The sequence below is a fragment of the Patella vulgata genome, chromosome 6 (genome assembly GCF_932274485.2).
Source record: "Patella vulgata chromosome 6, xgPatVulg1.2, whole genome shotgun sequence".
NCBI classification, from domain to species: Eukaryota; Metazoa; Mollusca; class Gastropoda; family Patellidae; genus Patella; species Patella vulgata.
The window spans coordinates 51827542-51887368 of record NC_065884.2 but is presented as its reverse complement, the minus strand read 5'-3'; the positions used below and the strand labels follow the sequence as shown (position 1 = coordinate 51887368).

At 35.5% G+C, this 59827-nt stretch overlaps 1 protein-coding gene across 2 annotated transcripts; it reads left to right on the top strand.

Moving 5' to 3' along the window:
- Nucleotides 1-15431: 15431 nt before the first annotated feature.
- LOC126825043 (sodium/hydrogen exchanger 10) lies at nt 15432-43487 on the top strand. Of its 2 annotated transcripts, none has more exons than XM_050554472.1 (28): nt 15432-15543; nt 17413-17546; nt 18284-18544; nt 19172-19309; nt 19477-19593; nt 20332-20493; nt 20673-20781; nt 21546-21689; nt 22118-22289; nt 23391-23472; nt 23632-23734; nt 26790-26868; nt 27654-27791; nt 30773-30870; nt 32059-32119; nt 32975-33229; nt 34352-34522; nt 36752-36953; nt 37580-37728; nt 38012-38137; nt 38342-38440; nt 38690-38836; nt 39793-39933; nt 40211-40316; nt 40500-40582; nt 40832-41011; nt 41661-41761; nt 42653-43487. In XM_050554472.1, exons 2-28 carry the CDS (start codon nt 17450-17452, stop codon nt 42768-42770), a joined length of 3639 nt encoding a protein of 1212 aa, XP_050410429.1. In that variant the 5' UTR covers nt 15432-15543; nt 17413-17449; the 3' UTR covers nt 42771-43487. The 2 variants fall into 2 exon arrangements, with proteins under 2 accessions (XP_050410429.1, XP_050410430.1); XM_050554473.1 differs by having other exon boundaries at nt 15475-15543; nt 17420-17546.
- The last annotated feature ends 16340 nt before the right edge of the window (nt 43488-59827 follow it).

Below are 59827 nucleotides of genomic sequence, written 5' to 3'. Positions count from 1 at the left end.
ATCTTTCAATTCCTGTATGATAAAATTGAAAAAACATTTTTCATATGGTGAAATTGCCAAAATCTGTCTTTTCTCAAATACCAACTTTGGCAAGTCCTTACACCTTTATTATACGTAGCAGAAAGACCAAACTCAAATAGTTTATCGATGACTCAGTGTTGTTACCACAATATTAACTACAGACGATTCTGGCGAACGAGATCTGTATACGGACTGGATATCAAAGCCAGTCTAAATTCCCCATTTTTCGTCACCCAAAGTTTGACGCCCTATAGCTACTTCTTTCGTGGGGTGGGTTTAAAAAAATTATGCTCACGTGAACAAGCAACCTCCCAACATTTGATACAAAAAATAAAAATGACCGGAATCGACTTGACAAAAACTAGGTAAAGGAAACATTAACCCATGAAATTAACCTGTAATTTCCCTATTTTGGAGATAATTAACCGTAGTAGATAAAAAAAACTAACAATTTATTTTCCTTTTCATTCATATGGTGTTTACTACCAGCCCTAAAATACATTAGTATCTGTTTTATAAAAATATCTTGAAAAAAAATACTTTCAAAGGCCTGTAATCGTTCATGGCTCATCTGGCGTCAACGGGAATTGACTTCTGCAGTTGTCCACGACCTTCCATTGGAGTTTCGACGTGCTCAATCTTAACAAAAATATCCATTACTCTCAAATAGACATTATTTTAAATAAAATAATCCAACGAAAATGAAAAATTCACCTAAAAGTGAGATTCGAACCATCAACCACCCTCTCACCGAGTTGCTTGTCCCAGGGCCCCAAGGTCCATGTCGTGGGCCCTGTTCAGGGGGTTTGCCTAGGGCCTCTCTTATTCTAAATCCGGCCCTGAAGGTGCAGCTGACGGTGTCCGAGAGCTGTAGCTACCATACTACACAGTTCAATGTCACCCACTTCGACGCAATTAGGCTTCGTTGCCGTTAATATTTAAGCTTCCACATTTCTGTATTGTAGAAATCAGTGGATGTGTCCCAAAATGAATAGTGGAAACATGCTCTGAAATTAAACATTTTGTACCATTTTCGGTAACTTGTTTGAAAATGAAATCTTAAAGAGACAATACAACAAATATGTTAAAGGGACAATACGACAATACCAAATATACAATAAATACAAATACACACTTATATAGAGTACAACATGGTACAAATAATGGCTATGGATATGATGAAAACGTATAAAAGTCAAAAAATTTATTTCTCTAATTAAATTTGCAAAAAAATGTATCACAAAAGCTTATTTTTAGCACTTTTCAATAAGCTGTATATTTTAAGTATGTTGCATTCCGGTCATTTTTTTACACCTATGGATACTATGTGCTTAGCACTTCAAAACCACCCAAAGAAATTCTACTTGCGACCATGAAAGAAAAAGTTACAGTGTATCTTTTTCTGCACTGTAAGGACAATGTGAATATGGTACCCTAAAACAAGTCCACACAAAATTAGTATGTACTGATTTTTTTTTTCAAATTAGTGCTGGGGTAGAAGTTGACCACCCGCTTTATCAGACAGGGTCAAAATTAGAAGGTTGCTATTCCACCATAGAATGCAGCCTGTGCTTAAAAAAGGTGATAAATACACATGTGAAAACCGCAATTTTACCCATAAAATGAATAATTCCTGTACTGTCCTTTAGAGCGACATCAGACTGTAACCACTTCAGCATGTTACCTCTTGCCCCTAGGGGGTGTCATTACCATAAGTTTGATCAAAAACTTCCGACCCCCCATCTTAGCACTTTTTGCGATTTTTGCATGGTTATCTCGCGGATACACTCTTAAAATAGAGATGTGGCATCATCCTTTGATGTTGGCGGATCATTACTTCCAATAATGGTACGGGCAATGTGCCAAGCGTACATTATTTATACTAGTTAAAATTTTGGACCGGTGTGACTTATTTCATTGCAAAGCACGTGCGAGTGTCTGTATTTTAAGTTTTTTTATGGTCTCAAGCTTAAGACATTGCGTAATATATTGAAACAACAAATCGTGATTACGTAACTCGTGTTGTTTCAATATATTACTTAATGTCTCTCGGGAGCCACGGTGGCTAGGTGGGTAAGGCGCTGGCTCGCTAGCATGGAGGTCGGTTGTTCGATCCTTGCATTGACCGAAAAAGTTCATCCCGATTTTCCGACGTGGTTTCCCCTTGTCAGTGATGCAGGGCGGAGGGCCTGGCAAGGACAGCTGTCTAGTCCTTCGGATGACACGAAAAACCGAGGTCCCGTGTAAACATTGGAATGCACGTAAAAGATCCCTTGGCAGTTGGAATTCGATATAAGAGTAGGCGATAGTGCCGCTGCCCGGGCAAAATTTCCCTCATAGCACACAGTATGGGGTATGCCCGTCTTCATTAGCCCAGTATAGGAGCAGAACAGTAGGACGTTAAACCCCATTTCATTTCATTTCAATTACTTAATGTCTCGCTCTCGACCATTAAACCACACAGGGAGCTGGTGAGGTTATGTTCAAGTACTCTGACTTTCAGTCTTATTTGCATTCAGAGGTTCTTGAAAGGAAAATATTTAGCGTATCATGATCCGAATAACGATATAGATTTCATAAAAAATACTTCTTTTAATTAGAGCCACGATAATTTGACTCATCCTGTATATGCGATTACAGAATTCAATACTCCGGATGGCTGGATTCCGATTAGTCCCTGTGAGTTCATGTTTTTTTCTTGCGTCTCATTATCCAAATGACAATATAGGTTTCATAAAAAAAACCTACTTTTAATTAGAACCACCATAATCGGACGCATCCTATATGATATTACTGTAGTATGCTATTAGTCATTGAAGGTCAATGTTTTTTTTACCTTGAATTCTGATAACTAGTGCGTGGGTCGACAGACTGCATAAATGTTCTGTCAACTCCCACAAAACAGACAGAATTGACAGGCAGGTTCCAAGATTCTGTCCCCATTCTGATCCCCTCGTTCACAAGAATTTACTCCATGCCAGGAAATTGGCTAAAATTTTCAGGCCCAGTTCTAAAAAATTAAAAGCTCAGTTATATCTGAAATGTTTACGAGCCTACGGCGCTTGCTTACATTATATCATCATTGTTCGACTCCTCTTACTGTAATACTGTGGTCTCTATTACCATAATTGTATCTTTAACTAATTATTGGATTCACATATTGTAGAGAAGTCAAATCTCACGTACTCAAATTGAATGAGTGAAAGGTTTATATATAAAAACACTGATAATTTGGTAAAAATATTGTTTATGTCTTTTGCATTGTCAAAATATCTATAAAATTCTACCTTGTTTATGAAATGTTTTATAACCGTGTGTGATAGAATACATAACTCTTATTTATTAAAAAGATATTTTAATACTGGATAACATATTTACATGTACAATTCTACATATGAACGTCATTGTGGGTTAAATATGACAACGTCAATATAAAGCTGTTCCCCCTGAGTCTCAGTAGACCTTACCTTCCTGGGGTCCGAGGGCAGGCCCTCTCCCGAGGTCCGGAAGACCTCTAGGTCACTCTAGGTCTCTCTAGGTCTCTGTCCTACTAATTCTCAACTAGGCTTTTTATAATTGTGGAGCAATATCTGTCGCGTCAGCAAGGGCACGCCATAGTTAATAGCATTAGTAATCAGAACAATGAAAATTAATAATTAAGAGTCACACATCTTAGCTCAAGACAAAAGGTGTCGATACGTGTTAAGCCTAAATTTTATATCATATAGACACTCCGAGTATCAAGTTTGTGCAACCCATTACAGGTGTGTCCTCACTGTGCCCACTTTTGATTAATCCAATTAAGGTCTAATTAGGATTAGTGGATTAAGCGGATTAGGATTAGGTGTTATAGGTAATTAGATGGAAAAAAAACCCAAATATTTTATGTAATTTTCTTTTTATTTTTCGATGTTTTATATATATTTAATAAAAATATAACATACATGGATATATCATACACCACATTAGCACTTTATAATTTAATGAAAATATAACAATTTTCGATGTTTTATATATAAAATATTTAATAAAAATATAACATACATGGATATATCATACATCACATTAGCACTTTATAATTTAATGAAAATATAACAATTTTCGATGTTTTATATATAAAATATGTAATAAAAATATAACATACATGGATATATCATACATCACATTAGCACTTTATAATTTAATGAAAATATAACAATTTTCGATGTTTTATATATAAAATATGTAATAAAAATATAACATACATGGATATATCATACATCACATTAGCACTTTATAATTTAATGAAAATATAACAATTTTCGATGTTTTATATATAAAATATGTAATAAAAGTATAACATACATGGGTATATCATACATCACACAAAAACAAGATAAACAATGAAAATTTACAATGTAGTTAAACGGGCTACGCCATCGGCATACTCGAATACAGTCTTTATACCGTTCTGAAGATCTGTTTTCAGAGTTTGGAGTCGGGTTTCTAGTTGCCTGTACTTTCTTCTCTTAGGCCGTAATTTTCCGTTGGCACCTAACTGGAGAATGGTTACTTCGGAGTAAGCTTGTTCATTCTTAAAAAAAGCCACCAACTTAAAAATATTTGGGTGAGGGGAGGCAATAATGGATGTTATCTTGGAATGCCATCCTTCAACATGGTTCGTTGTGCGTGGACCTTCAGTGTGGAAATGATTCCACATCATTCTGCCATGCTGCCCCTCCACCCAGAACTCAGTTACGTAATCTGCAAATTGCAACACTCTGGCATCTTGGAGTGGTGCATCATCAAGGGCATGCAGCCATACATCTTCAACCTGCTGTATTGGAATTAATGGCAATGCTGCTGCTTGCTTGACGATTTTATTGATTTCTGGCACCCGAGAAAAATCTGCTTGTAGTCCATATTTCTGCGCATTGCGCCAAATACACTGACCAAAGTGAAAAAACCAACCTTTTAGTTCTGACCTCGGCAACACAGTTCTCACAGCATTTTGCATACTAACTTCGAAATCTGTAAACACATGGCCTGGGTTAAGATTAACATTGACAAGTGCCAATGTTTTGTCTTTAACACATCTGAGGAACTCAACATATGTTGCCTCCTTCTTATCGGGTAATAGTGCATACACCAAAGGGAACATTTTATTGTGTACAAAAGCATGTATAGTGTAGATCTGGGTGAATAAGGTAGGACTCATGCTAAATGTTCCATCACAGTATATAGTGTCTGCATTGGCGAGATGGTAAAGATTTTCTTGTGTGGAAAACACTAGAAACCTGTTGTCGGCTGCTGCGTGGAGAAGGAAGTCGTCTCCGGATGTGGTCTTGGTGTAAGAATCTGGAAGCTGGATATCGTTGCGGGTCTGAGGAAGTGCTGGGAGGATCTTTGCTCGGGCTCTATACAGGGAAGCACAGCAACTATAGAATGTTGGAATCTCTCTGATCATCTCACCTGAGTCACGGTCAGATCGAAGGGCTGTAAACAAACAAAAAGAAAATATTTATTATACATATTATTATATCATTAATACTCGACCAGACACTCGATTGGTTTGTTACGGAAGAACATGTTCAGTATGCTTTAACGTTGAATCATTTAAATCAACGGCACACAACATTAGAGATAAATACATACCTGATACTTCTTCTTGATAGATGGCACAGACTGGTTTGGTTTCCTCTTGCACCTTGGTTTTCATGGCAACGAGAAATTTGTCGACTGCCACCTTGTGTGGGTTAGCAACATGGTTGTGGTTTCTGGAATATTTGGTAATAAAGCCTTGGTGGGTGTTCAGGGTTGCTGGACAACCTTTTAAACAACATCTCCAGTATACTCGTTCTGCCTTCCTATTCTTCACTCGGAATTTGTATTCTTCATGGACTAAGTTTTCTCCACCTTGAGCATTGGGGATGTACTGGATGTTTACTTGAACGTTTGCCATGATGAAATATGACAGTAGGCTTACTGAACATAATTCATATTATATTCAAGTGTCATTTTTTGAATAAAATTCATCACTTTAACGATTACAGTGAGTTCATCTCACCAATTATAAGACTGAATATTTAGTCACTTTCAATATTTGTTTTTTTCCATCTAATTACCTATAACACCTAATCCTAATCCGCTTAATACACTAATCCTAATTAGACCTTAATTGGATTAATCAAAAGTGGGCACAGTGAGATGTAACCTCCATTACATCTTACATAATACTATGACGAAAATCCCACACCTGCTACGGCTTAACTCTTACAACTATTCTGTCACTTAATAATATGTCCAAAATGAGTTACAAATAAAATATGAATTCAGAATACAATATTAAAATTTAGATCCCAAATGATATTGTATTACACGTGCAGTTTATAGTAGTTATATGTTATAATTTAAAACTTGAATTAAAAGATAATGCATTATTAATTTCAAAAGTGAACACCTTCAAATTGAATTTATTTAAACTCTCGGGACAATAACTATTCTATTCCTTTAAAACATGAATTGAATGTGTGCTATTAAAAGATGACTAGCCAATGATGAAATGTTATGCTAATGACATGTTAATTTATTATAATCCCTTATTGTTTTTAAAACTTTTATAGACAGAAAGTAACTGCTAATATAGCCTGTCTCGTGAACATGTCATTCGTATGATTAATCTATTAATTGTTTTATTTACAATTGTTTTATTTCTTATATTGTACATCAATGCTTATTTATGTCAACACTTGATCTAGCCAAGTGATTAGAAATAATTCCATTCCAAATAATATATTTATGATTGTACTTGATACGTGAGTCATTTAGGTCTATCCGACTTAGTGGCATAATGTACTATTCGGTTATCCGCGGTCCTGTAAGTATGTAGATAATTATTATTATAAGTTTCCAGTATTAAAGATTTAAAGAACCATTCCAGGCACTTGTAATATCTGACGGACCCCCAGGTCACAGTTTGGTAGACCAAATAAGGTAATGCTCTCCTCCCTGTCTTCGTGGCTAAGTGGGTAAGACGCTGGCTCGCTAGCCTGGAGGTCGGTGTTCGATCCTTGCATTGGCCCAGAAATATCATTCAGATTTTCCAGCGTGGTTTCCCCTTGTCAGTGATGCAGGATGGAGGGCCTGACAAGGACGAAAAACCGAGGTCCCGTGTACACATTGGCGTACACGTAAAAGATCCTTTGGCAGTTGGAATTCGATATAAAAGTAGGCCATAGCGCCGCTGCCCGGGCAAAATTTCCCTCATAGCACTCTGTACGGCGTATGCCCGTCTTCATTAGCCCAGGTTAGGAGCAGAACAGTAGGACGTTAAACCCCATTTCATTTCATTTCATTTCCTGTCTTCGGGGTATGGGGATGTTTATTTAATATTTGGGAAGGAAATTAACACCAAAGTTATAAAATAGGGTGTTGGGAGAAATTCATTAGCGCTAATCAAACGAAACACTGCGAGGAGTATAAACATTATACGACATAGACCATGTGGGTTAGTCCCCTAACTGCCAAATAAGCAAGGGCTTAGCCCTGTCTCGACCTATGCGCCTGACCAAATATAGAGTACATTTAGACCTTCTCTTTCATGGGTTCGATTCCTCGCTTATACGTGACAGGGAGTAGGGTCGTCCGTCCAACCTCGTGGGTTTTACTCCGGGTCTCAGGTTTCCTCCCACAGCTATATGTTGCCCATTGCCAGACCCTCTGTCCTACACCACTGAAGAGGGTGGGGGGAACTTTCTCGGCCAACACTGGAATCCTTACAAGGGACCACCAGGTTTGTGAGCCAACTTGGCTCCAAATCTGTTATAGATTATCTCCCTTATCCCAAACATATATTGGTTTGAGATTAATTAACTCATTTATCATACATGTATATTAGTTTGAAATATTCCACTTCATCGTGTGCATGTTATACACTGTCTGTAGTTGATCACAAAGTATAGATTAATTATCACACTTATTATATATTGGATTGAATTATTTCACCCGATTCTATAACTGTTATACATTGTTTATAGTTGATCACAAAGTATAGACTTATTACCTCACATCAAATATTTATTTGGAATTTTTCACTCTATTCTATGAATATTATTATACATGATCTACAGTTGATCACAAAGCACATAAAAATTACCCACTATCTTATATTGGTTTGAAATATTTCATTCCATTCCATCAACGTCATACCTTATCTACAGTTGATCACAAAGTATAGATTAATTACCACACTTATTATATACGTTTATGCACTCTATCCGATTGTGTCATAAGTAAAAGATAGTTTATGTATCCTGTTGCATAACTGATTTATTGATATATGATTATTTCATAAATGAAAGAAAATTCATGTATTACAGTACAAAGAGCCACCCAATGATATGATTAACTATTTCATAATGATAAGAAATTTTATTTATTACATCACACGGAGTCCCTTTCAAAATTTCAAAGCTTACACACCCTAGCATATGGAATCGCCCACTGGTTTTACTAGACTATTTCCAAATTCAAAAGAAAGTTTATATGATTGATTAATGCACGAATTAAAAAAGAAAACTCATATATTCTTATATACATAGTTATCCATAGATACTACTGATCTTCTCATTAATTATAAGACAGTGTGCACATCCTAGTATGAGGAGCCATCCAATGATATGATTCTCCTTGCATAAATGTAAGAAAGTCGATGTAATCTAGTACATGGAGTTATATGATTGATCCATTGATATCATTGTTTATTTCATAAAGTATAAGAAAGAAAATCTATATATTTTTAGAATATGGAATCACCCATAGATAAGATGAATTACTTCACAATCAAATGCATCTCTACATAATATTATTGTAATACATGTATATGCCATTGATAAGATTGACTACCTCATAATTAAAGGAAGCCCACATATTCTAGGACAGCACCTAGTCGTGCGAAATGTACGTAAACTGTGGTCGCGTGCTCACGCTCGGTCAGGGTTTTTTTTTTTTTTTTTTTTTTTTTTTCGCTCATTCGGATACTATGATTGATGATTCTAAAATCTGTAATCAATAGAAAGCTTTGAAGTATAAGTTTGGTCAGCCCCCCCCCCATTCTAGATCTGAACTAGGTCAATTAATGCCCCACCCTTGCCATGCCCATGAATATATGCTCACAGTGCATTCCCTTACTACAATTTGTATATACTTCCCATCATTATATGTATATAGGCTCATTTCTATTAATATAATCTCTATTATTATTATTATTTTCAGCAGTATTTTCATTATCGTCATCGTCATTATCATTATTTTTGTATTGCCTTTCATCACCGTCGCCCCAGTTAGTCTTATTTACCATGAAATCACTAATAACTCATATATTTTATTGTTTACTAGTTATATATCATATACATTTAATCGTATAGTTTTCGCCTATTTTTTTTTATCTAAGTATAATACGTTTACGACTGAAACCGTACGGTTTAACTATTTCTATTTGAAAATTTTTTTTATACCTTATTACATTACAAGATAACTAAAATGCGTTCACTTATCCCAAGGTGTTGTGACGTGGAAAGCAATCCGGGTCCGCCATTCTCTATCATCCATCTTAATGTGCGTAGTCTCCCAAATAAACTAGACCTTATCCTACCTGAATTTTTAGGAACAGATATTCTAACTTTTTCAGAAACTTGGATTCCTAATTCGTACAATATCGAATTGCTGAAATTAAAAGGTTACCACCCATCCGTATTATGCAATCGTAACATAGGTACTGGCGGCGGAGTTGCTATTTATATTAAAGAATCTATTTATTTTAAACACCGTAAAGACCTTGAAGTCTTGGATCTTGAAGCCACGTGGGTAGAAATAACAAAAGACCAAAATTCATTTTTAATAGGCACATTTTATAGAAAACCAACGTCGACTACGTCATACTGGAAATTATTAGAAGAAAGTTTAGTTTTAGCTATTGACTCAAATAAACCATGTATTATTCTTGGTGATTTTAACATTGATTTCTTAACCAATAATACCAGTAAAATCCATGATATCATACATCGGTTCAATCTTACACAAACAGTTAAAAATGCCACACGTATTACTCCTAATTCGGCAACACTCTTAGATCTTGCTATTGTTACGTGTCCTGCCTTTATAAAACAAACTGAAGTTCTTGAATGCAACTTAAGTGACCATTGTCCAGTAAAACTAGATTTAGCTTTCAACATAAAATCATGTAAAAGTTTTAGGCGTACTCTTAGGAATTATGAGCATACAAATTTTACATGTTTGAACAAATTCTATCTTGAAACTGATTGGGATATTTTATTTAATAATGTCAGTTCTCCAAACTCAGTAGCAGAGTGTGTCTCAAATAAAATTATTGAAGGAGTTTATAAATTTGTACCTCATAAAGACGTTGTTATAAGACCACGTGACGTTCCTTGGATGAACGGTTACCTGAGACGTATAATACGCAAACGTAATAGAATTCATAACAGTGCCAAAGTCCATAATTGTCCTGATACATGGAAATTATTTCGTGAATACAGAAATTTTGTCATATCTGAAGTGAGAAAAAGTAAAAAGGAATACTACGATAACATTGATAATAAAATTAACTCTGATAGATTTGATAAACGGGCTTGGTGGACACTTATTAAAAGTCATGCTTTTCATACCGGCAAATCCTCCACGGAAATCCCTTCCCTGAAAGTCAATGATATACTATTTTATGTTGATTGTGAAAAAACTAATATTTTAAACGATTATTTTTCGAGTCAATCTCATCTTGAGAATGCTAACGATGAGCCACCGGAACTTTATGTTAATCCGATTGAAATTGAGCAGCCAGTTTACACAACGGCTAAGGTACGCGATCAGCTGATCTCACTATCGACAAATAAAGCCAGTGGACCTGACAGAATTAACAACATTATTTTGAAAAATTGTGCTACGTCATTAAGCCAGCCCCTTTCTGCATTGTTTAATTTCCTACACAATACAACTGTATTTCCGAATATATGGAAACAGGCTATCGTTGTTCCAATCTTTAAACAAGGGGATACTCACGATCCCGCGAATTATAGACCTATATCATTATTAAGTTTACTTGGAAAAGTCTTTGAAAGACTAATTTACAAAGATATACACAATTTTCTATTAACCAATCATTTATTAAGCCCTCTGCAATCGGGATTCAGAATAAATGATTGTACTATTTATCAATTAATTGACATATATGATTATATTTCGTCGGCTCTCGATAACGGTAAAGAAGTAAAAGCCATATTTTGTGATATTAGTAAAGCGTTCGACCGTGTGTGGCATAAGGGTCTGATTCACAAACTGAGTTGCATCGGTATCCGAGGTAAACTTTTAACTCTTATATCAGATTATTTGACGAATAGAAAACAATCAGTAGTTATTAAAGGTGAAAGCTCTAATTTAAATAATATAATATACGTTTATTTGCAGACGATACGTCGTTGTATCTAACTATTGAAAACCCAGGCGAATGTGAAAATGTAATGAATTTAGATCTGAATTTGATTAACAGCTGGTCGACTAAATGGAAAGTAAGATTTAACTCCCTAAAAACAGTTTCCATGACATTCTCTAGAAAACAATTCCAAACCTCTTTTGAATTAAATCTTAACAATGTAAGAATTAAGGAATCGATATACCACAAACACCTTGGTCTTATTTTACAAAGTAATTGTCAGTGGGATAACCATATTGAATATGTAATATCTAAAGTCAAACGCTCTATTGACTGTCTCCGTGGCTTAAAATATCGTATTTCTCGTAAGTCTTTAGAGATTATTTACAATACATTTATTTTGCCCTTATTCGACTATGCTGACGTGGTTTGGGACAACTGTAACAAATTTGAGTCATTAAAATTAGAAAATCTCCATCTAGATGCATTGAGAACGATAACAGGTCTTGTTCGAGGCACTTCCCATAATGTACTTTACTATGAATCCGGATATAACCTACTATCAACAAGACGTATAAGGCACAAGCTTATCCTTATGTACAAAATGGTTAATAACTTGGTTCCCCCTTTCTTAAGTCTTCTAGTACCACCTAAAATCTCCGAAGTAAATCCTTACCCTGTTCGTAATAACAATAAATTAAAAAATATATCTTCTAACACTAATTACTATAAAAACTCATTTTTACCTTCAACAATTGACCTTTGGAACAGTCTTTCTTACGATACGCAAAACGCCTCCACTATTCAAAATTTTAAAATTAAGATAAGTGTGAACGATCATAAAATACCTAAATATTATTACTATGGAGATCGTAAATTTCAGATTATACATTCCAGACTTCGTAATTGTAAAAGTGCTCTAAACTTCCATAGATTTTTAATGCATATTTCACAAAATCCGACATGCAGATGTGGACATACTCAAGAAGACAGCGACCATTACTTTTTGCACTGCCCAAATTATTTGTCTCAGCGTATATCAACATTAAATACCCTTCCATTTAAATCCATACATACAAAAGCGTTCCTATATGGCGATCCCAACGAAAGTAACTCGTACAACGAAATGATTTTTAGTAAAGTTCACAAGTATTTAAGACTAACCAAGCGTTTTGAATAGAATGGCAGGCGATTAATGTTAAATAATGGTGATGATGGTGATGATGGTGATGATGACGATGATGATGACCTTGAAGATGATTTATTTATTTATATGTTTATTTATATTAATTTAATTATTTATATATTTATTTATTTTTATTTATAAAAATGTAAGATATAATACCTTTGAAATTTGTACATTTTAGTAATGTTATAGAATTTTACAATTTACATGGAGTTGAATTTATATAAGCTATGGCTTGTTTTCAGATCCACAATATGAGTATTGTAAATAATCATGAAATAATAGAAATAAAATATTGTTTAAACCAACTTGGCTCCTAGTTATGAAATGGGGTTTAGCAACCTACTTTTCTGCACCATCTGTGGTAATGAAGTCAGGTATACGCAAGATTATAGTATACTATGAGGTACTTTTGCTGGGCAGCAGCGCTATGGCCTAAACTTACTTCAAATTATGTTGAAAGGTTCTTTTTTCGCGAAAGCCAACGTGTACAGAAGTTTTCAGGCCCATCATCTTGCTCCAGTGGCCACAGAAACCAACGCTGGAAAATCTTGAGGTACATTATTGGCCAACATTGGGTAGGATCGAACCCAGGACCTCCTGTTTAGTGGGCAGCATCTTACTAATTGAGCCACCATAGCTCCTGGTTTCTGGACCAACCAGGCTAATGAAGACAGGTATATTATGAAAGCCGATAGGTACTCTTTAGCTCCTTCTGGACTTCCGATGCCAAATCGAGAAGCTGTGACAAGTGGTCCCCCTCGCTTTGTTGTGGGTTCACTTTTCTATGAGTTTTCAGCACAAAGGCATGAAATAATCAGTACAAAGCCAAGAAACTTCTTAATTTCCCCTTGTTCATTTCTGTCCTTTGCGCTATCAAAGCAAGTCGCAAGAATTGAACAAGGCGAAGCCGAGAAGTGTCTGATTTTTTTTTGCCTTCGCGCGGAAGCTCAGAGCGAAGCTGGAAGATATTAGGACCATTTGTCACGGCTTTTTGGCTTTACACTGGGTCAACGTGAAGATAAGGAGCGAATGGATATGAGGAAATTTTGCCTGTACAGCGTCACTACGGCCTACTCTGAATACCAACTGTTCGGGGTTATTTTATGTGCCACACCAACGGATCTTCTGGTTAGTGAGACAGCACCTTACTGTCTGAGTGGCGGGATACAGAATACAGAATATGTTGTTGGTGGGGGGGGGGGCGATAATTGGTATACAAGAAGTTCAAATTTACATGTTTCGTTGAAACTGAAACAGAATAATTTGTGAATTTTATACTGTTATTGGTGAGGGGATGGGGCTAGGTACCCCACATGGATCCACTACTTGTCACAAGTTATAACATGTAGGCCTACGACAGATCTCACGAGTTTACAAAATTGGGTCACAATCAGCCAATCCACCCGCATACATATTTTATCATAGTTCTACATTTATAAGAGATAAAATTGTGACTAGTTTCAGTGATATTTTACTCTTAAGACCGATTGAACTCACGTTGCGTGGATTTATTTATCATAAAATGTTCCCATATATAGAAAAAAAAGTGCCACTGAGTCTGCATGTAAAGTAAATAATAAACCACGTGTTATCGTTTGTTTATATATCAGCGATTGGCTAATTAAGGACACGTGACCAGTACCTATGTCCAAATATAGTTTAAAGAGTAAGCTTCCGCAGTAAAATAATCCACCAACTGTGATCGTTAAATACTGCGGGGTTAGAACCTATCGATATTCTTATTTAGAATATATATTTCTATTAGTCAAAGCAGTGTTCTTTTAACATTGCTGATGCTGGGGCAAAATGTTTCTTCTGGTAACATTATTTGAAATCAGCTACCGGCCTATAACTAAGTTAACTAGAACAAACTTCGATGTACATTTCAACAAATATAATCAAATTTTATGTATCATGCGTATGGGTGGCTCCAGTAATGGGATCAATCGTGTAAAACACCGAACGACGTCATCAGTGGAGTAATTCGAATCCTATTACGAAAATCGTGTACAGAAATGTACATCACATAAGCGAATAATCCGCGTAATCCTACTTTTCTAGTCAAAAGGTTGAAACCCTTCTTTCGTAATCAGAAACTGTCCTTAATACGCAACCGTTTGAAGGGTTGAAAAAATACCCTATGGGCTATCGCTGAAAAGTAGTGCCCGGAATTTGAAATGGAACGCTGCGCGACTATGGCTACTCGCCATGTGGGGCCAGGCGTCCAGCCGATAGGATGTCAATCTGGAGCTATTATCTACAGACCAATGCCCATATTACTTGAGAGCTAGTGAAGGATTCTCGAAAAAATCAGCTCTGAAAGTAACTCTCTTCACATCTTACTTACCAACTGACTCCACGTATACAATGACTAACCTCATTTAAGAATTAGTAATCATGGCAAACAAAGACGAGCTATATGTAGCAGTTTTATATTTTTTGAAGGCAGCATTAGATATTAAAGAGAGATTGAATTTCATAATTTTACAACATTCAGAATCATTTAATCAATTACAAAAATGGATGAACAACATACACAGCGTGTGCCGCAAACACGTGAGCCGCTCGACCGATATTATTTATATAATCATATGAATGCGGTAAACATAACTTACATTAGGCCTCCTTTGGTCATAGTTACCTATTGTAAACCTACCCCACATCATGAATGCACACTGCTATTGCGGTTATTTCGTTATAACATTATTCTGTTACATTGTAATATAATAATGGCGACCTATTCTTAAACTGTAATCATTTGGCGCTTTCTATGCTAAACATTTTTTTTTACATTGGTGTACGTTTGGCTCTATAATAGTTTTATTATTACTAAAGAACATACGCCTTGAATAAGGGACGGGCTGTTGTCAGTTATCTTATAGGGATTACAAACATATTACAAAAACAGGTAAATTAAACACTTTTACTTACAAAATCAACTTAATTATATGAAGACAATTACATATAAATTACAGGTTGTGCGTAGAACAGATTCGCAAGGTTTAGCGAGTCCATAAAGTTTGATTTCAAACAATGGTGCGGGAAATTATATAACACGCAATTATATATAACACAGCCTTTATTACAGAAGATTTTATAGGGACAGCTTTGTTTTGCCTTAATTTCATATCATGACTGCTGAAGATAACAGTCATCGTGCGGGCCCCATGACTAGATTTGAACAGCTGTATGTTGCATAAATGTCTTGAAAAACTAAGGAAACTTTATAGTGCTAAACCGCTTTGATTTAGGTTAGAACAATGTGTTGGGATGGGATCTATGTGGTAAAATATTCATTCAGAAAGAGTACGCGCAAGAGGGCTTTGTTTTATGTTTAGTTTTTACTTAAAGTGACGAAAATTATAAACTTTCGCTTTTATAGCAACTGTATTAATATCTTTGAAAAAAAAATTAATAAATAAATATAAATGAAAGAGCCGTTGTTTGCCTATTATTTATTTATGGATTTAGAATGCTGCATTTTATCGTCGTAAAAATAATTTAATGCAAATGATGTTGTTCATGTCGATTATTATCTTTGAGATTTTTTTATCGGACACGACAGCTATATGAGGTACACGATAAGGTGGTACGTAATTCTTTAACCAATGTTTATAATGGCATAAATAGAATGTGACACCAACATTGAAAGCCCGATGTCTTTTTTGATCTCGGAAACAGTCGCACGTTCCTTCCAAATTTGCAACTTATTTCTGAATGTCGTTCTTTTTTTCATTGTCATTATCCCCAAAGGATAATGGTATTTTGATGAATTATTAGATCATGAGAAAAATACATATAGTCAGTATATATACCTGTACTCATAGTAGGTCAAATAATGGATCACCTACTTGTGTAAGCGGTTAATCAATGGAAAGGGCATCCATAACGTATAGAGTGAAGGTATAGTGAGGAATAAAAATAACCAGAATTTTCTTTATTATCTGTATGTATTTACAGTAGTACAAATCATCAAATAATCATTAGCGATTTATCGCACTAATAGTTACGAATGTGTTGAATGAAATCTACGATAGTTTGTTTGACGCATACAGATAGCTGACCCGTTGACATTGTCACAATCACCAAAATAGTAAAGTGAATAATAATGGATTAATGACTTATATATATATATAAAAAATACTACCAATAACAGATTTTTTTTTTTTTTGTTTTGTAAAAAAGAGAAGAAAAAAGAATATCGAATGTATCACTGTAGACACTCCCTTTGCGAACCTATGTTGGATATGTTAGTGTTATGTTTTGATGTTCTTTTAGCACTTGTGGATAAAAAAATACGCCCATCCCATTAACACTGTCGCCCACAATGTGTAAGTGAATCTGGCAAGTCGCAATAATCTAAAACCAATAATCTAAAACCAGCAGAACAGTAGGACGTTAAACTCCATTTCATTTCTAAAACCAATCATGAAAATAAAATTTTGTGTGAGTCCACCCGTGTACTTCATTGGTGTGCACGTAAAAGAGCCCATAGCAGTACCACGGAATTAGATAAAAAAAAAGGTATGCGGAAATGCCACTGTTCCCTTATATATGCGTCCTTTCAGCAAGAATTGGTGCAGAACAGTATTTCCTATTCCATTTTACTTCGAATCATGAAAGTTAAACTGGTGCTAAGCAGAAAGAATCCTAGAATTGTTTTTTTTAAATCTATAAGGGTGCTCACCCCTGCCGCGAAAGAAACCCCAAATTATCACCCTACAACATCGAGGAATAATCTAGATTTGAATATTTCTTTTTAATAATTTATTTTAAGTTTTCAGTATAAAAAATAATTGGAAAGAAAGGCAGTCATGGCGCTCGACAATTCAACTCTCCATGAGGATGGTCATGATGACGACCACAGTGCATCTGTTATATTTTTTATATTTGCTAGTTTTGGTTTTGGAGGTAAGAATGATGTTTGATCTCAATGCTGCCCATGGCTTTATCAAATCCAGATCAACACCCTGTTTATTTATTTTTATGCATATTACTTAGAATCCTGTTTATTATTAATACACTTTTATAAGTTCATATTTTTCGATTTCGAATAGCAAATATAATTTCTATGCATAAATAGGATGTACATAAGACGTCCAGGGCTGATAAGGAAAGCGTATCAAGTCTTTCGATTGAAATGGAAAACCGTGTACACATTGGCAAGCACAGAACACGTTTCTGATGAAAATTAAAGAGCTGAAGGTGGTAACACGGCTTTTCGAACAAATTTTATACATCGCTTTGTACACACAACCATATGTTTGTCCCAAGTGTTGTGTTGACGAGACATTAATCCCAATTCCAATCCATTGACTTCAAACGAACAAACTACAAAAAATGTTGGTAATAAAAGCATCTCCCTGTATAAAATTAATATCTTTAGTCATCCAAACGACTTATGATTTTATACAAAATATGATCACTTACGATTTTATACAAAATATGATCACTTAACCATTTTATACAAAATATGATCACTTAACCATTTTATACAAAATATGATCACTTATCATTTTATACAAAATATGATCACTTACCATTTTATACAACTTACCATTTTATACAAAATATGATCACTTACCATTTTATACAAAATATGATCACTTACCATTTTATACAAAATATGATCATCAAATATTTTTCAGCTTTAATGCGACAAGTGATGAAATTTATTCCCGTCCGATTGGCTTATACTGTGGTTTTACTGCTGCTGGGTGTTATATTTGGATCTATATCTGATGCTGTTCCGGCTTTAGAACGTTATGCGACCCTTGTTGATGCCAATCCTCACCTTATACTACACACATTTTTACCCGTTTTACTATTTGAATCAGCTTTTGCTTTAGATTTTCATACATTTAAGAAAACTTCAGCTCAAGTTTTAATATTAGCAGTTCCCGGATTAGGTAATATTTTCATTCTATTCTTTAATCGTTATTAAATTCGTTAATTTGGAGAGATATAGTGAAGCTCGACATATTGTTGTTTTTAAATTTCAATTCATTTTAAAAAAATAATCAGTATATGTTGCAGTATCCTTATTCGAATTACTTAAAGATACACTATGGAATATTAGATAAAGAGCTGGCAGTTCTCACTATAATAGTTAAAAACTAGATAATGTAAAGAGAATAGGCCTAACCTCGATCATCATTACTAAAGTCGGTACGATAAAATAACATAGTCTCGATTATCCATTTTTGGATTATATCATCATTGAGCGTTGAGCAGCGAATCGGATTCAAATCCAGAGAAAATTCGACACATAAGATGACATCGAGAGTTGATTAAGGTTTTTCCATTTTAAAAAATGACTAATTCATCGTTTATATAATAATTCAGGCCCAAAGAAAGACCTACAATAGGCAGATTTAGCCCTTGCATAATGTATGTTTAACTAACTTTAACTCGATCTGGGGATTTATAGCTGCGACTTTATATATGGTAGCAAGATGGGGAGGGATTATTCTGATAGCTATCATTCATTGGATTTTAAAAGATTAAACCGAAATAACATTCTATTTATCATTCAGCTTTATCGTCTGTGTTAATAAGTATTATGGCACAGTATTTATTTGACTACAACTGGGATTGGAATATTGGAATGCTGTTTGGTTCTTTGATGAGTGCTACAGATCCTGTTGCAGTAGTTGCTATACTTAGAGAAGTCGGTATGTATGGTTTATTAAATCGGACTGTGGCCCCAGCTAATGCATATAGAATGATATGAAATACTTCCTTTCAGTTTTCGGAAAAACTTAAAAAGTTCAATGCCCTGTTAAGAATAATAAAGACTGTATATACACGTAATAGGCATGTTTCAACATTTATGTTTCAGGGGCATCCAAAAAGCTCTCAATAATGATTGAGGGTGAATCTTTGTTGAATGATGGTGCTGCTATTGTGTTCTTCAATATATTCCTTATTTTATCAACTACAACAAACGGGTTAACCGGTATGGAATGTTTATTTTTATTAGATTGTTAGATTGGTGTCATTTGTTACAAATAGTAATAGCATGTGCCTCAATAAAGATGCTTGCAAAATTCCGTTAGTGTCAGTGGTACAAACAAACCATGTAGTGGCCTTGAATGGTTAAGCCAAAATAACAGTGTATAATAATAAAACTCCACCATTGAAGTGTAGAATACAATCATGCAAACTTAAAATCTCCAAGCAGTAAAATCTATACTAAGTGCATACTAGAGCAGACCACTACTCTACGTAAACGAGCTAATGGTTGGTTCGAAAATGTCATCACCCCAGAAGAAAGAGGTTGAACTGATGCATTGTTTCAACATGAGTATGGAGGTTTCCAGTGGGGTATCTAAGCTATCAATGCGCTTGAGTAGAATCCTCAGAGCCTCTTCCCTAGGTACATTGGTAAACACATCTACAACATCATACGATACCATTTGCAGTTTCTCACAGAATTCACCCGAATCTTTAATGAAGAACGATGTTGTTGTGTCAAGTTGGTTTGATAAGCACGGGACCGTGTTGTAGAAGACTGAATCTCGGGAACACACTCATAGACGGGCTCTCATGGGGATTTTGTGAATTTTTATGGTAGCCCTTACATACGGTGATCGAGAATGGTTATAATATTATACCATATTATTTTCTATAAAAGTATAAAAAGTAACGAAGAAATCGGCAGGTTAATTAATAGTATATATATATTTATTTTCAGGTGGTGAAATTGCCGTATATTTTTTAAGAGTAGCCATTGGTGGACCAGCTTTTGGCTTATTAATGGCGATTATAACTATTCTGTGTTTGACTCATGTATTTAATGATGTCATGGTGGAAATAACTATAACATTAGCTTCTACGTATGCTACATTTTATATCGGTAATGACATCGAGTTCCTTTTATTTTATTTGAATTTGAACTCGAATTCCTTTATTCACAATTCAAAATCTGCTATTTTAGTGTAGTTTTTAGCTTTGATTTTAATTTCGCTTTACTCTAAAATGTGAAGAATCGGGAATTGGATGATACAAATCTGACACAAGACATATTTCTCGTAGGTGAAGAATTATTGGAAGTATCTGGTGTGTTAGCTGTTGTAGTTTTAGGTGTAGCCTTGAGCAGTATGAAAACCAGTATCAGTCCCGAAGTTGAGGCCTTCTTACACAGGTAATATATAAGGACAATTGCTTATACTATTCAAAGCTCAATTATTTATACTTTCCAAATGTGTTATTTTTATGTTATAAAACATGCACTAATTGTAAAAATACATAGGATTTAGATCTTCGCGAGGACCACAAAGCGTATTTTATCACCCAATAATACATTCTACAGTAGATATCGCTTGTGTGATATATTTCATAATCTACTGCGATATCTCCTTAGGAGATATCGCTTTACATGAATTTGATTGGTCAGTTGAAAAGGAACTACTTTTTTTTATTTTCAAAGAACAGTTCATTTCTTATTAAAAGTAACTTTTTTTAAATTAAAAATGAACTATTGTTATTCAATCGACCTTGATGGAAACACTGGGTCAATATAAAGGACTTTGGAATGGTTGAATTGCTGTCAAAAAATGATGATATATCACTACGCCGTAATGTTCAGTAAAAGTGAAATCAACAGCAAAGAATTATATTTATCTATTTGTGCATGTAAGAAGGGATTGGGTTATAAATAAAATCTCCTACTCGTCTTTTTTGATATAAAAAAATGTCAACACTCGTTGATAAAGTAAAAAAAAACTCGGCAGAGCCTCGTTTTTTGTTACTTTATCGACTTGTGTTGATATTTTTGGATATCAAAAAAGACTGGTAGGAGATTCTCTATTTACAATGGATTTTGCGACTGTTTAATGTTCAAGGAGAAAAATAACCAGCCTTTATTTTATTAGTTTTCTCTAACAAATATGGTTTGCTTATTTTCAGTTTTTGGGAAACTTTGGCTTATTTAGCCAACACTCTTATCTTCATAATTGTCGGTGTGGTAATTGCAAAAAGAGCCATCTCTCTTATACACGGTGTGGACTGGTTTTATATGATTGCGTTATACCTGGGGTTACAATTTATCAGGTTAGTTTCACAATATATCAATATGATAATATCCCAGCACTTGTTGGGACTGCATCAATGTTGTAATTGTTGGTTCATGAACGGTGGTCAGGTGTCATGGTTGGGCTATAGGTACTACAGTTATGAGAGTCTGTCAGAAATGCATGTATGCCAGTGTATGGTAAACCCGATGTTGGGGGTTTTACGATCAACTGTCTAATTTTATGTCGAGAATAAGTCAGGGATGCATGGATGGCAGTGTGTGGTAAATTCAAATGTTATGCCGCGAGTAAGTCAGAAATGCATGCATGACAGTGTGGGGTAAACCAGAGATTAGGTGTGTCAAGACTCACTTTCGAATTTTATCCCGACTCAGGGAAATACCCAAACATGTTTATAGTGTCAAGACTTATACCAAGTTACCATCTTCTATATGTTTGTTTTATCAGGGCCGCTGTCACGCTAGTATTTAGTCCTATACTAAAAAGAATAGGTTACGGCTTGACATGGCAAGAAGGCCTTGTTTTGACATGGGGCGGTTTACGTGGTGCTGTTGGTCTAGCATTGGGTTTGTTGGTGATGGAGAATAACCTTTTAGACTTGGAGAAAGTACGAGTTAAGGTAATGAATCAAATCTAAAATCAGTAATTATCTCAAATTTTAGAAAGGACAATTGTATAATGGTACATACGATTTCACTCAGCTCGGCTTTATTCGTCCATATTGTTCAGAAACACACCTTGCACCGACTTGCACACACCTTGCGCCAACTACCCACATTTAAAGACTAGTAATCATGTCAAACAAAGGCGAGTTATTGGTAGCATTAATACTCTATATTGTTCAGAAACATCATATATCTCAAATTTGGGATTCCGTTGTGCTTATCTTTTATTTGTTTAATCGTTTTCTAGTATGTGCCACAATATTCACAATAATCGCCGTGCGGGGTATATTTTATTAAGGGCTAATGCAAACACGACCAATCAATGTATAACTATGGCGTCACCGCAGGTGGAATTGGGCCGTCAGGTATCCCAAAAGTCTACACAAACATGACGTAACTACTGCGGTAGCGCATGCTTCATATCTTTCAACACTGTGTTGCTCATAGAAATATATAGACGTTTATATTACCATAGCTTTACTATTTGCTTCACCTTGGCGTTAACGCGGATTTTGGCAAAATTCAAAAAATGACGCGGCTTTTGCTACATCCACGTGGTACCTTTACGCCATCCAACTACCGACACGTACCTTGAGCTACTGCAGTCTCTACCAGAGCACATTAACCTACTCAAATACCAGGATAGCGGCACACTCGTGTGAGACTGGCTTTAGTGAATAATATGGCACTCTGAACAATATTTAAAATTTTAATCATCTTGAGGGTTTTCCTGAAAATATTTAGAATTAGTCTTTTGTAACCAGGGCCCTGTTTCTCGAAATTTTAACTAAAGATACAATCCAAATTTTAGTAGATACTTCAATTTTGATTGGCTAAGCACTAAAATCAATCTAACATTATCCAATCAAATTACTAAAATTTGGATTTTATCTTAATTAAAATTTCGTGAAACAGGCCCCAGGTGTTTAAGGTGAAATATCTGGGAGTGATAGCCATGTCAACACCCTTAAGTATTTCTTTGTATATCACCACGGTCTTCATATGAAGCCTTTTTCGTATTAAAGCAATGGAATATGTCTTTCTTTATATTGTAGATATTGATTCATGTTTCCGGTATCGTATTTCTGACTTTACTGATAAATGCTACAACAATTCCTTACTTGTTGAAAACATTGGGTAGGTGTATATTGTAAAGTTTCGAATTGTCAGGCAATTTAAAATCAAGCAGTGGAAAACTAAATGTCAGTCTTTTATTTTCGATAGTGCTTGTGCGGATGAGACATCAGCCTCACTGTTGGTTAGTTTCCAATTATTTGTGGTTCTCTTATTTTAAAGGAATGAATGATATATCTATTGCCAAGAGAATGGCAATGGCGAGTGCCATGAAACATCTTCAGGAGCTCAGACACAAAACTCTTAATATGTTAAAGACAGACAGGTAGATATCCGTCACTTTTATTTTACCCCTCGCTGAATTAATGAGTTAAAGGACAATATTGGTGCCAGTCATTATCACATATGTGATAGAACTGGTAAAACACGTTCCAAATATTATTTTATCTCACAGATCATTGCTACGATAGATGCGTAATCAACGCTTGAACGATCGGAAGTGACGAACGCAAAAGGAAAACACGAGTTATCCCTCTATATAACTGACTGAAGTGACGAGTGAGAAAAAGATTCATGGGCGAATTTCTGCTCACTAATAATTCTTTCGAAGACCAAAAGTTGTTATATGAGACTGTAAGAGTATATCTGACAATTCAGAAAAGTAATTGAATGTCATTAGATAAAAGAACACGAGAAAAATAGAAGCAGTCAGTACATTCACGTGTGTTGATTCATTCTATTCATGGTAATGCATGGACTTTTTCTATTTTTCTTTCATGTTCTCTTATTTTGTGACAGTCAATTTTTTATGAATTCTCCAGTGTGTGCAAGTCTGCCGAACTTTGTTACGGTTGTGGTGTGCCTTTCTGCGATGTGGCTAATTTCCACTTTCCTTAATCCAGTCATACTGACATAATGCATCCACCCTTATACCCCTGTGACCCCGACAAAATTGCCTATTTCTCGGAAATGGAAAAAATTCAAAGCGATTCATGGATTTTCGTTTGATCTTGTATATTAATCATACGTGTATATAAATGTATAAGATAAGAATATTAAAAATGAACAAAGGTATATGCCCTTCAAAATGGTTATGTTTAAACTTTTAGATAAAAATTGCGGGAAAACGGAAATCGAAAATCGGCTCTCGCCGTGCTCTGCTTATTTACGGGGACTATCCAGATATATTAGCTAAATTGAGATAAAATAATATTTTGTATCAATAATTATTTACGCAGACACAGTCGTAATGTTTATTTTCTAACAAATGAAATTGACGATGTCGAAAAATTTACAAGAGAATAATGGATTTTCCATCTATGTCACTAAGTTTTCGCCATTTATATAAAAAATTGAAGAAATGGCGAGCAATTTTAGAGTCAGAGTATTGACTGGAACAGAGAGTAATTGAGTGGAGTACACTAATTAGGACTGTTCCATTATAGCTATGGTGATTGTGTTAATTAATCCTGTCCTTCACAGTCTGAGATATGGGTTTCTAAGTTTATGTCTTCGGTGTCTTAAATACCAACATTCTATTTGATAATTAAATGAGTAAATTATGTGTGGACAACTCTAATTTAGAATCCTTTGTTCTAATTATACAAGAATCCTTTGTGCTAGTTCTACACAATTGTGTGAATCTCTGTGGGTGTTTTCCCCAAACATGTAAATGTCCAGTTATGATATGGAGTTGGCAATAAGTCTCAAATTTCTCGTTATCCCCGTGTGCTTATAGATAGCCATGTGTACACAAATTCTTTCACATGAGATTCATGTTAATACATACTTCGTAGAATTAAAACATCATGAATGAGCAGCTGCGCCACAAAATATACCATTGATTCTTGTCATTAAATGATATCATCAGCAGATGCCAAATTGATATATCAATTTCATTTACTGTGCTATATAGCGCCAAGGTATATGAAGCTAATTTGCAAAGGTTTTGTGCGTTATCCTGGTTTCGTGCAATTCCTGGGCAATTAAAAAATTACAGACCACTTTCCAACCTTTGTTTCATCTCCAAGATTTTAAAAAATCAATTAACAACATATGTTGAGGAAAACTGTCTGTTGGAAAAATTCCAAAGTGCGTATCGAAAGTGTCATAGTACGGAAACAGCACTTACACGAGTTCACAACGACATACTACTCTCATTGGACAATACTTTGTAGTCTGTATACAAAACCGCTTGGTTCTATTGTAAGGAAATATGGTCTTCAATTCTACCTGTATGCGGATGATATACAGCGGTATTGTTCTCTTAAACCTCTAAATAATAACTCTGTTCATGCGAAAGATAACCTAGGAAATTGCATAATAGAAATTAAATCATGGATGACATCGAACTTTCTAAAGCTTAATTCTGACAAAACTAAATATTTATGTATTGGATCTAAACAGCAGTTACACAAGATTTCAGATACTAAAGATATTTATGTCGGGAATTGTCAAATTATGTGCTCTAAAGTAGCTAGAAACATAGGCGTTATATTCGACCAAAATATGAACATGAAAGCACAAGTAAATAATATTTGTAAAGTGTGTTACTATTATTTGAGGAAAATGGGTCAAATAAGAAAATACATTAATAATGATGCAACAAAAACTCTAATTAATTCATATGTTACCTCTAGACTAGATAATTTCAATTCCGTGTTATCTGGACTTCCTCTTACAGTAATTTATAAACTCCAAAAAGTAAAAAAAAATAACAACACAAACAAAATAGTTCTCTCATATTACTCCAATATTGTACAGCCTTCACTGGTTACCAATTCAATACAGAATTAAGTTTAAAATTACATACAAATGTCTCAACAACCTCTGTCCTGCATATTTATCAGAACTCCTTAAATTGTATACCCCTAAACGAAGCCTCCGCTCATCCTTTTTAAAAGAAGCTTTTATATAAACGTTTTAAATGTTACTTCTATAGATGTTTTGTAACCTGTGTTTTACTTTTTATTTATGTATCTTTTAATTGTGTACAGCGGATATGGGCACCTAACAGTGGAAGCTAAGCGCTTTACAAATTTTTCAATAATAATAATGATAATAATAATAATATAATAATAATAATAATAATAATATCAAAAATGACCGACAGTGAAAATTTTGAAGTGGGAGCGCTGATATCAGATTAAGTTTATACAAAAAGGAGCCAATGCAAATTTCAGCAACCAGAAATAAAAGAGGAACTTATACGGTTCATAGCATATTCTCAAAAACCACTTGATCTATTTCAGCAACATTTAGGGGGTAAATGGCTTGGGTTGTTCAAATTTTGATTTTAGACTCTAGACTGACAGTGTGCAGTAACTGCATACAGTTCTTTCAAGAAAATTATTAACTGGCATTTTTTAACGTACATATAGGTTTCTGGCAGATTCTGATTGGGAACTGGTTGAAAGATCTTGTGAAATAACATCACCTTATAAAACATCAAAAGACGAGGTATGATAATTGTTCTATTATCTTTTGATTTTTACATAATGTTATTTGATCCTTAAATATCCTTCTAAGACGGGTAGTGGACAACGTTGGTCTGTGGTGGGTGGGATTGGGGACCAGAGTAGTGTAGAATGACTCTTACAGTCATCTGGGCCCCTTCCTGCCAGGTGATTATTATGAGGTGGAAGCAGCAAGACTTCAAGATTATGCTGAAAAAAGTAAAACCCTAGGGATTGAAATTCACTGTAAAGCCGAAGATATATTCTTTACAGCATATACGAGGTCAGCGAGGAGGAGGTCTTTATCACAAGAAGCAAAAATTGGATGCATTTTCCCGATTGATGTTGCTTTAACTTTGTGCTGGGGGACAAACAGTTCGAAGAGCAAAAATTCAAGGACGAGGGGTTTCTCAAACACGAATACTGTTTAATTACAAAATAGTAAACGCTTAGCATAACTTCTTTAACTCCAGTGATACATTATAAAGTTCAGAATAGCCTCTTAACAATGCACCAATGTGTAGAAACACCCTACGGGACATTACCACTAAATTTCAAGATCGAAGATTATTCAGCAAACAGAAACCACTCCCTTGAAGAAATTATAATGCCGCCACATACCGATAGAATTACCTCTAAAAAACTGTGGAAATGACCGAGAGCATGGTGCATTTTACATACATATCCCCATACATGTAATTACCCAGGGGGTACTAATAGGCTAACATTGGGCATACTATATGGTGTTGCTTTCTCCCGATTTTAATTTTAGATTTTTATCATTTTCAGCTTGAACTGGCGAAAAAACAAATCCGTCCCAAAGCAATTTGTCCTGACTGCAACTCTTGTCTACCTATACAACCAACACAGAAAGAACTGGGCGATATGACTGATGAGGCTATACTTAGGTTATTAAAAGCAGAGAAAGTGAGTATAAAAATTCAATTGAACATTTAAGTAGGTAGACTGTTACAAATTAAGGAAGTCCTTAAAATGAGCCGTCCCAGGTATATTAGTTAATTTTGTGCTGAACATTTATAAACACAATAACGTATTCCCAGGCTATTATCTCAAGCGCTGTGGCAATTATTTGAGGAAGCACAAACGGTCGGTTATCATATGACAACTTCTATAGTGTCTGGATAACTTTACTCCAATGAATTTTGGCTATCATATACAAACGGTTCAATAGTCTCTTAGATACATCTTCTTTATCATATCACCGCTTGACTTGTGAAATATGAGACGCTATTTCAACTTTTCTTATAGGCTAATTGTGACATCACCAGTTTATAATAGACGGCCAGCGTTGAAAACATAAACTTTATTTACATCAGTAACTAGTGCATATGTAATGCTAACACATAATCCTGCATTAACATGCAATACTGGTACGGTGCATGCAAACCTAGACCAGGGGATTCACTCCGTGGGCAACCATTCCCATATCTCTCCTGTACTCATCCACTGAACGCGACTCCAGAAACCAAACTTCCAAAACTGAGCATGCTAATCGGGTAGATACAGTTCTACATAATTAATAATTAAACAGAGTAACGCGTACGACTTACATCTATAAACAATGGTGGGGGAATGGATGGCTGAATGGTTAGCACGTGCGCGCTGTATCATAAAGTCTGTCATTGAGTCAACTGGCGAGGTTTCGATTCCCCGGTTGTACGTGGCAAGGAGTAGGGTCGCTTGTCCAACCTCGTAGGTTTTCTCCGGGTCCTCCGGTTTCCTCCCACTGCTAAAGACCCCTACGTGCAAGCGAATTATGGCAATAAAATTGAACCATATGTTAGTCCCGAAATGACCTAGTTTGTGTCGAGTGGACGTTAAACCCAATTGCTCTCGCACTATAAACAATGAAATGTAGGAGTTTGTCATGTCTTTTTTAAAGGGGGCGGTAGGTAAGATCAGAGAAAGAGCTGATAGTTCTGGCTCTAACAGTTCAAAAATAGTTAATGAAAACAGAAAATGTTGAAAATTTCAGCCAATTAACGATTCAATTTTCAGCTAGCCTCGGTCATCATTACTAACGTTGGTTCTATTATAAACAAAGTCTCGATTATCCATTTTTACGTTAAAGTATCCATCACAAAATATATTCAAATCCACTAACTGAAACAGTTAATTAAGGTCTAATTGATAATTTAGATAACATTTCCGGCCTAAAAAAAGACCTGCAATAGGCAGATTTAGCTCTTGTATATTGCATGTTTAAAAAGCTACTGTTCTGTCCTATCTTCGGTCTTAACTGATTCTTTTCTCGTTAATTGTATGGATATATCTCGGTTTTTCACATAATACAAAATGTCTAAACAAATATATAGGTGCCAATTTAATTAAGTCGGGTGTGTTGATTTGCTTTTTTATGTAAACAATGTTTTGTTCTTAGAAAAGGATTGTGAAACAGGCCAGGCCTATATTAATTTTCTCTGGTCCAAATACCGTACACCACATATGAAAAACATCTGTTAAAAATTGTAGCCTCCATACGCCCAAACTTCGAGTGGGTGTATAAAAATGAAACTAAAATTAGAAAATCAACTGACTTTCTTTTAATATTTTGAAACGGAAATTCTTTAGAAATTTAATCCCGTTAAAAGATGTTATTCTTACATTCGAGATTAGTGAATCTGAAAATCAATAGCTCTCTAAGTAACTCAGTTGTAAGTCTTATTGGGTAAAATAGAATATGTTATATGGTTAGATTAACTCTCGACATCATTATTTGTTAATAGATAGCTTCAAAGGATTTGTTCTTTGAAATATAAGTAGAAAATAACAATAACTTAACAGGTTTTATTGAACCTATGCCATTAACTTTTTCATTAAAAAAGACTGTGTGATATATAATCTATGTCTACATTACATCAACCAGCACACGGCATCTCCTTTTAACCAAAGCCATTCTTTGCAGAGTAATTTATCTACACGTAGAGAATGTTCTTCTCTGAAAATCTGATATTTCATGTGAACAGCAAAATATGAAATAAAAGATGAAAGTAGCCACTAAGCGTGGAATAATAAAAATAAATCTTGATGAAAATAGCCACTAAGCGTGAAATTAAAAAATAAATCTTGTTTTTTTAGTCTCAAGGACCTCATAAAGGACTAATTTATCTTCGATTTTACTACCTGGAAACGGTCTGTTGAAGCGAGTTCTTGGCGTGCGATGTACGGAACTGTGGGTATCCTAGAAACATCAACGCTGGTTAATCAAGTGTCCGGTGTCATAGGGTCAAAAGCCGCTCGTATGACCCCTGACACGAACCCCCACTACATCTGGTCAGATCTTCACGTAGTAGAGGCCATCGAATGTGTAAAAAAACGAAACGAAATATAGATCTGTATTTTAATCAAATTGTAAATATATATTACGCAGGGGATCACTAAATCCTCTGGTCTGAAGATTCTATTTCATATGAATAGGAAATACAAAAGCAAGGATGAAAATAGCTATAATAATGCTCTCCCGACATACAAAAGTGTTGGCCATTTTTAGAGTTTCAAAGGCCACAGATTATAGCTAGTCCGTACATGTTCCTAGTGTAGTGGAAGGCTGATCTCTAGGCAAGAACTGTGATTAATAATATCTGTAAACGATCGAACAATCCTCCCCCCTCCAAATTAGTCCCCTTAATTTAATTTGCAGAATGACATTAATAGACATTCTTGGTTCCTTTCTCTAAGCTGTTGGTGGCTTTATATTCATTGGTTGACAATTTGAACAGTCTGTATATTCATTTTATGAACGGGGTCGAGAACATTATTTCTTATTAGAATTTTGACCAGTTGAGCCTTACGAGGTATGGTTAACATATATGATACTTATGAATGCTATAAGGAGGGTAATAGAAATCATGCCGTTTTAAATTTAATTTTGATTTATTTCATTTAAGTTAAGTTATTGGAGACAGTTTGAACAAGGCATGTTATCCCGAGAATCAGTTCGTACACTGCAAGGTTTTACTGAAGTAGCATCCGATAAAAAGGGAGCGTAAGTTTTAAATATTCTTTAATTTCGGACTTAATCCATGCCCAACTGTCGACACTTAGTAATGGATGTTGTAGTAAGTATCTTTAGGTGTTTGTGGACGTCACTCAAAACGACTTCCCAGTAATGAGAGATGTACTAGGTATGTTAGAATCAATAATCGTTCAATTCCCATTATTTTTGTAGCTAACTCAGTACAAATAAACCCATACTCTTTTCCTACAATAATCTCAATGTTGGTTTGAACCTACTTACTCAGTTCAAATGAACCCCATACTCTTTTCCTACAGTACTTCCAGTGCTTGTTTAAACTAAGAGGGGAGCCACGGCGGCTAAGTGAATAAGACGCTGGTTCGCTAGCCTGGAAATCGCGGGTTCGATCTCGGTGGTTTCCCCTTGTCAGTGGTGCAGGACGGAGAGCCTAAGAAGGACAACTGTCTAGTCGTTTAGATGGGACAAACAAACGAGGTCCCGTGTATGCATTGGCGTGCACATAAAATATCCCTTGGCTGCTGGAATTCGATGTAAGAGTAGGTCGTAATTTAAACTTAGAATTTTTAAAAGCCTATAAGTTACTATACTAATCCGTTACAAAAGAACCTATACTCTTTTCCTACAATACTCGCAGTGCTGCTTTTGGCCGGTTAAATAGCCCAAGTTATATAATTGGTACAAAAGAACACTCTTACACGTCTCGCCTGATAATGGACAATACTAGATAGCCCCTGGACAATGGTCAATGACCGGATTACTAGTCAAGATGTTCAAACCCTAACCAGTAGGACGTTAAACCCCATTTCATTTCATTTGAAACGCTAACTTACGACAAATCTCTTTAGCGTTTTGAATTTCGAAAATTAAACGAGGAACACTGTAGCAGTTGAATTATATACTCTTCAAAAAAATCAAATTAACCCTAGTTCTGTTGGGGCGATAAGTTCTTCATCTGTGAACATACTCTCAAAGCATGTCAAATGTCCATGACTATTTATCATATCACAACCTGCATAGGTATTTGCATTTCAATATCCCCTACTTCTTTTGAAGAGTATATTTGGATGGACGTCATTTAATGAAGTATAGTGGAGATAAACTCGTGCACTGCACCTCGATCAATAAGTCGACTTATCACTGATTTGTATTTTAATGTCAAAATATATTGTGTTTTATTATTTACATGTCTCATTCCAGATTTATAGATCCTAATGACGTTAAATCATCGTGGAAGATACCCAAAGTATTACTTAAACTAGTAAGAAACAATTTGAAGTTAATTTAATGAATTTTTTAAAAAATAATTGTAAGATTTAATCAAAACGTTTCAAATGCACCCACATCCTTTTCTCAAACTCAATTCAGGGGACCAGGACCAGAAATAGTCGTAAATGGCATCTGCGGTGTTGCAATTTTCCAAATTTTGTCTATCGCTAATTGTCACGTCAACGCTTCAATATGGAAATCTGGAATTTCTGGACCCCACGCCTATGCTGAAAATCCTGGTTCCGCCACTGCTGTCCCTCTACTGGACATCTTAATTTGGATATGCTCTAGATCGTTAAGGGAAATTTGATGATTATCCACTCCATTGCAATTCTTCCCCACAACTGTAATGGACCTAAATCAATGGTTGGTACAAGAAACACAAGTTCTTGAGGTATCCATTTATAAAAGCGAAATAAACAAAGCATAGCTTTGCGTCTAAGCTATATGAATATTCAAGCTCATGTAATCATACATCTACAAATTTTTATGATACATTTGCTAGTCTATATCAACAAATTTTTACTCATTATTTCTTATGCTGTACTCTTAAGTTCACTATGTATATAGGCTTACTATTTCTTTTTTTCGGGAGGGACTGACAAGGACAGCTGTCTAGTCGTTCGGATGGGACGAAAAACCGAGGTCCCGCGTACACATTGGCGTGCACGCAAAAGATCCCTTGACAGTTGGAATTCGATATAAGAGCAGGCCTTAGTGCCGCTATCCGGGCAAAATTGCCCTCGTAGCACACTGTATGGCGTATGCCCGTCTTCATTAGCCCAATTCGGAGCAGAACAGTAGGACGTTAAACCCCATTTCATTTCATTTCATTTCTTTGTTTCAGAGAAAACTAGTGAAGAACCTCATTCAAAAAACTCCACAATGTTGTTCAAACAATCCTTTTATAAGTAGATTATTTGTGGTGGTAGTATCCAGGCCATTTCGTATCTGTATTTACATCATCCTTGCCTTTGATATGGTCAACTGGATATTGTCGTTAGTCAGTGAAAGAGCTGACCAGTGGCATGACTACAGGATCTACTTCCGGTCCATCAATGCGACATTTGTCATCATCTATATTTTTGAGTTCCTGGCTAAGGTAAAAAAAAATTCAGTATATGCAGTTTATAAAAAAGATTTGTTTTATAAACATTCAGCGTATTTTGGTAGTTTGGATGACCTCCGCTGTGCTATAGACATGCCATTACATTGTCGAGTGAAACGTTTTCAGACGATCTATCCATCGTAGGAGACTTCCTCTGAATGAAATAGTTACTTGGAAATCTTGATTTTGAAGGATGGTGTCACACTCACAGTCTAGTCTATGGATCATAGAATGACGAGGCACGATTGCCGATTGCCATAATTAAGTAGCGTAATAGTGCTGTTACGGAATCCGTAAATTACGGAATCCGTAATTTCGTCACTTTTTATGATATCAATTAAATTTTGGATATGATATATAGAATATGTCTACATCAAGTTACGTGTGTCTGTCGGTCACTTTTGGCAATACTTTGGGTGCTCTTGTCGGTGATTAGCAAGCCCGGAACTCAACAAGGACAGCTGGCTAGTCGTTCGGATGGGACGAAAAACCGAGGTCCCGTGTACACATTGACGTACACGTAAAAGATCCCTTGGCATTTTGAATTCGATATAAGAGTAGGCCGTAGCGCCGCTGCCCGGGCAAAATTTCCCTCATAGCACACTGTATGGCGTATGCCCGTCTTCATTAGCCCAGGTTACCAGCAGAACAGTAGGACGTTAAACCCCATTTCGTTTCGTTTCGTTTCCGGAACTCAACGCTAACTTTATCAGTACGATAAATGAGGTATGTCCTGGGCCATTCGACTTATGAGACCGTCCCAATCCCAACCCTCGCGGCTAGAAGAAGATGAAATTGTGTTTAAACACAATAGAGTAAAATCGAGGGTGATGACGGATGTTTAAGATTACAGTACATGCAAAGAAGGCTTATGAGAGTTCCTAAATTAAATGTATTATACATCTTGACCGTATAGCCCCCTAGATCTTGAGGCCCTATGCTTCAGTCTGCCAAGTCTATAGGTAAATCCGATATTGCCCAGAGCGTTACATGGTCATTTGTTTATTGTCTCAACCTGTGAACCCTTTAATAGACCGTTCAACAACTTTTACTATTGTTATCTACATAAATTGTCAATAACTGGATATTCGACTATTTTCTATTTATATTTTACAGGTCATAACGCAGAGAGGAGAATATTTTAAGCTTGTATGGCAAATAATCAGTTTTATAATCATTATTCATGGAATTATTGACGTGGCTTTGGAGTTTTCATTTCCTTCGAAGGAATACGTCATTTTGATATTTATTATCTTCAGGTGTATTCGTGTACTTCGATTTATTGAGGTAAGGCGTTCCGTTTTTATTCAGTTTTGTCTTAATAGTTGCGCATCGCTAATCTCTCGGATGGACCTCGGATGGAATTAATGCTGTATTCGTTACCGCTTGGAAATATGGTGTTTCCTACTAGGAAATAGTAAATACCATACTTATCGTGTTCGGGGGCACAAATGGGAAAATCAACGTGGTCGCCATTATCACTTCAAGGATTATTAAAACCGCTAATCACCATTTGTGAAATTTAAATCGCTGAAAGGAATATCAGTCCAAAGAAGGTTCAGTTCTGTTCAGTATTTACAAAGATATGATAAATTGAAAATTTATCAGCGTTCCGCATCCAATGCAAACGATATAAACAAGCCAGTGTAACCCTTAAGTATTGGTAAGTCTTTTGATGGCCCTCTTTTAAATCCAATTCAAGCTAGGAAAATATCTACATACACCGTTGATGGCCTATATTGGGTTTTATTCTTAATTAAATGTTAAATAATCAATCTGAGAACAGTTTATTGTACATTAAGCCTGAAAAATTAGATAGGGCCTATTGTCCTAAAAATGCAAATGTCGATGAGCGGCACTGTCAATTAGCTTAGCATAGGTCTATTGGTAATATCTAATTATTTTTTTCGGTGTGTAGACAATTTAAATTCAAAGAAACGTTCGTTAGTCCCGAAAAGACCTAGTTTGTGCCGAGTTTTCTCTCACATCTTCTCTTAGCTTTATTTAATGTCCGCTTCCATCGAAGGTGATATCGCAGACAAGTTGTCTTTTTTTTAAATTTTCATTATCATAGCGCACGAAATTGAGAAGGCGTCCCTATCTCCAAGCCACATACGCTCACACCAGGGATCGAAACCACAACCGCAAGTCAGAGGTGAACGGCCAGCTAGAGTTCGAAACGTGACACTCTAGACCACTAGGCCATCCCAAACCCCCCTTTTCTCTCACGCTAATGGAACATTTTTATACACCCACCGTCGCCCCTGTCCGTCCGTCCGTCCACAATTTGTTTGTGGAGACTCTACAGGTCACAATTTTTATCCGATTCTGACGAAACTTGAAATATAGGTCTATCCCCCAAAGATCTTGGTTCCTTGCGATATTCGCGCATATCAGACTGTAACTTCCTGGATTATGGCCCCTGGTTGTACGAAAAATCGTGTTTTTTTAGCTTGTGGGTTCTCTAGAGGTCACAATGTTTATCCGATTTTAAAAACCGTTTAAATATATCTCCATTTCATCACAATGAAGGTTGAATTCCAATTTCGGGAAAATCGAAATGAAACTGCAACGACGAAATGGTCGCTCTTTGTACGCAAATTGTGTAAAAGTATGTAATTCGAAGGTTGTGGGCCCTCTTGTCACAATTTTTTTCCGATTTTGATGAAAGTTAAAATATATCTTTATACCCCAACGATCCCAGTCCTTTTCGATATTTGCGCATTTCATCCCATAACTTTCTTAATTATGGCCCCTGATTGTACGAAAAATCGCTTTTGCTTTTAGCTTGTTCTCTATCCATCTCTTGCAAAATGTGGCCGTATCTTGTCATGTGTTTCTTGTCATTGCTCACAAAATGTATCCCAATGTAAAATCCTATAAATCACGTATTCAGATCGATCTGCACATCCACAAGAAGCATTTAACTACAAAAATGGTATAATTACCGTTCAAAACTTTAAATTCTGTAATTTGGACTGCCAACTTGTTACGTCATATGTCGTGAACTCGATATAGTTTTAGTTCTCCAGTAGAAATCACGACTTCCGAGCCATTTTTTGTGGTTACGAACGCTACTTACCATTTCGTTAGTCGTATTTCTCATAAAACCGAGGAGTAACGAGTATAGATAAAGCCCGGGGTCCATCCGAGTAGCCCTTGGCTGTTGGAATTCGACGAAGAATACAGAAAACGCCTAGCTTGTCAGGTTTTACGTTCTTGGGCTGTAATGTGCCTAGTCGTTCGGATGACACGAAAAACCGAGGTCCATCCGTGTACAGTTTGGGGTGCGCATAAAAAACAACCTCTTGGTTTTATATTATCTGTTTTTATCGATTTCTGGAGCCGTGGAGGGTTAAATATAAATGCCACCGATTTTCTTTGAATAAAAGAAACCTTAAGAGTATATTAATGAATAAGGTTATATACGTTCAGGCTGATTAAATAAAAATTTTAATTAATCCGTGTTCCGATAAATTCTTGAGAATACTCACTTTGATACAAATTTGTTTTCAGGCCATGCTGAATATGATATTGAAATTTCTGGATTATCAGATGACAACAGGAATAAGTATAGGCTATGACGTGGGAAGAGGTTATGTAGCAGGAGAAGAAGAAGTTCGTAAATTAATTGATAGAATGGTTGATAATGCAGATATAGCGTCACATTTAAAGAACACTAGTGACAATGGGAAACTTGAAGTTATTCGTTGTCTAGGTAAATAGACCGGGGATGTAATGTAGTTAATGACAAAAATTTCCATTCAGTATGTGCTCACTTTTAAAAGTAAACTTATTTTATCGTAATCGACCAACTCCATATTTTAAAGTTCATATTTTTAGGAAACTTTCCGAGGGCCACCGAGTTATCATACAGTAAAATGTTCTCACGACAGAATTTTGTTTTCTCAGAAACCCAATTGCAAACAATATAAACAATAAAACGGCTCAAAATCCTAAACCTTTCAGGAACTTATCGACTATAGAATGATGATAGATAGTTTGATCTCTATAAGCTTTGCAAGGGGTGAATAAGGGGCGAAATATGAGATGTCGATTTGAATCATAATTGAAATAATGTTTAGAGCAATAAGCGCCTAAAACTACAAACTTTTATTGGGGCATCAGCTCCCTCCCCAGCTTTGACCTTATCTGTAATATCTACTAAACCCCACTGTCACTGTTACCCCCCCCCCCCCCCCCCCACCCCACGTGCCCATCCTGCCATGCCACATGTTACTGTTGCTGACGCCCACAGATTCTATATAGAAAAGTATTAATGTTATATTAAACATATAAACATTATATTCCACACAGAATCTACAATATTTATTCTATTTATAGGTATATTACAGAAAGAATATCCCCAAATTGCACTCTCAGTTAAAACAAGGCAAGCAGCGAGAAGTGTTTTAAACAGTTTAAGAGATGGAATACAGAAATTATTAGAAGATGGTGTTTTACAAGAATCGGAAACTGAAAAATTACACCAAGTAATTAACCATTTCCAAAACTTTTAAAAAATATGTTAAGCCGGGATTGCGAAATATTTGTATAATGACAATGTGGGACTGTATTCATTGTTAGGTTCCTTCTGGTAACATTAGCTCTTCTTTTAAAAGTGCAACCGGAACCGACGACATTTTAAATTGGTGCATTTGACGTACTTCATTAAATCAAGTCTATGGATTGGATTAACATGTTATTATTTATTTTAAAAAAAAAACTAGCATAATTCAGAGCTAATTGTATTTCTTGAATTTATTTTTTTGACAGAAAGTAGAGGATAAAATGAAAAAAGTGTTGTCTCTACCACCTAAAATCCCAGTCCCACCACCAGACAAGATGTTAAATAATGTTACTTGGTTAGAACAGGATCAAGAAATCATTGACTTTATAAAGGTAACGCCAATTTGGTTCCATTTAATTTTGTAAGAATGGACATATTTAATTTACAAAAAATTAACAGCCTTTTCATATTCAAAAGAGGAAATCTGTAATTGTATTAGAAAGGAGGAGGATGGGGGGGGGGGTATGAGGGGGTTAGCATGAGACAATTCAAAACATTTTCTTGATACTGATATTACCTAATATTATTTGTTATAGGCTAGAGCTAAATTAGTTAATTATAGTTTTGATGATGTAATAGTAAAAGAAGGAGATCCATCTAATGGTATATATATTATTGTTTCTGGTTTAGTCAGGGTAAGTGTAGTATTTTTATTATTTTTAAGGGTGATTTGTAAATCAATTTAACTATTGTAATATGTTATAAACATTTTGATTTTTTTTAAAAAAAGAAGAATTTAACGAAGAATAAATTTGATAAAAAAAGATAACCCAATAAAAATGAAGGGTATAAGAGTTATTGTATGTGCACGGCAACGAGTACACTGGTGAATCGTGTTTTTTATGCCATCCGATTGACTGTGTTTTTATATTTAATTCTTACAGTTTACTAGAAGCAAGAAGGGAAAAATAGACAGCAAATCAGAAGATAAAGTAATGGACTTTATGTCTACAGGAAGTATAATTGGTGAAATGGGTTTGTTGACACATGGTAATAGAATGGCCAGTGTTATGTGTGAAACTGCAGTGCAGGTATGACCTTTGAAGCATTTAGAGCACATCTAGTTCTGTGGATCAGGGTACAATACATTTGATATGTTGATACTTTAGAATATGTCTATATTGATATGTTGATACCGAGACGTTTATAATAAATTCAACTGATCTGTTAATACTGAGATGGTTATAATATTGTTGATATGCTGATATTTTAGGCTGTGATTATACAAGAGTTAAATGTTTATGTCTATGATTCAGTTGATGTGTTGATAAAACAGTTCAAATATTTATACTATGTTTATAATAGAGTTGATGTGTTGATACTTTAGGCTGTGTTTATAAAAGAGGTGATGCTCAAGCCATGTTTATAATACAGTTGATGTATTGATACTTTAGGCTGTATTTGTAAAATAGTTGATGTGTTGATACTTTAGGCTGTGTTTATAAAAGAGTCGATGTCACGGTCATGTCTATGATAAGAGTTAATGTCAAGGTCGTGTCTATAATAGAGTTGATCTGGGTTGAAACTATAGTTTTACTTCAGTTCACACTTCTGGACATGTCTATAACACAGTTGACATTTTGATACGTTAGACTTTTTTAAGTTGATATCTTGATACGTTGGGCTCTTTTTAAGTTAATATGTTTAAGTTGATATTTGATACAAGCTTTGTTTCAGTTGATATTTGATACGGGCTTTGTTGATATTTTGAAAGGTTAGACTATGTTTAAATTGATATGTTTACGTTGATATTTTTTATACGCAAAACTGTTTAAGTTGATATTTTGATAGGTTAGGCTATGAATATAATATAGTTGATATTTTGATACGTTAGGCCTTATTTAAGTTGATGTTTTGATACGCTAGACTATATTTAAGATGATATTTTTATACGTTATAGGCCATGTTTATAATAGAGTTGATAATGTGGTATCTTAGATTGTGTGTATGCAGTTTATATATTAAAATTATTGTATTACCATCTCAGGCGCTGTTTATTAGCACTGCTGATATGGAAGAAGCATTTAACGAATTTGATGATACTGACCCAACTCTAGAATATAGACTATGGAAAGTTTGCGCTACACGATTAGCTGTTGGTATTTTAATGGAGCAACCTTCATACCAGGTCAGTTATTATTTTTTTCATAATTACGAAGCAAGCCCACCTCTTCCAAAACATGTTGGCGTGGTTTCGATCCCAAACTTGTGCATGACCGAGAGTAGAATCGCCTGCCCAAGCCAGTAGTTATTCCCCGGTCCTCTGGTTTGCTCCCACTGCTAAAGCAAATTGTTGAAATCAAATCGTACGATATGTTAGTCCCGAGTGGATGTTCGGATTTTGTTATCCAGCTCATCTAATTTGATATTTAAATTTAAAAAAATCTTTGATTTTAATTGCACAGGGCATCACACGTGAAAAGATTAAATTGCGACTAGAATCTGCTTATATTACTGCTGGAGCAGACTTTACAATGAATTCCAAAATGGCGGATGTAGTACTAATCCATGGTAAGAGTTATGACAATTTAATTTATTTCCGTTTTTATATTGATTTGTACGGAAGACTATTAGGGTCAATCAGATGAAAAGCAAATCTGATTGTCTCGTAATAAAGACAAACTTAGAAGACTATTAATAATCATAATATAAATATTTTCATTTGTTAAGTATCCAAATATATTTATTATTCAGGGGATGCCCTGAATGCCTTTACCAGAGACGAATATCATGGGCCATGCTACATTCCTTGGACATGTTTAAAACTAAACTTTCTGGTATGTTTCTGAACTTCATTTTAAATCTGGTTTAATCGCCTACCTTTGATTTCAAAAATATCCCCAATTCATAGTTTTATGACAGATTGTTAGATCGATTTTGCTAAATAAAAATGTTTCATTTTAATGTAATATCCAGTGAAGTTAATTTGAAGTGATTGATATATTTAAAGGTATATTTCTCTAGCAGTACATTATATTTTCTGTAATCTGCTTAAAATGCCATTTCGTATATTTATTAAATTTCAGTTAGAGAAAATCAGCAACCCAATTCTACTGGTGATACCGAGTGAAACTGGAGATTCTATTATTGGAGTGCCAACATACAGGCGTCAGTCCTACCATCCTGATCACCCGGCATCCATCGGCTATGAAGATAGAAAATGCATAACGCATAAGTCCCAACAAAGTCCTGAATCTGAGAAAGGGGTATTTAGCGATCTATAGTTCTGTGCTCACTAGGTTTCATCTTTGATCCAAACTGGGTGCCAATCCCGTTGTTCCTTTAAAATACATTGTATCCCTGTAATGTAAAATTACGTTGTCTACAATAAGCCCCTCTTGAGAACAGACGCGAAGCTAGTTAACCCACATTTTAATTCCTAAATCAACGATTTTAGTCGAAAAAAACCCACAAAGTTTACCTTGAGAATTTTGTGAAATATTTATTCCGGTTCCATTTTCATATTTATTAAAATGATTATTTAGTTTTCTAAAAAAGGATTAGTACACACATCTTTCAATATAGCGGCCATTCAGGACAGAGGTCTATGCTTATAGTAGATAGTTCTATGTGCGCAGAATGGAGCTGTAATTGTATACCAATAGGGCGGTGCAAGGTAAAATCCAGTGTTACATAAAACTATCTAACTGTGGCAATAGATAGAAGAGGCAAGAATGTCGTGATGTGATTTGTGTTGTGTGTGATTTGTAGGTAATTAAATATTTTTAAGTGCTGGGTCAAAAAGGTTATTGCGCAGTGTTCTTAGAAACACTAACAATGTATACAACCAGATAACCATTTATATATTTTCTTTCTCCAAGGCCAAGAAATTAATTTTGTGATATTTTATTGTAGAAGAAAACCGTATCATTTAAAGGACGACATACATCTAGAGTTGGTGTTTTAAATCCAGATGATTTTAAAATGAATGGATCAGTTGTCCACGATTACAAAGGGTAAGTGTATTTAACAAACTATCGCTCCATTTAGGTATAAGTAGTGAAGGGTATTTATTGTACACGGGCGTGCCACCTATCTCATAAAGTCAGTCTATTAGTCAGTAGTTTTTCTCCTTTGTTACGAAATCTAGTTAGCATTTGGGTATAAGTAGTGAACGTTGTCGTGCATGACGAAGGGTAGAATACCCGATGTCCTTTATCTGAATTAAATCAGTCTATTATGGTAGTTATTCCCCTTTGTTACGAAATCTTGTTAACACCTTAAAGGCTTTGTTTTGAAATTTACACTGGTTATCTATTCTAAACATATTGACTTTCTACGATTTGGAGTAAAACTCCTTGAGTTGTTTCCCTTACAGTCACCAATCATTAGAAATGGTTACGTATCCTATTAAAGGAAGAAGCCTATTGATTGTCTGTTAGTCACATTTTTTATTGGTACATTAAAGAAACATTTTCCTCGTGTCTATGTAAATTTATATGGGCTGTCTATGCCATTGAAACGAAGAAGCCTATAGATTTTCAATGTTTTCAGTAATCAACCCCAAATTTATGCCCCGTTTTAGAACTTTTGGGCTGTCATTATTAACCCTTTTTCTTCTCAAATTTATATTGGTTATCTATCTATCCGTACTGTTCAGTTCTTATCCTGGGTTCAACGTTTTTCTCCCGCCAACTTTTCCTTTTAGTTTCCTCTTCCGTCCAAATAAATAACTTTCGATATATTTTAATAATTTTTATTACGTTTTTATTTTCAATAAAATATACATACAACTATACTGCATAACTTATAACTATATTTGAATAAATAATCAATTAATTCATTTTTAAAAAAAATATATTTTCTAAATTGAATAAAGTTTAATTTTTTATGTTTGTCTGTTTAAGTGTTGCAAATGGTATTATCGAGGCTTCTGAAGAAATAGAAAATAACACCGACAGGACTACAATGAACAAAACTGGAACTAGTTCAGAAACTAAGCAAAATGAGCAGTCAACGAAATAACAAGTAATTTAAAATGTTTGAAAACACCCCCCCCACACACACACACACGCACACACACATCTTGGTCACTCGATGCACACGGAACATTCTGATTTCGAACAACGACAACAACAAGAAGATGAGTAGCTGGTCAAAAAAAAAAAAAAAAAAAAAAAAGAAAAGACAAATACATTGGCGTCTTTCTAAATAGCCCCACCCCTCCCCATTTGCTTAATGCACATGTTTATTTATACTTGTATTACTAATATGTATTATATACGCATATTTGATTATTTTGTTACCTATGTAAATGTATCAACCTGATAAAACACAGATCCTATTTCGTTTCGTTTTTTATAATTCACAATTTCGATTTACTTGTCTTTACTACACTAGGATCTGGAAGTGGTTGCTGTGGGGAATTAGCCAATAAAACGGTCTGTTGCGGCGAGTTCTTGGCGTGCGAAACACGGAACTGTGGGTGTCCAACTAGAAACATCAACCATGGTTGGTTAATCAAAAGCCGCTCGTTTGGCCCTGACGGGATCCCCCACTACAACCAGTCAGATCTGCATGTTGTGGAGACAATCGAAAATATAAAAAAACGAAACGAAATATAGATCTGTATTTTAATCAGATTGTAAATGTATGTACATGTAATTTAAAAATAATGTATGACTGTATACATATATTTTATATATATATTAGATACAGACAAATAAACTTTCATCAAAAGTATATTTTGTAAAATTTACTAAAGGGTCTATAAGTAAATAAACTAGCATCTCGACTATCGAAAAACAACCTAGAATATAATATATAATACTCCAAAATGTTCTGGAATATAACGGTCATTACGTGTATAATATTCACGCCATGACGGACACCGCTTTGCTTTTGACACACCTAATTTCTACTTGTTCACAGAAATGTTGTATGAATAGCCATTTAATCTAGAAGGTTTGGTGACGCCAGCTGAAATTAAATCCAATAATATACAGCTAAAATCTTAAAAATCAATTATCCATTTTATTTCATTCGTCAAGTTTTTACCGGGTACGATTTTAGCAAGCGAAATGTGTGAAATAAAATGGAATGAGGTTTAAACCCTACTATATAGTCTTCTCCGACTGGGCTTTATGCGCCATATAGTGTGATATGCGGGAAATATTACCCGAACAGCGGCATTACGGCCTACTCTTATTACAACTGCAAAGAGTTCTTTTACGTGCACCACAATATGTACACGCGACCTCATTTATTGCACCATCCGAACGACTATATGTTGTCCCTTGTCCGGCCCTCCGTTCTGCACTACTGGCAATACACTCGCATCTAGTTCTAACTTGTTTGTAACCAGACCACCCCGATCAGAGACAGTTCAATTCGCCCTCATCTCGTTCTTATTGCGTTTAAACGCGCCCCAATTGCGTGTGCAATCCCGTCCTGACTCTTGTCATTCCTTTGTCTTCAATATCAACCAAGGTGGAAACGGACGTAACATTTCACGAACGAACGACGAACAAATTGCCATGCCTCATTCCCGTTCAACACCTCAAGCTATGCAGATCAAGACATTCAAATATAGTACTACAGTGTTTCCTGTGTTTCATCATTCCTCCAAAGAGAAGTGCCAGAAGACTGCCCGTGGAAAAGCTGCCACTAACACTGCTCGAAGACCCCCAAGCTGCAGCTCCTCTGAAGGCCGGCCAGATCAGACTCATGTTTCTGAGTCTGTCACTGGACCTTGTATATGTCCACACTCTCTCTCAGTAGATGTTGAAGAGCAGCGCAAGTCCCTGAAGAAAACCAAGACCTACGCCTGGGGCCTGCTTCACGAAATTCTAACTAAGATAAAATCCAAATTTTAGTAATTTGATTGGATAATATTAGACTGATTGTAGAGCTTAGCCAATCAAAATTGAAGTATCTACTAAAATTTGGATTTTATCTTTAGTTAAAATTTTGTGAAACAGGACCCTGGTCATCCTGCAAATTGTTGCTCGACGTTATAACACATCCCCAGTAGTACGGCGATTCTATTCATAATACGTCCATCTCGTTTTACGTACGTTGTCACTCCATCATTTTGCAGGACGGGGAAAATTTTAAACAGACTGGAAGTTCTAGGGCATCTTTCTGTTGGACGGGGAAAATTTTGAACAGACTGCAAGTCGGAGCCCATCCATGAAGTTCTTAAACAGTTGCTACTACGTTCACTCTGTTAGCACACAGTTTGAGCACGTTTAGCAACATCTTACAGAACGTATTGATGACCAATTTCATATGATGGGGGCTTTAGGACATTTGTTAAGCTTTTAACGATTATGTCTATCAGTATGGGTAAGAATTTATTTCCAGCTATGAATTCGGGGATATTAGTATAGATTACTCAGATATCGATCTATCCTTAATTACTATAATATTCAAGATAATTATCAACTTTTAACGATATAACAAGATTTTAATGACAACAATAATTACAACTGAACAATGTATTAATGACAATAATGTTAAAGATGCATTACGTCGGAGGTAAATCTGCTTATTTGGGGTCTTTCTTTTGGCTTCAAATGTTTTTTTATTTATTATTTAGACACTTATTCACATAGCAAGCTCATAATCAATGGATTGGAACACGATCGCCATTTGATAATTTAATTTAAAAATGGATAATCGGGACTTTGTTTATTATCGTAACAATGGTACTGGACAATCGGACACTTCAAAGCCTGATAACTTCGCTCTGAAACGAGTAATAGGGGTGAAATTTTCAATATCCTCACAGTTTATTATCTATTTTGAAACTATTATAGCTCTTTATCTGAATCTTACATAATGCATCTTTAATAATAATAATAACAACAACTGGATTTTTAAAGATAGAAATATTAACGATTACACAAAATATTAAAAAGAATACAATTAATAATAATAACAACTGAACAAAATGCTAATATCAATACTATTAATAATGATAGCAACTGAACAAAATATTAATCACAATAATATTAATGATAATTTATAAAATTTATAAAATTCCAAAATAAGTGGATTTATAGCCCTAAACCGTTCAGCTACGGAAAGAAAAGGGCAAACAAAATGACCATCTTTCAATTACCAAAAGTAGTAGTATTTTAAAGAATTGTCTTTTTAATTGTATAAATAAATGAATGAATGAATGGATGAATGAACAAATCGTTGAACGAATCAAAGATAGATGCACATTTGATAGTAAAATATATCTGAATGAAACAAAATATTAAACATGGATAAAGATTATTATTTAGGTAAAAAAAAAGATATAGATAATGAGATGATCGTTTTTGCTATAATAGTTTAAAAATGAAAAATGAGTATATTGAACATTTCATTCAAATTACTTTAGTCTGAGCGAAGTTATGATTGTTTGAAAATGGGGCTTATTTTTTTTTATTATCGCAGCAATGGTAACTGACAATCGACAATCTTCATTATCCATTTATCGTTAAATTTTTAAATCCATTTAAATCTCAGCCATCGGATGGAAATGAAATGAAATGGGGTTTAACGTCCTACTGTTCTGCTCCAACTGGGCTAATGAAGACGGACATACGCCATGACGTGTGCTATGAGGGAAATTTTGCCCGCACAGCGGCACTACGGCCTAATCTTATATCGAATTCCAACTGCCAAGGGAACTTTTACGTGGACGCCAATGTGTACATGGGACCTCGGTCATTGGATGGACTAGCGAGTGTTGAGTACATGTTTAAATAAAATAAAACCAAGTACGAACAATATTTTATATAACATTTGAAGGCAAAATAAAGACCTGCAATAATCAGATTTAGCTCTTACATAATACATCTTTAATGCAGTCAATAAATAAGTAATTAGAAGACGCGTTTATAAATGGTATCTAAAATAGACGCTATTTTATCATAATCATTAAACTAATAATAGAAATCATCAGGTTCAATTATGAAAATATTTAAAAAGCCGACCCTAGTGGCGTGCACTTACGTCAGTATTTCATTTATGGATGGATAGTACTAAACCTAGTCCTAGAATTTGAAATTATCTTTCGGCTATTATTCTAGATATATTTAATTGACGCGTATACTATCTCCCTGGTTATGTCTACCGCATCGTTAACACTGTTCATAACGTGCATTTTGCATACGGATAGTCCATTAGCCAATCACGCTATTTTACCGAGATTTCGTCGTATGGTTTTGATGCAGCTATGGCGGGTGTGGCGCCAGGCAGGGTAAGCTTACACTTCCGGACACCTGTTACCACTGTTTGTCGTGTATTTTGTACACGTTGAACAGTCCATTTGCTGATTACACCATTTGGCCTATACCGTTTTTTTTTAGGACTTTTTTAGGAGTTTTGTCTAATGGTTTGGATTGTACGTACTTGGTTTTATTTTATTAGTTTAAACTGTTTACGCGTCAAAGCGGTTCCTAAACCTAATCACTTATAATCTTATAATTAACAGCACTCGTAATTGAAGTTACTATTTGGGAGTTAATGTTTCTAGCTTAGATGATCAAGTATTAATTAACGTTAAAGTCCTGATGTGCCATTTTAAACAATATGAATCACCTGCAAACTACAATATTGTAAACAGGTGAATTTCTAATAGGAATATCAGTCCTATGACAGTTCAATTCCGTTCAGTATTTACCAAGATATCTGAAATTGAAATTTCGTCGATCTATGCTGTTCGCTATGTAATAGGCCATTTTGTTTTCTACGAAAATTTAATGAGAGGCCTGTTTTAAATCCGATTGAATACAAGCCGGGACATTATCTAGCGTTGGTAATTTCGATTTTGTGTTCATAATTAAATGTTAACTAATCAATCTGAGTGCATATTAGCGTTGATTATAAGCCGTAAGAAATTTGATATTTTAGCGACAAATGCCAGTGGCGCATCGTTACTTTAATTGATATGATTTGTATATATCGTATTGCATTTTATAACGAATGTGTATCATGATTTGTCTAGAACATTATGTTCCCTTGGCGACAAACCATAACCCCATTCTTTCCGAACTGTTTGTTCCTGTGATCTGTGTGATAGAATACATAACTCTGTTTTTATCAAAAAGATATTTTGATACTGGTTAACATATTTACATGTACAACTCTACATATGAAAGTCATTGTGGTTAGATATAGTAATGTCTATCTAATCTCAGAAGTCCTAATCTCAGCTGTTCCCCCCGAGGTCTCAGAGCAGACCTGATTTTCCCTTGGTCCGAGGGCAGACCCTCTTCCCCGGTCTCAGAAGACCTAAAATTCTACTTTTTATAATCCGGAGTGAAATTTGTCACGTGATTTCGGCAAACAATCTTGATTAGTTTTCATGTTATTTAAATGATTAAGCTGATTGGATAACTCGTAGTCACATTGAGTTTGATTGACAGCTAGGGGAGGCTATAGTTAATTAGCGTTGGTAATCAGAACAATGAGAACTAAGCATTAAGAGTCACACCTGTTAGACTAATACCTGTTAAGCTTAAATCTAATATCATATAATTTGTCTAAAAGCACGCCGAGTAAACAAGTTTAATGTCTTACCGTTCTGCCCGATTGTGGTAATGAAGACATGCCTACTCTTATTTCGAATTCAAACTGTCAAGGGATCTTTTACGTGCACGCCGATGTGTACACGAGACTTGGTTTTTCGCCCGATCCTACCCATTATGCATTGTCCCTTGCCAGGCCCTCTGTCCTACACCACTGCCAAGGGATTACCACGCCGACAATCCGTATGAACTTTCTCGACCAATACATGAATCGAACACCGGACCTCCGGGTTATTGATCCAGTGTCTTACTCACTGAGCCACCGCGACTACCCTCGTTACTCAGTGAACCACAGCGGCTACCCTCGTTACATTGAATATCTTGTCAATGACTACAAATATATTTAATACGATGCTACATGTCTTTAGAAGTCCGGGGTGTGCTGTAATTTAATATCTGAATTATCATTTCCTGTTTCTCGATCCAATCTCAAATAAAATAAGATATTGTTTATAAACCAATACAAATACAAAACAAAACTTTGTTCAACTGGTGTATTTCTATATTACTTAAATATTATCAGAATAATTTACTTTTGTACGTAAAATATTTTATATATCTTTAGAGAAAAAATGTGGCCTATTACTTCTCTCAAAAATATCGAGAACGATTATTGCAAAAAAAGAGGCTAAATCAATCGATATAGCCGTATTAGGGCAAATGCACGACAAAGTAGCCTATTTATTCATCTGAAACATATCGAGAATGATTTGCTTTTGTACGTAAAATATTTTATTAGTTTTGACAGAAAAATGTCGTCACGTCTGACGGATTATGAAAAGGGCGAGATTTTACATTGTCCCCAATGAACCACCATATAGTAAACAGCGCCATCTGTTAGCATAATGAGCGTTGAAATTATGACTCACTTTTAACCCGTTGTGATAAGTCATAATTCTAACTTTCATTATGGTAACAGGTGGCGCTATTTACTATATGGTGACCCATTGAGGACATGTGAAATTGTGCCTTTTTTATATAACCCAAAAACACGACATTTTTACTTTCAAACATAGGTACAAAAGTAAATCATACTCGACAATTTTGAAAGAAAAATTGAGCTATTTTTTTCTCTAAAGAAAAATAAAGTATTTTACCTGCAAAAGTAAATTATTCTGATATTATTTAAGTAATCTGGAGATACGCCAGTAGAGCAAATATTTTTTTTTGTGTTTGTTTTGGTTTATAAACAATATTTTATTTCACTTGAAATCGGATTGTGAAAAAGGAAATGATACTTCAGATGTAAAAGTACAGCTCCATGGTCAACAAGATTTTCGGAAAAGGGGCTATAACTCCGGAACAGAAGGTCAGGGAACGCTGATGGACGGGGTAAACCGACAGGGCTCGTTCTCTCATTGCTCCAATGATTTACATCGAACAAGAATTAAATCTGTTAAAGGGAGGTTGAATACTGATGGGGTTTTCGGCTAAGGGGACATTTGATAAAAAAAAATCTGTTAAAAACTATAGCCTGTACTGCGTTCACAGTGTTTTCGGAAAAGGAGGATTACTCCTGAACTGAAGGTCCGATGCTCACTAAACCAATCCAGGATATTTCGATCCGACGATCCCTAACGCATTTTTTAAGTTTCATCTAAAATTGGGCCAGAAACTTCGTGCATACTTCTCTTTCTGTGTAAATGAGAGGGGTCATACCCAAGATGCTGCGGTCCGATATAGATGCACATACCAGATCCGTCGACCATCAACGCATATTTTAAGTGTCATCTAAAAATTGCTATATGTATTACAAGCTTTGCCACTATATGTATTTGCGTAAAGGGACGGGGCAATTTTAATGGGAAGTTACGATTCGATTTCCTCCAAAATCGAATTCATCAGTGATTGTTGTGTATTAAACATATAGCTAATCCAGGAAATAACGGTCCGATATGTGCCAAAATTGAACCTATTTGAGAACTTTATCATATACACATAGATTGTAAGTTTTAAAAGAAATTGAATAAAAATTGTGATCTCCAGAGGATCTACAAGCTATGTGTTCGACTTTCGTACGATCAGGAGCTATAATCCGAAATGTTATCGTGAGATAAGTGCAAAAATCGAACTCATCCGAGATCTTTGGGATATCAACATATAGTATAAGTTTCATCAAGTAGGGTAACAAATTGTGACCCGTAGACACACGTACGGACAGGGGTGATGGCATAAGACGTGCACACGGAAATATAGGGGAATGCAAAATCTTGAAAGCATAATATTTGTCTATATTACCCTATGTTGACTAATCAATTTTAAGGTTATGTACCTTTGCAGTCTTGTCAAGTATCATTGGTATAAATTTATTCATTCAAAATTTATAGGCATGGAAACATTAAAATATAAGAGGGGGGAGGGGCATAATATGTGACTTTGAGAGGGTGTAAACAATATAGAACTATACCAATTTCAAATCGTTTAGTTATGGCACCAAACTATAGAATGAGGTCAATAAGGGCGATGACTCGTTCGCGCAATCCCCAAAGAGTCCTCCTACTTCCTAACACATAACCGGTGATTTGGAACAGAAATAAAGTTAAACGTCCTGCTGTTATGCACCGACTGTGGCACTGTGCTTAGTGAAGACGGGCATACGCCATGAAGTGTGTAATGTTAGGGGATTTTGTACGGACATGGGCGCTATGGCCTACTCTTGGTGCACGCCATTGGGTTTTCGTCCCATTAAGACACTGTTCCTTGTGAGGAACTCCGGCCCGCACCACTGACAGGTCCAAAGACGGCGGAAGACCCGAGGAACTTTCTCTTCCATCTGCGTGAGCGAACCCGAGACCTCCGGGTTACCGAGCCAGTGACTTACTCACCGAGACACTGCGGCTTCCGATGATTTGGAAGCCTGGCCAGATATAGATTACTTCAATGATATCAAAAATACTCTACTTTTGTGCGTAAAATATTTCATAATTTTGAGGGGAAGAGATAAGCTAAATTAAGCATTACCGATTTATATACTAAACAGCAAAGATAACCGTCAGGACGATTTCAAACACGGAGAGGCACTTTAATCAAATCAATCTAGCAAACGGCTTACTAAATGGATCAATATGTTGACATATTAGTGATTAATTCATCACAACTCCAAGACATTACGAGAAAGTTTAGAGTCTATACACAGTCTATACACCAGTATCTGGTGTGTCCACCGCGAGTGTCAATAACAGCAGCGCAGCGTCTGTACATGGAGTGGACCAGACGATTGACGAACGCCATTGGCACTTGGAACCATACTTTCAGAAAAGCCTGGCGCAATCCATCGGCTGTGTTTGGTCTCTCCCCTGAATTTTATCCCAAAGATGTCCAATCGGGTTTAAGTCCGGACTAAGGGCTGACTAGTGCATAACGTTAACACCGTTCTGCTGTAGAAAATCCCGAGTAACTCTGGCGGTGTGGGTACGGGCGTTGTCATGCTGGAAAACGTTGTTTCGATGACGTCCGAAATGTGATATATCAAGCTTGATAAAGAACCCTCGGCGAAACGTCGCCGAAATAAACTCTTCAAGTAACTTGTATTCCATATAATTGTGTCATGTGTTATTCTCATCCAGTTACTAAATGCCACTTCACAATAAATTTGCCACTTAAACAATTTACCGCGAAACATTTGTAAATAGCATGAGTAAAAATGTTTGTAATTCTAAAACGGAAATTATTGGAATTTTCCTCGTTTGTTGGACCTAATTTCTGGGGATGCATTTATTATATAGAACATGAACGTTACGCTAGTAATATTCGAATGGAATTAGTTTTCGGCAGATTACAGCGCATTAATTTAAAAAATAGGTGTCTAACTCTATTTGTCAGTAGCACAAACACAAATGGGTTAAAGGCAAAAGACAATCGAACTAAGGCTAAACACAATTCATATGTATGGAATGAGACCATATTACCTGTTAGCAGGTATACCCGTAGACCTATCATAGGCATCTTTGATAGAACAAAAATCGTGGTGAAGCAAACACAGTTCAAAAGACCCCGTTTTTCTCTTTTTAAGAAATAAAGTAGACACGTTCGACCAATAGACAGACGTTTGAAATTTTGATAAAGTTTTCGGTAGTTGAGAAAATAAGAAGTGATCATTGCTTTAATCAGTAAAAACTCCAAAACAAGAGGAACATACCCATATCGTATAAGAATAACTGAGGGCATCATGAAACAGCCTTTTAGGTGATTAATTTGCGCACGGATCCAGAAAATACCAAGTATCATCAAGGATAGGTTTACAATAACTAGAACCCACCTGATCATCCCGTCCGAGACAAAATATGGAGCGCGCAATATTGACAGGCACCTTGCTACCATCAAAAATACTAAGGTAAACGCGAAAGCCAAAACTGTGACACTGTGAAGACCGTGAAACACGGAACATTCGATAACAGACGTGTATCCAAAGTTTAGAAGTTGCCGAATGTCTTGAAGTCCACAAATGAATAAAATAATATATCCATAAACCACGTGCACTAGGTGTAATACGGTTTCGTGATTTCTCAGTTTGGGTACTTTAAGATAAATGTAAATAACACAAGTATTACCCAAACCACCAATTATCATAGCTATGATATTAATAACAACGATTAATGGAACCATGTTTAAATACACCTGAAAGTCCATTTTAACCTCTTACTTTTTACAAGTTTTGATTTAATAAAGTATAGGCACGTTACTTGAGTAAAATGTCCGAGAAGATACCGGTATAGTTCAAACTATCATCATTTAACAAGTTCATATATTTACAGCTAGGGTACCGTTTTAATGCCAGGATTTCGTAAATGTTTATCCTTCCTTTGGAGAAAAGGCACACTGTTAGAGAAGATAATCCCAGATAACTACAAAGAGTCTACATTATATAAAGCGAGAAAGTTACATGATTGTCAAATTGTCAAGCCGTTATGAATTATATTCCTTCAAGAGAAAGGACATGGAACAAAATCAATACATTAGGTGAGACCATAATCCCAGATTAATACAAGATGTCCAAAGAAGAAACTCGACAAACGAGCACATATTATAGGGTTCATTGATACTAAGCGGTAAACAAAGAAACAGTCGTCTATCTAGAGAGAAAATTTATTGGATGAATGGAGGCGGTAACCATGGAAATAAATGTATTTATCTCATATATCTATTATCCAATTGGACACAGATCACGAAACAAGGGCCAAAGCTATTTTTAGTCTTCCTCTCCCTTTTCCTTTTTCCCCCTTTTGCATGGCGATTTTTGTTGACTTTTTGGTGTAGAATCGAAGAAAATGGTTTCAAAATACATTTTCTGCCAGGTTTTGGTGAATATTCATAATTTTGATGCGGAAGGATACAAGAGTTGAGAGGTTGGTTAGGTTGAAATGTAGGGCCTGAAATTGCATGTTTACTTGTCTCTACTTCCAGCTTGTGTATCTCAAGTTTTTCATGAAGAACCTCATACGTGCTTTTGGGCAAGTGGTTGCCACATGTTGCTCCACCTGTGGTAGAAAGCGTTCTACCCAACGAAAATTTGGGGAAAAGTTAGAGCCGGTCTAAGATACGAGAATTAACATTGGAGTCAATGGGGAACTCTTTAGTGATCTGTGGTCAATTGAATTTGTTTGCAGCCACAAATTCCGGAAAATTATCTCTTCAAAACTGAACAACACAACAAGCACAGATGTTAAATGGGGGCGTTGACCGCAGATAAGACGTGGGCATTTGGGTGAATATTTAAAAGTTGGCGCAATGCCATTAAATTAACATTTTGATGGTGTTGTTCCGAGTTTCTGGTTTGGAAATAATGCTGCATTACCTTTTAAAGGGCCATACTGCTACATGTTCACACATGTGGGGCTTGGATGGTCGATTAGTCTAATGCGCACATTAGATCACAAGGTCTGTCATTTAGTCAAATAGTGTAGTTTCACGCTAAAGTATATGACAAACCGCCGCCTAACCAGGTTTTTTTTTTTGATACCCCCCCCCCCCACCGCTACACTGCTGGAATAAACTGTACCATATATCTGTACCGAAACGACCCGGTTTGTTTTGAGTTTAAACCCCATTTCTGTCTTTACATTGTTGTGTATATGAGCGTCCTTTGGTAGACAAATTACTTGGTGCTCATTCAGATTTGTTCAAATCAGTTTCATTGACGAGGAAGCAATACATCTAAACTCTATACAAAGTCATTTTTCAAATCGTTAAAAGATAGCATGCAATGTAAAAATAAATAATTTGACCTATAATGCCTTATTTTAGATTAATCAATTAAATCCAAACAAACATCCATCTTTGAAAAACCTAAATACAACAGATCTAAACCACCATTATTAATATACCATTGTTACAAACCCACTCAGAATAATGGCACAGTTTTGCGTGTATTACTGATAATGTTGTTTCTCTTTAATAACGATAATGTAGTCATTCTCACGTTATTAGATATATCTAACAGTAGGCTAGAGTTGATGCATAAAGCAAAAAAAATTCCATTGAGTAATTGCGACATAAAGGTGTCATAAATTCAGATATCAGGGGCGTAAATGTGAGTGTGTAAGGGGGGGGGGGCTAGGTGGGGGTGGAAAAGAATTGTCGGACTCAAATAAGTGCAGTCGGTCTCAAAATTATGCATCGGGGACTAAATGAATTAATGAGATAAACAAACAATGCCAAAATAGAAGGGAAAATCCCAAATACTTAATATATGTATGAATATATCTGTGTATACGTTTGATTGCTTTGATTCAATATCAAAATACGTGCCAGTTTTTAAAAGCTCATATTACAAATTAGTAAAAACTTATTGCGTTAAGCAATTAAACAGGAACTTCTCAATGGACTATTAAAGATGGTTTCCCAGAAAAGTATTGGTATATATGGAAAGTAGAGATATCCAATCTTACTAGAAAAATTCTGGATTCCCCGAAAAACATTCATGGAGCGTATACAGGACAAAAATGTAAGGGTTCCCCTAATCAACAGCCCGACGATTAAGAACTTCTGCACGCGTGATGTCAAAGGTCACAAGCGAACATTGAGCGCTTGATGTACAAGTTGAGTTAGACGTACAATACTTTCTGAGATAAAAATGACGGAAAAAGACGCGGGTAGTGGATAATCCGAGAATTTAATTAGGATTCGATATTTGTAATAAATAGTAAGCGATTAAAGACAACGTCGTCTTATGTATGCAATGAATTCTCCTCTGACTCCTAAGACGTGACGTAAACATGGCCTGGTTTGATCGAATTTTAATAGCAGTGCATTCCTTCGCAATTACAATGTTTGAGAAGGATTTGAAGCATAATTATGACAAATTAATTAGTTTGAATATGTTTTTGGTCCATATATACCATTACATCACCCAGTTTGTACGCGGGAACCCATCTTTAACTCTTGTGTGTGAACTTGACCTCACAGACACGATCGATCTTGACCAAATCGCAGATCGGTTGTCAAACAGGACTAAGCGCGGACGCTTGATGAAAATATGAGGAAATAGTCATATCTTTGCTAATTTGTGTATACTCAACATAACAATATATCGAAGATATAGGTCCACGTAAATGATCTAATTATCACTTTCATAAGTTGTCACAGATTCACAGTACTTATTAAATCTTAATAAATAACATGAACTCCCATGCGTAGTACTCAAATTTATTCATATTATAAGTGTTTTCTGACCATCAGAATTCTGCAAAATCCAGCAAATAGTATTTCATGGACTCTAGATTCAAACATTTCTCCGGGGAAGCATGCCCCCTCCCCCCCCCCTCCTAGAAAGCGCGGGGAGGAGCTCGGCTCGTGACTGCGTCACAAGTATAAGGAGTCTGTCTCATTTTTGTGGAACACTTCCCACCCTCCCCAAAGTAAATCGATAGGTACGCCCCGACCCTAGCCCTAACCCACACTCTCTCCAACAATTACGTGCCGTAACCCTATTTAAATCTCGCGACCTTGGGGAAATCTCCAGTTGGCCTTAACATTTAGACCTGACCATTAGTATACTGGTTGTATTGTGGTTTAAATCCGTTTTACACCTTTCGTACACACAAACATTAAAAAAATCATTTTCGATTTTATGAAATGGAAGCAGAACATACTCTTCTTATAACTCTTGAAGTATACATCATGTTTTCGACTAAAATCGTCGATTAATGTCGGTCATTTGACTTCGTGTCGGTTCTTAAGTTAATAAATTGTTTCAATGGCATTTAGTAATTGAACTGGAATATGTTTTAATTTCAATTAAAGTGGTCGCTGATTTCATTAATCAATTCATTTTCTTTCGGGGTTTGTGATTATTAAAACCTGATCATATCATTGTATATACTCCACAACAAGTTATCAATTAATCAATTTGTGTTAATTCCAGCTAAAGTGGTCTACATCCCGTATTGAATGTTGTTACTAACAGTTTGTATACGTGTAATTAAAGGGTATCTCTGGTTAGTTAGCATTAACCAGGTATTGTTGTGCACATGCATATATTGTCCTGTTATATTTTCATATTTTATCATTGCTTGATAATGACTAGAGAAGCTTAGTCGAAACGTCGCTCAGTAATAAGCAGTAATTGTATTGCATAGAATTGCGACCTATATATCTCAAGCTACATACAGTGTAACTTTCATAAGGAGAATATTTGACTGATGTTTATCCAGTTACATGTAACTATAACTCGCATGTGATTAAGATATCTAGAGAGGAACTCATTTCAAAACTACAACTTACCATGTTATCTGTTAACCAGTTTAAATTTTTACGAGGTGCAACACTCCATATTCTTAAGAATGTAAAAAGATGGGTGTTCTGGATTCACAAAGAAAGCAAAGAAACTAAAAAAAGAAAACAAAACTATCATCATCATTGAAAATTGGTCTCTTGAATGCACAGTCGACTCGTAATAAGACTGTTGAAACATTTGACTTAGTAATTGATTATTTCCTAGATGTATTAGTTATCACAGAATCACGATAGCTTCTAGTAACGAAACGATAATTGCAGTTTCGGTTAGATTTTTACGAAATTGAAACTAAACCTTCATTGATGTGTAACGGTGATATATGTAATTAAAGGGTTTTCAAAATTGAATACAAATTGGGACTTCTAGCGGGTCCACAAGCTACAAATGCGATTTTCCGAACAATTAGGGGGCCATAATCCAAGAAGTTATGATCCGATATACGGGGATATCGATAGGAACCATGATCTTTAGATTATGAACATGAATTTCAAGATTCATCAAAATCGGATCAAAATTGTGACCTCTAGAGGGTCCACAACCTTGATATACCATGTTTACACTATTTGCGTACGAGGGGCGGCCATTTTGTCCGGCAGTCTTTGTCTGATTTTCACGAAATTCGAACTCAACTGACATTACGTTGTAACGGTGAAATATTCGATATATTCGAACGGATTTTTCGTACAGTTAAGGGCAATAATTCAGGGAGTTACGATCCGACATGCGCGAATATTGAAAGGAACCAAGATCTTTGGGGTCCACAAGCTAAAAACGTGATTTTCGTACAATCAGGGGCATAATCCATGAAGTTATGCTCCGATACATGCCAATATGGAAACGTACCGAGATCTATGTGCGGTAGACCTATAGTTCAAGTTTCGTCAAAATCGGATAAAAATTGTGACCTGTAGAGTGTCCACAAACAAATTGTGGATGGACGGACGGGCGACGGTATAATACGTCCACATGAAAATGTGGCGTATAAAAAGAGATTTTTCGTACTATCGGGAGTCATAAAATCAGGAAGTTAGGCTATGTGCGCTAATATCGAATGGAATCGAAATCTTTGGGATATAAAGATACATTTCAAAATCAAAATGGTATAAAATTTCAATGGTTACCAAAAGACCAGTTATGCAATGTCTTTTAATGTCTTCTACAAATTGGTATTATATTTTTTGTCATATTATACCCGGAAGACGAACTTAAGAAATGTCATATTATGTATTATATGTATATGTACTTTAAAACATTTTTTACCTATGTATAAAACTGTCTGGCTTATTATAATTATTTATATACATTATAACAATACGCTCAATAGCTAGCTTATGATTTGTTGTATATATTAGAATGAAGAATAAAAAACTGGTTGATATCTATAAAAGTTTATTATTTTATATTTCATAATGTAAATATACATTCACAGTAACGGGGCTATAAAATATATAAATAATCAAAAACTAGTTGAATATAGATAAACCTATAAATCAATTCAGAATGTTTGTATTAATATTATCGTATTCACTAATAGTTGTTTATAGATTCTTGGTCGAGAAAAATAACACCTGAAATAATACAAATCTACATGTATTGAACTATATGTCATCTTCATGGTCAGGAATGGAATGTGTCTATTGATAAGTCCCTCCGAGAGTGCAGTGTAGGGGGTATGCCTATTCCATATTTGTTAACTGGAACCGTGGTCAGTCTATATGACGCAAACAAATTAAGGTGTGGGCACTATAAAATAGAGTGGTGTGATAGTATTTGGCAGGCCTCACACTGCCTGACATATTAGCCATTTACTGATTTGAGAGCGAAGAAGATTTGTGACTAATGCTAGAAGTTTTTTTTATATAAATAAAAAAAGAAAGAACAAAACCTGAACTGTAGATATAATTTTTGTCACGGAAGTGAGGGCAACGTGAAGCGTAAAGATCGAATAGTACTACATGTTGCAATAAAACAAACCGTATAATCAACGTAGATAAATGAATGTAAATTTATACTAAATAAAGAATAACTAATCTGCGAATTATATCATGTTGAGGTCAACGAATGGGGGGTAGGGGTGATTAACGCTTCTGGTTAACGTTTTCCAGCTTGTATGTGACAAGGAGTAGGATCGCCTGTACAACCTCATGTGCTTTCTCCGGATCCTCTTCCAACGCCCCCTCCCCGCGCCCCCATTCCCACACACCACTGCTATGCACAAGCCAATCATTGAAATAAAATTTAACCATATTATTATGTTAGTCCCGAAATGACCTAGTTTGTGTGAAGTGAACTTTAAACCCCCCTCTCTCTCTCTCTCTCTCTCTCGCTCTCTCTCTCTCTCTTGGGATCATTCGTATATTATAGAATGGGCTTGGCTCTAGACTTCCGGATTGCAGTTTAGTAGAACTACTGTACTGTAAAAGTTATCGTAATCTCACAAAAATAATAATTGTCAACGGTGATTTGCTGTCGATAGTTGGAAATCTGCCTATGTTGTCCCACACTGGCAAATATTCATTTGTACTCAGTTATAATTTATATACTTACTTCCCGGTCGACCTAGAAATAATCGTACTTCCACCTTCTTTTATGTAGAAATCAGACGTGCTAATATCAGAACTTGAATAATCTATTGTAATATTAAAGAATTAAACTGACTAGAACACAGCGGATTTCATAAATCTTCTTAATATTATTTCTTCTAGCACAACACCTAATACGATCTAATAAAAAGGGATATTTAAGATAAAACTGCTTAAATG

Coding starts and splice junctions, on each gene's coding strand:
- LOC126825043 (XM_050554472.1), top strand. CDS start 17,450: ATGGCGCTCGACAATTCAACTCTCCATGAGGATGGTCATGATGACGAC. Junction 19,594..20,331: donor TACAACAAACGGGTTAACCG/GTATGGAATGTT, acceptor ATTTATTTTCAG/GTGGTGAAATTGCCGTATAT. Junction 32,120..32,974: donor CCAAAGTATTACTTAAACTA/GTAAGAAACAAT, acceptor TCTTTGTTTCAG/AGAAAACTAGTGAAGAACCT.